Raw genomic sequence first — 60,484 nt, 5'->3', positions numbered from 1 at the left:
ATGCATTAGGAGTGTGTGGGGGGGGGGAGCAACAATATGGACAATTATTATTGATTTAAAAGCCTTTATATTTTCAAACTCTGCCCTGTGAGACTATAAAACACTGTAAAGATGCATGTTTGTAAAGATAACCTTTGTATAGACATTGTAGGTTTGTAGAATTCTTTAGTGGAATTTTTCACCAAACGTTTATTCTGGTACCAACTTCAGTCATAAAGGTTTATTGGTGAAATAATACTTTTACTTTTTGGCCAAGTCTAAATGTGATTATTGTTTTATCTATTGTAAAGATGCCTATACCAATATTTTCCCATATGGTTAAAGCAAGAACAAGTGACGAGGAGCACATACTATACTTATACTATAAGACTCTTAAATAAACAGATTTATGCACACATCCCATAACTCTTGCCAGCACACAAATATATTAAGTAGTTCCAGAACACATAAGTAATAAGTTTTATTCTACTGTTCAGAAGAGATGAAGAGAAGCAGATTTGTATACATGCTGAAAACAGAGTTACAAATTTTCACAATAGTAACTGTCCCCCTATGCAAAAACCTTAAACATCCCTACACCTTGAAAAAAAAAGACAAGGGGCAGTCTTAGAACAAGTGGCACCCCAGGCCACTATGTCAAAGTTTGGCTAGTCCTATCTGATTTTCCATGGCTATATTGCTTACCAATCAGATGAACTAGTTGGACTGCACTGCATTTTAGCCCAAATGGGACTTTCATGCAATTTAAAGGACACTGAGGCTTTGTTTTGTGTATTTATTGGTCATTATTATTATAACAGCAATACAGGAATCTGAATATGTATGTATTTCACGCTTTTATTTAGGTTGTGTGCTCCCTTTTCTGTATACAGGCACAGGAAATAATTGCTCCTCCCCTACTCTATACGGCTTCTTCGTTCCACAGTGCTCTGCTCTCTGTATGTCACTATGTGCACCACCTCCCTGCGTCATACATTCTACTACTATACTACACACTCAATCTAACACACATTCGAACACTATACACTGACACTCAAACAATACACTAAGATACTGTTCATAGACCGTCTAATGCTGTATACTGACACCCCCACACACAATCACTCTAACACCATACACCAACACACCACGATGAACTCTGATATACACTTACTCTAACACACAACACAGTTTAACACTGCACACTGACACACATACATACACAGTTAAACACTGTACACTGACAGCCCACACATACTTATTCTAGCACTCTACACAGTATTGCATTGTACACTAAACACACATACACTCATTGTAGCACTGTGCACTGATGCTCCCCTCACACACACACAGCCACCATACACATTAACTTATACGCTGTCACCTCCATGCACACTTATTCTAACTAGGGATAGGCCTAGACATAGTTCATGGCAGATATTATCATCCATTAAAAATTAGAAGTATTAAACAATCAAAGGACAGCTAGAAGGTGTCTCACTTAGAACCTGTTTAATACATTGCAAATTAATACATTTTATAGACAAAAATGTTTTCAAATTATCTGAACATTAATTCATATTTATATCAGTTGTATCCAGTAAAACAGGTATCACGATGTATTATTCAATCTTCTTCTCAGTTAATATTCCAGATTAATTTGATTGGCAAATCTTTCATCTTATCCTTGTATAACTGATCAAACCTTTCATTTTGTGCCACTGTCATGAAATTTTTCCAGTCCCCAACAGTACCTGAAAAGGTACCATAAAGTCAAATGATATAATTGGTTCAGGAACACATTAAAAAATATTGTGAAATAGTTTTAAAATTATATTTAACATTAAAAAGTATCAAAAATATTCTGCTAAAAACACAAACCTTACTTATTATGTGAAACATAGATTAGGTAAATGGACTACAGTGAAGGGACTTAAATTAGTCAAGCAATGTACAACAACGAACAATTTTAAAATCGACGGGAGGCTTCATATTAGAAATTAAATCCTTCTTTACTACTCCCAGTAGCAAATAGTTAACAGAGAAAAAACAGTTGAACAAGAAATCTATAACAACGGTGTGCAATCAAGGTGAACACAGGTAACAATCAATAAACAGCAGGTAGCATAAGAGCAAGGTCCCCCATATATCATCCTCTTTCTTTGCTGGTCCCTGGAACAGATAAGTATCCAGCACATTTACTAGATTACTATTTTGGCATTTCCTAAATATATAATTTTCACCTACTGTGACATCTGCTAGTTTGTGCAATACATATTCACATTTCCTTCTCTTCCACACACTGACCGGGCTGACCCCCCGACTGTTATACCTCTTTGCCGTCTGTATTTTGGTTTCACTGCATTACACGACTGCAAGTTTAACACACCTGGTTCCGCCCCCTCGTACTCACGAGCATTGTGGACCAGCCCCCCCCCCAGCTGGTTGTCAGCTGTTCTCCCGCTCATTTCGTCAGAGTTTTGGGATTACCTCAGGATTTAGTCATTCTTTCTCCCTACTCTGCCATTCTGTGACTTAGTAACCCCTATAATATTGTTTCCCTCATGTCCAAAGATTGCTCTAATATGCCTTCTAAGGACATTAACCCCTCTCCTTCCCCTGAAGAGGATTTTGTAAATGAGGAACACTTCCAGAGGATTCTAGACTCAATAGTTAATAAAACTGTTTCTTTAGCAATTGCCTCTGCCATGGCCTCTTTGCAGGATTTCATTGCCCAATCTGTGGCATTGGCCATTGCCCATTCCACTGCAGGTACACCTAGTACCTCACATACTTCACACCACAGGACCCCCCTGACCATTTCTGGTCAGCTGAGGAGTCTGTACGCCAGCTAAACACTGGCATGAAGAGGTCTGGGAAGGCCACCCAGAAAAGACGTCATTGTTTTATTGACGCACCCCAAGAATTGCCTAAAAAGTATAGGGGACAATCTAAAGATGACGAACAGACCTTACGCCCCGAGCGTAAAACTACCAGAGGTGTCAAACAACCTTTCACACGACCTTCTACCTGTGAGGAAGACAAACGGGCATGTAAGGCTGCTTTAAGGAGCAAACCTGACTCCTATTTCACCTCTTCAACTCAGATTCAGATGATTCAGAATACAAGCCTCCCACTTCATCAGACTTGGAGGCTCAAGGGACTGACCCTCATAATGGGGAAGATACTGGATTCAAAAGGGCAACCATTGTTTGACCCAGCGTTACTTGCTCACCCTCGCTCAGCTGAGTGGATTCCGAACACTCATATTTCCAAATATTTCTCGACCTGGCTAAGAAAGCCTCTAGATAAGTCAACACGTAACAAATTAAGGGCTGAATGCCCCAGGCCTACCTTACCTAATAAAGTCGCGCAGACCCCTGAATTGGATCCTACTATGGTCCGTTTCCTGTCCAAATCAGGAAAGAATCCTTACCAAGGCCTGGACAGGTCTTTTAAATTATGCCAGGACAAGGTGTTGGACATAACAGGCCCGCTGGCAAAAATGTTTGAATTAGTTGAGGAAGCAGAGAGGGCCGATACATCTGTTGACAACAGCATTATCAAAGGATAGCTCCAAAGGGCTATTTGTTTCCTAGGCAACGCAAACTCCTCACTATCAGTCGAGCGTAGACGCTCGATCTTCATGAAGATTGACCAACAACTCACACATGTGGCTGAAAATGAACCGGGTCCCTCTGCGGAAGGTCTCCTATTTGGGGAATCTTTCATAAAAGATATCGGGAAATATGTGAATATTTTCATATCCCCCGATAAAGCCCAAAGTTCTATTAAAAAACTATTCAACCCAAAGGTTTTGGGGAAGGCTGGGAAAGGCAGGGGCCACTTCCTCAGCCGTTCATCTCAGAGATACGGCTCCAGAGGCTCTCGATCCTCATCCTACCAACAGTACAAGGAGACCTCTGAAACCTCACCCTTTTTTCCTCAAAGAAGCCGACCTTGGCTGTCCCGAGGATACCGAGGGGCATCACGATCCAAAACATCGACCAGTAGGTCCCATAACATGTCCACTTTCTTTCCCAGTAAACTTGGGAGGCAGACTGGGTCATTCTTTTCCATATATGGGAACAGATCACACATGATCCATGGGTTTTAAACAGCATCAAAGGTTACCTGATAGAATTCATAACCGAACCCACTCAGGTGACACCCCCTGGTCCCATTCATTTCTCCACACACGACCAATTATTACTCCACAACGAGATTACCGATCTGGCATCCAAACAGGCCATTATTCAAGTCCCTCTTGCCACTCCAGGCTTTGTGAGCAATATCTTCTTAGTAAAAAAGAAGGATGCAGGCTACAGACCTGTCATAAATTTAAAACATCTAAACAATTATGTCAAATACCAACATTTAAAAAAAATATTTTCTCTGCGATTTGTTAATTTTCCATGATTGGTTTATCAAGATGACGGTACCCATCCATCCCTCACACCAACACCAACACTCCAATTCATTTGGGAACACCACAAATGGCAATTTACATGTTTACTATTTGGTTTATCTTCAGCACCATGGTGTTTCACGAAACTACTCAAACCAGTAGTCGCTCTATTGAGGAGCAGGGGCATATGACTTATAATTTATCTAGACGATATCCTCATCATGTCCCAAGACTGCCATCCACTACGCACTCATACGGGGTGGACCATTTCTGTACTTACGGACCTTGGTTTCATCATCAACGAGAAGAAATCAGTTTGGATTCCTTCCCGGGAAATGGAATTCTTAGGTTTCCTGGTCGACTCTCATTCTGCCACACTCAGTCTTCCTCCTCGGAAGCTAAAACCTATTTGCAAAGAGACACGTTCAGTACTCAACAAACATTTCGCTACACAATCTAGCTCGCATTGTGGGTCTCCTCTCAGCATCCATTCAGGCTGTTTTCCCGGCCCCGCTACATTACCGGGCCCTTCAACGCCTGAAGGCCCAACATCTGAGGGAGGGCCTGGGATATTCAGACGAGATCCTTCTGACGACAGAAACACGAGAAGAACTCTCGTGGTAGCTTCACCACATCTGCAAATGGAACAGGAAAGCAATTTTCAGTTCTTTTCCAGATTTGGTCATAGAATCAGACACCGTCGACTGGGATGGGGAGCCCATTGTGGCGCCATGTTTAACGGAGGGAAATGGTCCCCACACGAACTTCTCCTTCACATAAATTGTTTGGAATTGTTAGCCGGATTTTTCTCCGTCAAAAGCTTTGTGAAGGACAGGACCCATTGTTGTGTCCTTCTCAAACTAGACAACATCTAGTACATAAACCGATTGGGAGGTACCAAGTCTAAAGCATTAGCGGATATTGCCAAAGAATTCTGGCATTTCTGTTTAGACAGACACATCGTCCTTCGGGCCGAGTACCTACCCAGTTTATCAAACACCATTGCCGACTGGAACTCTCGTTTCCTCTTGGACCTCAGCTATTGGATGTTTGACCCAAACACTTTCCATCGCATATCTTCCCTGTGGGGAAGCATAGATCTCTTTGCATCGAGACTGAATCGCCAAATCTTTTTCAGCTGGCGGTCAGATCCCGAGGCAAGGGGCCAAGATGCCTTCCTCCACTCGTGGTCAGAGGGAACCAATTATGTCTCCCCTCCATTCACATTGATTCCCTGAGTTCTCCTTCACACGACATGCTAGAGAGCGACCATAGCCATCATAGTACCTCTCTGGCCAATGCAACCAACAATGATTGCATGATGATAGACGTACCCAGATTGCTCCCATCACACGACCACATCCTCCAAGACCCTTGCAGGAGACCCCATCCACTGATTCTATCCAACCATTTACATCTGATGGCATATTTGATTTCAGGTCAATCTCATCTAATCGAGGCCTTTCGGACTCGACTAAGAACATCAGACGTCTGGGCTCCGGGTACCCGTATCAATTACGGATCAGCCTGGAAACTTTGGGTTCGTTGGTGCTTGGAGAGACACGTGGACCCCACACATGCCACTATAGCCCACATACTTAATTTCCTTTTCTTTCCAATTTGATATGGGTAAGGCATATCGCACACATGTTCATGTTTATGCATATACGTGTATATCGATCAGCCATTTCTGCCAAACACACCCCGATTGACTCTCTACCTACTGGTTAACATCCCCTAATTTGTAAACTTATGCGAGGTATTTGGTTCAAACGCCCCCTCAACTTAAATACACCTGCACATGGGATGTTAATATTGTACTGCAACTTTTGAAATCCTGGGGACCTAATGACTCTCTTTCTCTAAGACTACTGTCCTTTAAGCCCACCATGCTCCTTTGCCTGATTTCCTTGAAACGAGTTTCTGATGTGAAGGCATTAGACCTCACCTCCCAAAACTTCTCTCCATCTGGAGTTTCCTTTTCAATTCTCAGACATACCTCATCTGTATTTTACCCGTCTTTTCCTGACCACCCTGACCTGTGTGTAGTTCACTGCCTTAGAACATATGAGACCGCAACTTCTTCCCTTCCTAATCCTACTCTTCCTCAACTTCTTATCTCTTTTCGCAAACCTTTTCTCCCTGTCTCTACGACGACCCTAGCTAGATGGGTTAGAACTACAATGGAGATGGCGAGCATTCATGTCTCTCTATTTGGGGCTTATTCCACTAGGAGTGTGATTTATTTTAAGGTTTTCCGAGCCGGGGGATCCTTAGCTGACATCATTAAGGCCCCTGATTGGTCTTCAGACTCCAGTTTCAGAACTTTCTATTTTAAGCCTGAGGTCCATGTTTCAACTGTAATTTTGTGACATAATTGGCTAGATCATAGCATTGAACATGCATAATATGAAGCCTCCTGTCTGTTTTAAAATGTTATATTTTCCTAGCTTTGCGTAGGAAAATGTGGATTTTATTAAAGACAGGAGGCGAATATTATCCCACCCTATTTACCCAACCCTGTTTTTTATACCGTTATAGCATAAAGACTAAAGCACAGCTAGCAATCTCCTGTTCATCGCCATTCGGTTCCGGTTACAAGATTTTTTCCAGTTCGCAGCGTGAAAGAGGATGATATATGGGGCGACCTTGCTCTTACACTACCTGCTGTTTATTGATTGGTTATCTGAGTTCACCTTGATTGCACACCTGTTTTATAGATTTCTTGTTCAACTGTTTTTTCTCTGTTAGCTATTTGCTGGTGGGAGTAGTAAAGAAGGATTTAATGCATAATATTCGCCTCCTGCCTTTAATAAAATCCACATTTTCATACGCAAAGCTAGGAAAACATAAAGTGAAAGTGGGCTACACCGTGGTTCCCAAAAGTTACATACTTAACTTGGCATATATTAGCACTTATAAGATTTGTATGGTACCTTTGCGGAGAAACCCTCCTTCGCTTTTGCCTATAAGGTCTTCTCCAAGAAATGTATAGTTTGCTAGTGGGTCATGCTTCATGTTCTTAAATGTTGCTTTTTCCACAATGGTGTTCACGTCTTCATCGTCAAGTTCTTTTTCGACAAATGCAGAAATTTTAAGTACAGCAGATCGTAAATCCTAGAACAAAAAACATTTATTGTATAGGTGAGTACGTTCCAAGGTATGTACTGTGTTATCAATAACACATAAGTTATTGGCTTAATATATAAACAAAACACAAAAAATACTATATTTAGCTACATTTTTTCACTTAATATCTAATCTGTACACAGATGACAGTGCTGTATTATTTTCTGCTTTAAGTCCACTGAAGGGTGTAGGCAGGGTGGCCATCTTCTGGCCCGGGGGCAACACTTACACAGACTTACCTCACTGTGCGAGCAGCTTCATTTTACTTTGTGATCACGTAACTTTGGGTTACGTGACCCTGCTGTGTTCATGTCTCCCCAGGCCAGTCCAAAATTGTTAAAAAAGCATGGGTTTGACTTGGGCCAGCCTGGTGCCATTTAGTAACAAATAAGCAAACTCAGCCAAATGACACATTAATAGAGAAATCCTATATAACGTATTTGCCCGAATATAGGCCGCACTCCCCCCCTTCAAGTCTTTAAAGTGGGGGTGCGGCCTATATTTCGGGTTTAGCGCAGGAATGCGTGATTCGTATCGCCCGATGGCCAGAACATGCAGTTCTGGGAGCTGGGCAGGCAGCAGGGTTAGGATCCAGATCCACCGCAGCGCTGCAGGTGACCTGGATCCTACTCTCCGGCAGCCGTGGGCATCTAAGCGATGCGCTGAGATAGCCTCCCCTGCCAGCACTTTCCATGGGGGGAGTGCCGGCACGGAAGGTTGTCTACGCGCATCGCACAGATGTTCACCGGCTGCAGCGATGCGCGTAAACAACCTCCGCTGCCGGCACGTCTGCTCGATGTGCTTTAAGAATCTCCCTTGCTGGCACTTCCCACAGCAGAAGTGCCGGTACCAGAAGTTGTCTACGTGCTGGACACCCGGGAGTCTGCATTGGTAAGTCTAGGGGGTCAATATCTAGGGAGCAGAGTGGCAGCATATCTGGAAGGGGCAGAGTGGCAGCATATCTGGATGGGGCAAAATGGCAGCATATCTGGATGGGGGCAGAGTGGCAGCATATCTGATGGGGCAGAGTGGCAGCATATCTCGGGGGGCAACATATCTGAAGTGGGCAGAATGGCATCATTTCTGGGGGGCAGGGTGGCAGCATATCTGGAGGGGGCAGGGTGGCAGCATATCTGGAGGGGGCAGGGTGGCAGCATATCTGGGGGGCAGAGCGGCATATCTGGTGGCAGAGTGGCATATCTGGGGCCAAAGGAGTATATATTTATATAAGTAAGGTGCATTAAAATGGCTATTGGTTTTCTGTTTGTGTGTAATATATGTTGACTAACTGCATAATAGATACCAAAAATGTTAAAATACTACAGTCTGTTAGTTAGAATACTGTTTTACTATTCCACTAATGTGTTCAAAAAATCTAAATTTTTCTTTAAAAAAGCACCTAACTTTTAGGGTGCGGCCTATAATAGGGTGCAACATACATGAGTACAGTGATACCCCACATGCATGTGTTTGTCGGGCTGTTTGGGGGCTAAAAGCCACATTTGGGACGTGTGCATTTTTCAAATTGGAAATTAGACATATGGTCATCCTTTCCCGTGTGTTAATTGGGACATTGTTGAACCCGGCCACTTCAATTTAGCCCATCAAATCATTCATTTTTTAAAAGTAGACACCCTATGGGCATTTAACATGCCAGTATTTTAACTCTTTCCATGTGAGAAAATTAAGCACTAATTTTAAGACTTAGGGCTCATAAATATATATAATTTATGTTTTTGGCCTTTTTCTAAAACATTTTTTAGAACTGGAAGATTTCCCTGATGGTGACATCAGTGGGAAATTATTTTTACATGTTACCATTTTTATTTTTTTTATTTTTTTTACTAATCACATTGTGATTAGAAAGCTGGGCTCCATTGACTTGCATGGTTGAATGCAGTACCTGTATTCAACTTGCAAAAGGAGCCAGAGTTCTCAGGAGGGTCTGGAGAGACCCTCCTGAGAACTCTTTTCAACTCCTTTATTTTTTGAAAGGACGCGCTGCCATCTTGCACGTGGCAAAAACTCGCAGTGGCGGTTGTGACCACTCTCAGGAGAGGTCACAGCGCGTCCTGGGATGGGTGTTGGTGTCGCTAAATGACTCGCTATCGAGGCATTTTAGCGACACCATTGAAGTTTGAGAGGCGGTCGTCGATCGTTTTAAAACAGCCGTCCGCTACCATACAGTGTATGGCTGATGTTGACGCCCCGGGTAGGGGCCAGACATGCCTCGACATCAAGGCATTACAGCAACACCATTTGGGTGGAGAAAGCGAACGTAGATGACTTTCCTGGTGCATCAATTATCGTTAACAGTTTGTTTTCATGTGACGTGCCCGGACCGTCAATTGTCAACAAGGGGTTAAACAATGTGTCAATAAAAGTCTTTGGCACTTACAAAATGCTAGTAATTATACTTCAGTGTACCATAGTCTGTCAAAAATATCTAAGAACACTGAAGCAGCAAACTTTGTGAAAACCAATACTTGGCCACTACACTGTCTTTACATTCTATGGCTTTACAAATCAGGACATCTGTTCCTTAGGAGGCCTAGAAATTAGGTAATTACAACCTGAAATGTACAACAACACATGACGTATTACACTGTGTCATGATTTATTCAACAAAAATAAAGCCAAAATTGAGAAGCCATGTGTGAAAAACTAACTACATCTTATGATTCAGTAGCTTGTAGAACCAACTTTAGCAGCAATAACTTGGAAGTAATTGTTTTCTGTATGACTTTATCAGCCTCTCACACTGTGGCTCACTTTTCTTTAAAATGTTGCTTCGGTTCATTGAGGTTTGCGAGCATTTATTTATGCACAGCTCTCTTTAAGTCCCGCCTACAGCATTTCAATCAGGTTGAGATCAGGACTTTGACTGGGCCATTGCAACACCTTTATTCTTTTCTTTTTCAGCCATTCTATTGTAGATGTGCTGGTGTGCTTGGCATCATGGTCCTGTTGAATGATCCAGTTTTAGCCAAGCTTTAGCTGTGAGACAGATGGACTCACATTTGACGCTAGAATACTTTGGTATACAGAGGAGTTCATGGCCAACTCAATGACTGCAAGGTTCCCAGGTCCTGTGGCTGCAAAATAATGCCAAATCATCACCTTTCTACCACGGTGCTTGACAGTTTGTATGAGGTGTTTGTATGCTCTTTTTGGGTTTTTGCCAAACATATCGCTGTGCATCATGGCCAAACATCTGCAGTTTGGTCTTTTCTGTTCAAAGGACATTCTTCCAGAAGTGTGGTTTGTTCAGATGCAACATACTGCCATGTTATATTTAGAGAGAAATAATGGCAGCCCTTCCAAAGAGAGTCTAAGATGTAACTCTGGACTTTAAAGTTGATGGACTTTAAAGTGTTTGGAAATTACCCTATAACCCTTCCCAAATTAATAGACAGCAACAATTGCTTCTCTAAGATCATTGCTGATGTCTTTCCTCTTTAACATTGTGTTAATACACACCTGAATGCTTCAGACCAGCAAACATCTAAAACTTTGGCTTTTATAGAGGTGGCACTTGCTGATGATCAATGAATCAAGGGCATTTGATTAGCAGCACCTGCCTGCTACTTAGCATCTTAATTCCTATGGGTGTACTTAGTTACACACACATGGCTTTATTTTTGTTGAATAAATTATTACACAGTGTGTCATATGTAACGCGTTGTTGTTCATCTGAGGTTGTATTTAGCTAATTTTTAGACCTACTGTGGAACAGATTATTATGTCCTGATATGAAAAACTATAGAATTCAGGGGATGCACATTTTTCACGCAACTGTATATCTAGCACAAAAATACAACTGTGCCTAATGCCTCTATCCAGAGCCGGCCTTAAGTGTTCTGGCACCCTGTGCGGACTACTCCTCTGGCGCCCCCTTCTCACTACCCCGCGCCCCTTCTCACTACCTCTCCCCCTCTGCCCCTTCTCACTACCCCCCCTCTGCCCCTTCTCACTATCCCCCCCCTTCTCGCTATGCCCCCCTTCTCACTATCCCCCCTTGCCCCTTCTAACTATCTACTCCCTCTCCCTTCTTCTCATTATCCTCACTTACCTTGTTGCCAGAGTCCTGCGGTGGGGGCGGGAGGCGTCCGGCTTCCCGCTCTGCCGGCATTTCATGTTGAGTGGCGGAATATGATGTCATATAACGGCACTCATCAAATGCCGGCACCGCGACGGAGTCACGGAGAGTGAGGGGCGCCAATCGGTTGCTAAAAACTTCACGAGCAACCGCTCGGCGCCCCTGCCCGGGACTTTAATCAAAGCATCGGGTTTTTTTTGAACTTTATTTTACATGAAGGATGTTAAATAAAGTTTAAAAAAAACCAAACAAATAAAAACAACCAATGTTTTAATTTAAGTCCCGGGCAGGCGCCCCTGCTGCCATGGCGCCCTGTGCCCTGCCCCTATCTCTAACACATTTGACAGCCTGCATAAATATCCCAAAGAGTAAATATAAACATCTATCACAAAAATGACCCTGCTGTTTAAAAACCCTAGACACAGATATGTGTTACTCGAGAAGTCTATTGTGGCTGTATATAGAAGGATACTACAATTCATTAGTTGAAGCCAATCAAAAACTTGACTGCCTCTTACTGCCTTTTCCTAAATGTTATATTTGGACAGAAGAAACCCCCTCCCTTATTGAGCATTTACTGCAATTCATAAAGATTGCAGTGGTTGTAATATTATGTCCTTGGGGCTTAAGGGACAGAGACTCTGGGATGCAATAATACATCCTTGGTCCTTAAGGGGTGAAAAATGACAGAATATCAGAAAAAATGACATAATAAACTTTTAGGGTCTGGTAAAAAAAAATGTATTAGTCATTTTAAAGTACATAGCGTAGTTGGGAATTTTTATAGGGTTACATAGGGGTTAAAAATGAAATAAAAAAGAAAAGAAAAAATTTAGAAAAGTAAAATAATGCTAGCTGTGGTTAATTTATACACACATAAACTGTGAATAAATGTGTTTTTTAAATCCAATTTGTTATTTTCTTTCATAAGTTAATGAGTATAATTTCAAAGAAAGCCCTACTTGTCCCATAAAAAATATATACAATGTGGACGGATTCAGTCTGGGATGGTGAACAGTCACTTACCTTTTTCATTTCTTCATAAGTCATAAAAAGAATATTAAAATCATCCTTGTTGGTGTGCCAGCCTCTAACATGATCGAACCACGAACCACCTAACACTTGAAGACATAAAGGGAAATAAACTGCATTGTAAACATCTATTTTAATGAATACAAATAGTCACTTTTTTCTGTCTTTTGTTTACAAGGACATAGTTATGAGGTTATGTGTAAAAGTGACGCTGATGCCCAAGTTTTTATACCAGATTTTCATGTATACTTTTTTCTTGTAACTCTCTAGCTTTTCTTCCTAACTAAGATAAATGTGTATTGCAAACCTTCTAACTAGGGAATGAGCCAATTCACGTAGGCAACTTCCGCTGCAGCCGGAAGGGGGTGCGGTTAGCAGCGGGGGTTGTCTGCGTCCATCGCACAGACCTTCCCCGGCTGTCAGAGATCAGAGTTCCCCTCACCGGGGAATTCTCTCTGACAGCCGGGGAAGGTCTGCGCGATGGATGCAGACAACTCCCGCTGCTAACCGCACACCCTCGCGTAGACGTATACACGTTGCCCGGACAACACACCGGGGAGTCAGAAGCACCGGTAAGAATTTTTTTTTGGGGGGGGGTGTTAAATGGGAGGCATAAGGCATTTCTGTAGGCAGAGTGCTCTATGAAATGCCTTTTAACCCTCTATATACCACTCTGCCTCCTGAAATGCCTTATACCTCCCTATATGCCACTCTGCCCCATAATATGCCGAGTGGCATATAGGGGTATAAGGCATTTCATGAGGCAGAGTGGCATATAGAGGGTTAAAAGGCATTTCATAGAGCACAGTGGCATTTAGAGGGTTAAAATGCATATCATGGGGCACAGTGGCATATAGAGGGTTTAAGGCATTTATGGGGCAGAGTGACAAGCCTGGGGGCAGATGTGCATAACTGGGGGGCAGGTTGGAAAATAAAAGGAATTAAAAACAAAATACTTTTCTCAATCATAGCTTTTACAGTGGGGCAAAAAAGTATTTAGTCAGCCACCAATTGTGCAAGTTCTCCCACTTAAAAAGATGAGAGAGGCCTGTAATTTTCACCATAGGTACACTTCAACTATGAGTGACAGAATGGGGGGAAAGAATACAGGAAATCACATTGTAGGATTTCTAATGAATTCATTGGTAAATACCTCGGTAAAATAAGTATTTGGTCACCTACAAACAAGCAAGATATCTGGCTCTCACAGACCTGTAACATCTTCTTTAAGAGTTTCCTCTGTCCTCCACTCGTTACCTGTATTAATGGCACCTGTTTGAACTTGTTATCAGTATAAAAGACACCTGTCCACAACCTCAAACAGTCACACTCCAAACCCCACTATGGCCAAGACCAAAGAGCTGTCGAAGGACACCAGAAACAAAATTGTAGACATGCACCAGGCTGGGAAGACTGAATCTGCAATAGGCAAGCAGTTTGGTGTGAAGAAATCAACTGTGGGAGCAATTATTAAAAAATGGAAGACATACAGGACCACTGATAATCTCCCTCTATCAGGGGCTCCACGCAAGATCTCACCCCGTGGTGTCAAAATGATCACAAGAACGGTGAGCAAAAATCCCAGAACCACACGAGGGGACCTAGTGAATGACCTGCAGAGAGCTGGGACCAAAGTAACAAAGGCTACCATCAGTAACACACTACACCGCCAGGAACTCAAATCATGCAGTGCCAGACGTGTCCCCCTGCTTAAGCCAGTACATGTCCAGGCCCGTCTGAAGTTTGCTAGAGAGCATTTGGATGATCCAGAAGAGGATTGGGCAAATATCATATGGTCAGATGAAACCAAGGTAGAACTTTTTGGTAGAAACTCAACTCGTCGTGTTTGGAGGAGAAAGAGTGCATCCAAAGAACACCATACCTACGGTGAAGCATGGGGGTGGAAACATCATGCTTTGGGGCTGTTTTTCTGCGAAGGGACCTGGATGACTGATCCGTGTAAAGGAAAGAATGAAAGGGGCCATGTATCGTGAGATTTGAGTGTAAACCTCCTTCCATCAGCAAGGGCATTGAAGATGAAACGTGGCTGGGTCTTTCAGCATGACAATGATCCCAAACACACCGCCCAGAAAACGAAGGAGTGGCTTCTTAAGAAGCATTTCAAGGTCCTGGAGTGGCCTATCCAGTCTCCAGATCTCAACCCCATAGAAAACCTTTGGAGGGAGTTGAAAGTCCATGTTGCCCAGCGACAGCCCCAAAACATCACTGCTCTAGAGGAGATCTGCATGGAGGAATGGTCCAAAATACCAGCAACAGTGTGTGAAAACCTTGTGAAGACTTACAGAAAACGTTTGACCTCTGTCGTTGCCAACAAAGGGTATATAACAAAGTATTGATATGAACCTTTGTTATTGACCAAATACTTATTTTCCACCATAATTTGCAAATAAATTATTTAAAAATCAGACAATGTGATTTATAGACTTGGGCACCAGGGGGCTCTTCGTGTCCGTCTTCGTGCTCGTCTTCGGGGGGGGGATCTTCGTATTCCGTGAATATTCGCCTGTTCCTGTCTTCTCTTCGGGCGAATATTCGTGGACATTCTTCGTGTTCGTTTTTTCTTCGTTTTCCCGGTTAAGGGGTTAATACGGGGTTAACGCAGCTCTGGCGCCAGGAGTTTAAATGTACGTATGAGCAACTCTATTGGTCGTCAGCAGGGGGCTCGTCTGCCATTGGTTGATGGCAGACGAGCCCCTGCTGGCGACCAATAGGGTCGCTCGTACAGACTGGTAAACTCCTGGTGCCGTAACTTACCCGGCACATCCCACTGGTCTCCCTCCCTGTTCAATTAGTTAAATGTCCGTACGAGCGACCAATAAAGTCGCTCGTACGGACATTTAACTAATTGAACAGGGAGGGAGACCAGTGGCATCTGCAGGGTAAGTTGCAGCATTGGGGTTTTAAAACCTCAATGCTGCAACTTACCCGGCACATCCCACTGGTCTCCCTCCCTGTTCAATTAGTTAAATGTCCGTACGAGCGACCAATAAAGTCGCTCGTATGAACATTTAACTAATTGAACAGGGAGGGAGACCAGTGGCATCTGCAGGGTAAGTTGCAGCTTTGGGGTTTTAAAACCCCAATGCTGCAACTTACCCTGCAGATGCCACTGGAAATCCATAGGTTCGCTGCCAGGGGTTAACTCACAAAGACCGTGCGAGTGAGCCTATTGGTCACCTGCAGGGTCTTCCTCTGGCATCAACCAATTGGTTGATGCCAGAGGAGGTCCCTGTAGGCGACCAATAGGCTCATTTGCACTGCCCTGTAAACCGTGACGGCGAACCTGCGGATTTCAACTTCCGGGAACTGCCGCAATGCCGCGAAGACAAGGTAAGTTAGAAGGGGGGGGGGGTGGTAGACGAAGACGATCACGAAGATCTTCGTGGTGTGTGTCTTCGTCTTCGCCTACGTTTTACCGCCGCCGTCTTCTCTTTGGCGTGTCTTCGGAACGAACACGAAAACGCACTCTTCGTGTTCGTTTTTATGTTTGCCCGAAGACGAATGCACAAGTCTAGTGATTTATGGACTTTGTTGTCTCATTTTGTCTGTCATAGTTGAAGTGTACCTATGGTGAAAATGACAGGCGTCTCTCATCTTTGTAAGTGGGAGAACTTGCACAATTAGTGGCTGACTAAATACTTTTTTGCCCCACTGTATTAAAAAAATAGTTCACATAGTTTACATGAATTAACATTTACTGGTAAAACTTTTTTCCTATAAGGTCGTCTTATATTCAGGCTTTTTCTTTTTTTCCTAAATTAATATTCAGATTTTCGGGGGTTGTCTTATAAGAGCAAATACGGTAATTGGTTGCTAGGTGATAAAACCACATTTTATAAATAACTAATGAGGGTCACTTTTAGACACTGGTGACCCCCAGTGTGTGTAAATCCTCTTCCACATCTGGTTACATAAGTATGTACTCATACTCATACTCATTCATATACTCCCTATAATTAGAGATAATAATCACAAATTATTGTGTAGTATCCAAATTCTTGTTCTCACTGCAGCTCCCCTTCGACTTGGCTTTATGGAAATGTACATATTTGTATTGTTAGAACAACAAACCTTTATCAGTATCTCATTATCAGGCAGAAATCTAAATTACTGCTTACACTCTATGAAATAGTTAAAAATGACTACTGAAATATAACCTTAATGTCCCTCCAACAGTCAGAACCCACTATCTAGAGGATGAATTCCTATAAATCACTCATAAATCATTTTTATAGGCTTTATGAGCCATACTTCTTCTCACTACCAGACACCCTCTCATCTATCTGCCTGTGACTATGTTTCTGTAACTTTAACTACATTGTCTGCCTTATGAGTCTGCTATTTGTTAGTGTCACCCATTTCCATGACAAAAATGCAAAACAAAGACATACTGTATGTGAAGGTAGACAACCCAGGTGTTAATTAACAGTATTGTATTACATTGATATGTATTACATTTAAAACTATACTTTTTAGCTTTTTCTAAACATAAAACTTTAAAAAGATACGTAACATTTTGGGTACCCGTTTTAGAAAATATGATGTCTTTTCCATAGATTATTAGATTCAGTGCTCAGGGCAGGAGGAGAGGATGCTCAGGGTGGTGAAAGGCCCTGGGGGTCAACTGAGGGAGCTGCCCTGCACCATACCTAGGGCAGTGATCCCATAAAAACATCACTGAGTAGTGGTTTATAAGTAATATATAAGATGCATAAAACATCACACACATGCAAAGAAAATATAATTTTCATATGCAAAACACAACATACAATTCACCCTATTAATTAAAAATTACCTTTGCCTGCTAGAAAGCGTTCAAAAAATTCCTCCCAGCTCTTTGATTTTGTTGCTTTCACCATCAGTTTATAGAAATGATAAAATGACACCAAACCATCTTTTGGATTCCTGTATACATAGATAACCTGGAAATACAATTAATGTTCTGTTAATACTTAATTGCAAAACATTTAAATACCCTCAAACTCATAGGAGGGCCAAAACATTTTTGCCCAGAGAGCAAGTATAGCCACGTGCTCCCTCCAACTCCCCACCACTCTATATCTATCTACCAGATGGGGCATTGAACCTGGAAATTAATTGCTGCAACATTTGGAAACTGCAATGCACAAGGACCACATCTGATACATTAACATTTCATATGAAGTAGGGCTGGTGAGAGACCGGCCGACAGTGAGGGGAATCCAGGTCCCCTGCAGCGTTGCGGGGGATCTGGATTCTAGTGTGATTTTCATTATCGATTTTTATCGATTTTATCGATTAGTTGTTTCAGCCCTAATATGAAGTATACTGCAGTTTCACATACCCAGTGGAAGAAGTAGGAGAGAGACATCACTTGAACAAAAGCTAATTGGAGTCAGAACTTAACAAACCTGGAGTCAAATCAATGAAACTAGAGGTGTGTCTTCAGTGGAGGCTCCTCCATAGGAGCACATGCGCACATGAACCCCCAAGGGCAAAAGGGGAAAAAAATACATTTTAATCTAATTTTGTTTTCCTTTTGCGCTTTGGGGTTCACGTGCCATGAAGCCTCCTGTCCCCTGATGTAGCCTGCCTATGCCTATGCATTTGGCTTAATTGCTGCCGCGGTTGCTGAGCCGCCCATTTGAACCCCGTTCGCACAGCCTTTGCTGGAGGAGCTCCTAGCCATCTGCTCCCAGCCAACACACTTGCTGCCCAGCTTGGAGTCTCCCCGCCCTCCCCAGTGACTGATGCGAGCGGGGAGGCGGGGCTAACAACTTTCTGCTTCCCAGTCCCTTCCTGCAGTCACACTGATGATTGGCCCCGCCCCTTTCCTTAGAGCATCCACACCGCTCAGCAACTCATCTAACAGAAAGTTAGGGGAGGAGGGGGTTAATTTAGGGGCAGTTATGGTTGATGGGGTGTTTAGGGTTAATTTACGGGCATTTGTGGTTGATGGAGTCTTTAGGGTTAATTTAGGGGCAGTTATGGTTGATGGGGTGTTTAGGGTTAATTTAGGGGCAGGTATGGTTGATGGGGTCTTTAGGGTTCATTTAGTGAAATTTATTTTAACCTGTACATTACGTCGTAAATGTACATTTCATTTTCAAAATTTATATATTGTGAACCCCCACTGGAATTACCCACCAGCCGCCACTGTGTGTCTTAGAGCTACTTTGACCCTCCCTCAAAAAAAAGAGTTTACATGTTCATCAGTCCACAGTTAGACAACATGTTTACCAAGTTTATCAAGGAATCATACAGGATAATGTCCGCCAGAACAATGTAGCCAGAACAATGTAGCAAAATAATGATCCTAAATATCAAAATAAATCTAGTACAGAATGGCTTTTAAAAAAAATGAAAATCTGCCTTTTTGAGTGGCCCAGTGAGAGTGCAGACCATAACCCATTAGAGATGCTGTGGAGCCATTTACACCAGAAATCCTAGGGATATAGCTGAGCTTAAGCAAGTCTGTGAAAAAGAACAGTCTAAAACCCCTCCTGAATGTTGTGCAGATCTGATCCACAGCTATCGGAAGCGCTTGTTGAAGGTTATTGCTGCCAAAAAACGATCACTTACTTTTTCCACCAGCACTGTGGATGTTTAATGGGTTTTTTCAATAAAGACATGAAAGATTATCATTGTTTGTGTGGTATTAGCTTAAGTTCATTGTGTTTGTCTATACTTGTGACTTGGTGTAGATGAAGATCAGATCACATTTTCTGGACAATGAATGCAGAAAAACAGGTAAATCCAGAGGATTCATTTACTTTTTCTTACCATTAGATATATTCTACACTGCATATCTTACACTCTCTCATTTCATCAATTATTTTAAAAAAATCTGTTACAATGGCAAAAATCCTGTAAACAATTATGTACTTACTTTACCCCTCCGGTTCCTCAGATCTTTTGGCATTAGGTAATAAGGCATGTGGGAGCAAAAAAGGCGAGGAGAGGGACGGTTGTCATAATCCATGTTATATATATTATATTCTAGCCAGGGGACTCTAGTTATGTTATTAATTTCCTCTGTGCCATTCCGATGACCTTCATTGAAAATTAGACTTAGAATTTGCTGTGTCCAAACTGTTCCTGTAAAAGATAATACATTGTATGCTGTTGGTGGACGATATTAGCGTTATACATTCAACATGCCCTGGAAAATGGAATTCCCGTACCTTCAATATTATAATCCTGTGCAAAGTTAGTTATTTAAGATGTATCTTTAATTCTAAAGCTTAACCCCTAGCCATAGCACAAACCATTTATTTAATTGCTATTTTCCATACACAGCACAAAAAGATGCATGATGAGGGCTGATCAATCACAAACATTTTCTCACACAGCTGTGGTCCGATATTCACAGTAAACAAGTAACTTATGAAGAAATACATTATATTATCATTCTTATCCTTCAAAAGGACCTTTTTGCTCAATTAATTTCATACACCATCCTGCAGAAAATCATAATTTAAGGTCATTAATTTATGCTTTTTCAAAAGATTGTTTACCTGATTTTGGGTAGGTAAGCAAAAAAACATCACTGTCTCTAATTGCAAAATGCTCCAAAGAATCAATGTATTCCACTGTTGCCATGTCACGGTGAAAATATACTCCTTTATGTTCAAGCATATAAGGATCATAAAAGCCATCTTCTTGTGCCATTTTCTATCACACCTGTAAAGTGTAAAAGAAAATATATGCAATAATATTTTTTCAGTTTTTAAAAAAAAAAGTGCCTTCTTAATCTGGTTAATTATACTGAGTTCTCTTATTTTTCAAATCCAAGCTGTATACTTTTAGTTTGAATAGCAAGAAAGGGGTGAGCCTTTTTATAAAGAATATTATGCAAGCCCTGCCCTAGAGTTGCAGTCTTACAGGATTGAGCAATATTCAGATTTGTTATTTATCTCTTTGGATTGAATTACATTTATCGGAGAAAATATTAAGAGCTTAATAATTACTGCAAAAAAATATTAAAATTAAAAAAAGGTTTTGTAGAGCTTTTATTTGTTTTATTTAATATTTTCTAGGGCCACCATTGAAAAAATAAAAAATTAAGATAAGCTTTCAGTTCCTGGAAACCATCCATGAGAATTAACTGTACATACTGTCATAATGGTCAGCAGTTCCACGTATGAGTTACTGAAGAATAAAGTCTATTTATACGAAAATAAAAGAGGAACCTTAAGAAGATAACAACAAGCAAATGTATTTAGTACAATCAGAAGCTTTTTTGAATGGGAACAAATGATTCAGTATTTAGTGACTCAACCTAAATTACAACATAAACTCTTAACTGTTGGTTTTCCTGAAAGGGTGATGGTAATTTACTGCTCAACTACAAATGTATATCAACATGTTGAGATACATTTGAGGTATAGTTCAATCAGGGGAGGGCTGGATCCTCCTGTCCCCCCCCCCAATTTACCTGTACTTCTGAGTCCCCGGTGTGTAGCCGGGGCAGTGTGTAGGCTCCGCTGCAGCCGGAAGGAAGTGCAGTTAGCAGCGGGGGTTGTCTGCGTCCATCCCCGGTGCTGGGAACTCTGATCTCTAACAGTCGGAAGGCGTATGCGCGATGGATCCAGACAACCCCCGCTGCTAACCGCACCTCCTTCCGGCTGCAGCGGAAGTTGCCTATGCGAATAGCGTGGACGTCTACCTGCTGCCCGGACAACACACCGAGAGTCAGAAGCACGGTAAGTTATTTTTTTTTGGGGGGGGGGTTAAATGGGGGGTATAAGGCATTTCTGTAGGCTCTATGAAATGCCTTTTAACCCCCTTAATGCCACTCTGCCTCCAGAAATGCCTTTTAATCCTCTATACGCCACTCTGCCTCCTGAAATGCCTTATACCTCCCTAAATGCCACTCTGCCCCATAATATGCCTTTTAACCCCCTAAGTGCCAGAGTGGCAAATAGGGGTATAAGGCATTTCTGGAGGCAGAGTGGCACATAGGGGGTTAAAAGGCATATCAATGGGCACAGTGGCATTTAGAGGGTTAAAAGGCATTTTATAGGGCACAGTGGCATATAGGGGGTATAAGGCATTTCTGGGGCAGGTTGAAAAACTAAAGAAAATAAAAACAAAATATTTTTCTCAATCATAGCTTTTATTAAAAAAAATTACATAGTTTACATGAATTAACATTTACTGGTAAAACTTTTTTCCTATAGGGTTGTCTTATATTCGGGCTTTTTCTTTTTTGCCTAAATTAATATTCAGATTTTGGGGGGTCATTTTATAATCAGGGTTAAAAGGCATTTATGGGGCACAGTGGCATATAGGGGGTATAAGGCATTTCTGGGGCAGGTTGGAAAATAAAAGGAAATAAAAACAAAATATTTTTCTCAATCATAGCTTTTATTAACAAACAATTGTTCACATAGTTTACATGAATTAACATTTACTGGTAAAACTTTTTTCCTATAGGGTCGTCTTATATTCAGGCTTTTTCTTTTTTTTCCTAAATATTCAGATTTTGGGGGGTCATCTTATAATCAGGGTCATCTTATAATCGAGCAAATACGGTATTTATTTTAATTACTTAATTACTTTTTCAGATTTCTATTTTTTTCCAGTTGACACAAACATTTGTGAAATAAATATCCTTGCCAATTTTGTTTTTGTGGGGGGTGCCACATACAGGATCCCCCCGGGTGAGAAATACTCTAGGTACACCCCTGGTTGGACCTTAAGCCAATGAGTTAAAAACACAACTCTCCCATTAGTGAATTCACCTTATTGGCTACTACATTGAAAAGGCCGCTTTCTGAATGGAAAGTAACCCAGTTTTTCATTGTAGGACCATGAGTGCCAACAATACAGTGTATATTTGTATACTCAGCACATGACAAAATGCCATTGCACTAAATATTAGGAGGTAATTTTTGTGCAGAATGCTCCTTCTGGTTGGCCAACTTCCATTGGTTTCTATGTTTATATGAAACATTTCCGAACTTTACATCCAAACTACTTTTGCACAAATATATGGACATTATTAAAAGACAAAGGGCTAAAAACAACTATTAATGTAGTTTGTCAAATGACTGTTATGTTACATGCTATGAAATAGTTTAGAATTCACTGCTGAAATATCCTCTGCACCGCATCATGGAACTCATTTAGAAGATGAATTCTCATAACTCACTCAGAGGTGCCCTGAAGTAGTGTCCTGAAATGCACTTCACAGTACTTTGTTGTGTGGAGTAAAAGTGTACTTTGTACAACACCAGTTTACTTTATTAAGTAAATATAAACTTTTCCTGGAAGATAGGGTAGAATAAAATAAAATAATCCCAACTCTTTGATTGTGCTTCATTTGCCGATGTTTACAGTTGTTTTTTTTAAAAATGATAAAATGACACCTAAAGGTCTTTTGGATTCCTGTATACATAGATAACCTGAAAGCTTATTTATATATAGGTTTGTGTCAGTATTCATGAGCTATTCAAAGGTGAGACATCATGGAAACTGTAGTGTGCCTGTCCCAAATCAGGCACTGGTTTTGAGTTGAGTATTCCCTGGAAAGACATGTTGGAAACCGGCGGTAAAATTGCTTCGTGAAAAATGTCAAAATGCCAACTTTCTCAAACATTTATACACTATAAATATACCTTGAAGCATTTATCATGTGTTTCCAAATTCACAAGAAAAATAAAAACGTTTGGGATATTTTCACTCAGATCTACCACGGCAAAATCAAGCAAAACATGGGAGACAGACAGAGGCAGAGTTTAGTCATCGAACTGAGTGACAAAGGCAGGTTCATTGTTTTTATTACGTCTTTATTTGGTTAGTTTTTTTGTTATTAAAACTTTATAAAAAGAGAATACCTTCTTTACTTTGATATATGGTGGTAACCTTTTACGTGTCCTTTACCTATGAGAAAATACATTATATATATGTAATTGGTTATATATATATATATATATATATATATATATATATATATATATTGTACACACATATAAATACACACAGTTACATACACCGATCAGCCATAACATTATGACCACTGACAGGCGAAGTGAATAACATTGATAATTTTGTTATCATGGCACCTGTCAGTGGGTGGGATATATTATGCAGCAAGTGAACAATTCCTGTTTAAAGTTGATGCGTTAGAAGCAGGAACACATGGCACCAGAATGCATCCATGGAGGCCCCACCTCCCAACATCTCCAGAGGTCTAGTGGAGTCCATGCGTCGACGAGTCAAGGCTGTTTTGACAACAAAAAGGGGACCTATACAATATTAGGCAGGTGGTCATAATGTTATGTCTAATCAGTGTATATGGGTGTGTTAATATATACATTATATATATATATATATATATATATATATATACTCCCCTGTTCATAGACAGCAAAAACTATAATTCCATATGAGGCAAGGCTTCACTAGCAACTTGTTGCTCAAATATTATACTTAAACATATAGTACAAAACTATTTTGCAATTTTTAAGAAAATCACTAGTTTACGACTGTGACGGAACCCTCCATCACTGGGACCACCGGAGAGGCCTGACTGCCAGCCTCCTCCCTATTGACTATGGGCCCTGGGTTTGTAAAGGCTTCTGTGGCTACCCCCAGCAGTATATCATGTCATGTCATGCCAGGATCTGCAACCAGGGAGTTACCGCCATTGTTTTAATTTAATATCAGACCCCTCCACCCCATGGTGCATTATTATGTTGTATAAATCAGTCTCCCCCTCTCCCCTATTGTATTGTTAATCCTGTTACAGCCCCTGTTGTCTCTGGGAGGCAGATTAAAGGGGCGGTTTGCATCTCAATATCTCGTTTTATGTTAATGTGTGTTTTGCTGGATATATCCAGCCCTGTGTGTCTAAAATAAATCAGCCTTCGTTTTGGTTTTACCCTACACTGAGTCTCGGCTAGTGACTGGGGAATTGGGGAAAGTGTGTTGTCCCAGGCTAAGGGAGCACAAGTCAGCGGAGGTAGTCGGTCAGACTAGCCAGCTCCGTGACAACGACCTTTTCTTTCTGAAGCCAAGTACGGTAGCATAATTTGTGTACATATCAAGCAAGCCGAGAGCCATTTTTTAGGAAAAATAAACAAATTAGGCAACAGCCTAAATTTTGGAGATTTTGGACTCTGCACTTTGAACAGCATTTTAAATAATTACCGTATTTATCGGCGTATAACACGCACCCCCATTTTAACAAGGAAATTTGAGTAAGAAAAAATAATTTTAACTTGGAAGCTATGAACTTAATGTTGGAATAATATTTATTACATTATAACATTTATTATAACATTTATACCACTTATAAGGCAAATATGAAAGAAAAAGCACCTCTTTGAACAAAAAAACTGAACAAAAAAAAACTTCAGAATCACTGCTATCTGGGAAACCACACACACACACACACACACACTAAGACACACAGTAAGACACACACACACTCAGACACACACACTAAGACACACACTTAGACACAGAGACACACACAAACACACTCAGACACACACTCCCTAACCCCCCTTCTCAGGATCTCCTCTCTCATTCCCTAACCCCCCTTCTCAGGATCTCCCCTCTCCCTCCCTAACCCCCCTTCTCAGGATCTCCCCTCTCCCTCCCTAACCCCCTTCTCAGGATCTCCCCTCTCCCTCCCTAACCCCCCTTCTCAGGATCTCCCCTCTCCCTCCCTAACCCCCCTTCTCAGGATCTCCCCTCTCCCTCCCTAACCCCCCTTCTCAGGACCTCCCCTCTCCCTCCCTAACCCCCCTTCTCAGGATCTCCCCTCTCTCTCCCTAACCCCCCCCCGGTCACTTACCTTCAACTCCTGTGTTGGAAGCGTGAGGCGTTTGTCTCGGGTGCCGGCGCTTCACTGCTGAGCGCCGGCGTCTGACGTCATATGCCGGCGCCGAGCGTGAAGCACCGGCACCCGAGACAAACGCCTCACGCTTCCTACACAGGAGTTGAAGCGCTGAGGCAGGCGGCGGCGGCCGCCGCCAGCAGAGGAGTCCTGGATTTCTGTCAGTCAGGGGGGCCCGAGAGTTGCCGAGCGGTCATCTTCAGCAACCGCTCGGCACCCCTTGGGCCCCTCTGACTGGCAGAACTCCAGGGCCCGGTCGCAGTTGCTACCTCTGCGACCCCGTTAGTTCCGCCACTGGCTCTAGGATTTATCTGCGTATAACACGCAGGTAGGGTTTCAGCTTCATATTTTAGTTAAAAAAGTGCGTGTTATACGCCGATAAATACGGTATGTGAATGTCTGGATTCAATAATATTTACCAAAAACAAATGTATTATCACCAGGAATAAATAAAATAACACATTTCACTGGACAGATAGACTCCACTGCCATAATTGGTTGCTCTTTTTATAAAGCTTGTTTCCCTTTAATATAATCGTCTAAATAAGGTTCAGTGGCTCCAAGTATACATTACATGAAAATAATAAAAAAAAATGCTGAGATAAGAACAAGCAAATCTACTTCGCGCAAACACAAGCTCTTTGTCAACGGGAGCAAATAATAATGTATTTAGTGACAGAGAACAAATCTCGATCAACTCCTTGACTTTTTCCTCCAAAAAGATGACCAATCTACAAGTTCCGTGATTAATTTTAAGGTTTAAAATGATAAACAAAACAAAATGCTGACAAAACAGAGGAAATTAATAGCTACATAACTGCCACATCTGATGTACAATCTGTTGTAGCGTGGTAGTATGGAGGCAAAAAATGCATGGCTAGTGATTCAATAACCTGTTTAAACTTAGATTTGCACTTCTTAACTTGCCGGAGGAGATTTCATATGTGCCAGTAATGTTGATTAGCGTAGTGTATGTAGTCCACAGGTAACCTAGATTTAATTTATACTTTTATTTTTTATTTTTTTAAAGCCAGTGTTTTAAGGGTTACCTTTGAGCAGCAAACGTTTTATGAGCCATGGCTCCTTTGATTTGTAAAACCATTTCAGCTTGTTTAAGCTACCCACAGGTATAATAATGTCTGTATTATGATGTGTTACGTGAGCACTGTTTTTTCCCAGCAACTGGTTTACATACTTAGATTTCAGGAAACAAATCCCAGCAATGACCCATAACTCAAAAGGTAGGTTTTATATTCTAATTTCAGTACGTCATGGCTTTCCAATGGACCTTAAACTGTGTGTCACGTGTATCAGTCATTATATATACATTATATATACATATATATATTTATTCCATTTTCATTTTTCAGTAATAATTATCTTTAATATTCTTCATACTTTGATAATGATTTTGATCTAGGATCCAGTCAAAATATATAGTAACCAGTTTAGATAAAATAGGACAGGGGTGTCCACATTTTTTCTGCAGTGGGCCCCTTCATCAGAAATGCATGTGTGTGTGTGGACTGCATTAATTTTTCATTGAGAGAAAATATACAGCATGCCTCTTATTATATAGTGATCCAGACATGGATGGTGATACAGAATTGCTTTTTCACTGATTCACTCTTACTCACACACTCTCAATGTCTTCCTACCTTCTCACCAATCGCACTTCCAACCAGAGGCACACCTAGGCAGTTGGATGCAGTGCACTGCACCGAGGTGCTCTGAATAGCAGCGGTGAATTGAGTGGAGAGCGCAACATGAGGGGTGAAGTTTGTGCCGGCTGAACACTTCTCCGTTCCCGTCTCTTTCCCTGCAGCTCCGCTTCTTGTTGCTCTCCCGTCTTCTTCTTGGAGGAATGGCTGTCCCCTGGTACTGAAGAATCAGATGAAGAGAGAAGACAGGAGAATAAGATCGCAGGAACGTAGCAGCAGTCAGGGAAGAAGTTAGGGAGACTCAGCTGGTACAAACTGCACCCTTGTGCTGCGCTCCCCCCCATGCATCCCAGTTACTCAGAGCACCCGGGTGAGGTTCACTCACTGGTGTGGCTCTGGTTGGAAGTGTGGTTACTGCTCCAGACCTCAATTTAAAGCAGCCATCTGTTGAATCCCCCTGACATAGGATATAGAATATTTTTACCCTTCTAAATAATAATAATTAACTCGAGAGGACCATTTGAAGTACAGTGTTAAAGTAAACAAGTGACACCGAAATTTATATTAAAAATATCTTTATTTATACATAATATAAAAATAGCAGTCAATCATGTTAAAAATATTTTGATGATGCGCTATAGAAAATTTCATGACATAAGGTTGTCACGCTTTTCATTTATGGAATTCTCTCTGCTTTGAAAGTTTTCGTCATCTGGAGACAAACCTTAACATAAAAAAAAAATACAAGTTAACATTGTCATTTACAGAATGTTCGGCATATCTGCATTTTTCTCAAACCCTGAAAAATAAGCCTAAATATACAACAGCATCAAACGGCAATGAGTAAATACAGCATCTCTCCACCCTTTATTCCAAATGCAAGCCTTTGGAGGTCTTTACAGACCTCAGCGATTTCACTAAGAACTGGAATGGGTACCCTTTATGATGTCATGATGACATAACTGGAATCTTAATTATTTTTAAAATTTTCATTCCTTTCTTTTTTTTTTAATATTTTACATTTTTACAGTGCCATTATGTCGGATCAGTGAGCAGGAAGCTAGTGATGTTAGCTCCTGCTGATATGGGAGAGCCCAGACACTCTGCCGGTGCAAAAACCATAGGATGTACTATTACAGGGCTCGACAAATCCCAGGCGCCAGGTGTTTGTCAGCCTGTGATCGCGGGGGCGCTGCTGCTGTCTGCCCAGGAGTCTGGGCAGACAGCACAGCCACTCAGAGCCCGCCCCAGAGCCTGAGATCACTCCCACGGAGTAATTCTGTAGGCTGAAAACCGCCACAGGCAGCTTCAGGAAAGGGGGTTGAGTGTTGATTGGGGACCTGACACAACACCCCCCTGCTGCCTGATCGCTCCATGAGAGCGAAAGTGCACCATTAACCCTTTCAATGCCGTGATCGCTGCATTTTAGGGGTTAATTCCCGTTTTGTACGGGCTCTGCTGCTGGTGGCCTGCCTGGAAGCCCAGACAGGCCAGCAACAGCAAAAACGAGCCCCCACAAGCCCTTTGATGACTCCTGTAGGCATGGAATCCTACAGCAGTCATCAGAGACTCCCCCCTGCAATGGCTGGTCTATAGACCAGCAATTGCGTCTCAGCTGCCAGAGGCAGCTTCAGGGACAGGGGTAGAGGGTTCTTTGGTCTCCACATGAGTGTGGAGACCAGCCCAAACACCCCCCTGTTGCCTGATCGCTCCATGAGAGCCCCTTCAATTTGCGGCATTGCAGGGGTTAACATTTGTCCCCACAAGCTTGTGGGGACTAAATATCAGTCAATGCTGTGCTCCAATGGAACATCAGCATAGAAAGTGTTAAAAAAAAAAAAAAAAAAAAAAAAACCAGCACTGACCTGAAAGTCCAGGGTGCTTCCAGGTCAAATGCTGTGAGTTTAGTAAGTGGGCTGATGATGATCAGATCACTCCTGACCAACTGTTAGTTAAAAAAAAATCCTGGCTCCTAACTTTTTTAGCTGGCGCTTAGATTCACAACAAATTTGTCAAGCCCTGTACTATTACGTATTCTGTTATCTAAGACCAGTTTTATTGGATGTAAGAGTAAGTCCTAAGGTCATGAAGTAGTTAAACAAATCAAGAGTTAAAGAATAATTCACAACAATATAAGAGTAGAAATACACATGCAAACACATATAATTATATATATATTAGAGTGCATGTAAGCAGACATCAATTTAACAGAGCGCAGTCGATTTTATAACCCAAAAATAAATATTGTAGAAAAGTCAAACTTCCTGTGACCTATTTATCAGCAAAGGAAACTACAGGGATCTGTGCAATGGGAAATGTTTGCTTTTGAAAAACACATTTTTCTATACGTACACAAGTCAGCTTCAGATAATAAAAAAATATTTACCAACATCCACAAAAGGATCCTGACCATTACACAAATGTGATGTTCTGTTAGTAGCGAACGCTTGGTTTTGTGGTTTTGTGATCATAACACTTACAGCTTTTTCTTCTGCAGACAGAACTCCTTCGACGGCCACTATCTGGTATTGCTTATGTTTCAAGCTCCCTGGAAATTTCCGAAGTGGTTTAAGAGCTGCACTATCCATATTGTGCTTCAAAAGCTTGCACATATTTTCATGAGGACAACCAGGATCAAATAGTAACAGGCAATAGCTCTTATTTTTTCTCTCTTCTATTCCAACTATGGTACGACTATGACCTGGAAAAAAAAAGTGATGCAAAGTTAAAAACACAGTTTCTCTTCATAAAGTTTAGTTAGTGATTTCTGTTGTGATGTATTTAACTTTTGCACATTTTTTTGAAGATTCAAACAAGTAACTGGTAGTATTAACAGACATCCTTTCAAACATCTTCCCACCTCTATAATACATTCCAAACACTTCCTTCTTAGCACCCTCAAATCTGCATAAATAACATCATACAGAACTACAACTGAACTAAACAGAAAAATGTAAGGTTTGGAAAAAGTGACAGATCTACTTTCATATCAGTCTGTCTGGCTTTTGAGGTGCATTTTACCCAAGACATGGAACCAAATAAAAATAGAAATCATTAAATAAGAACTTGGCTGAAACACAGGAACAAAAAAGTGTGTCATACCTTGATGCTGAAGATAAATGGCAGGCTTTGAGGTACAAACCACTCGATCACTATTTGGGGCATTAGAAGAATAGTAGTTCAGAACCCAGTCGAACAAAAGAGGATGTGTTCCGGATGGACTACTTGGCTTATGGAAGTCAATAATTCGACACCTATGGGATATTAGAGAAAAAAGCAAAACAATGTATATGGAACTGATGACTATAATAAGGCGAGGGACAGAACTAATCTCGTGCAGGATTTGCAAGAAAAAGTGTTGTTTGGTAGATGTGGATTTTCTGCCTACCACTGGATAAAACACTTACGGCTAAAAAAAAGAGTCATATCACATTTCCCACTGTAAATGAGCACAGCAATAATAATAAATTGTATCTATTGTGCTTGTCGTCCTCATTAGAAGACCCCTACCTACAATCTTTAGAAAATGATTTTGTGCAGAAAATAAGTGTTATTAACTATTTTTAAATGTTCTTTTTTCCCCAAGACCCTGTATTTAACAACAAAAAACAGTAAGTGTGGCACAAACTTTTCTTGCTAAAACCTGGTGCCCTTCCAAAATAGTGACAAGCCACCATGTTTAATGAAAGTAACATTGGTTCAAGATAATAAGCTGAAATTACCTTAATATGCAAATTACAGCACTGGGGGAGGTCAGACTATGCTTTCCATGTTGGCACAAGAAATGTGGGACTGTCTTATTGGGGGTCACAAAAGCGGTAGTAGATCCATACTCTATACTCCATGCATGAAGGAACCAGCAAGGACAACCATGTATCTCTTCCTGGATCATACGTTTGGCACATTAAGACTAAACAGTAGGTTGGAAACGGTACCTAGTTACCCGAGTTTCATCCATAAGAAAATAATATTTACACAGGCATGACTGTAAAAGGGACCATAAACGTATGCTGCTTAGGAAAAATATGTTAAAATGAAAGATCCTTTTATATTTTCATTGTGTCACCTTGCATTTGCCCCTTACCTCAGCCAGGTAGGATATTGAGATTTACTTGAATAGGACCAAGTAGCCAACCAGTGTTGCAAAGGTGGCTGGGGGGCTGCAACTTCTCCTTAAGAAACTAAAAACCACACAACTCATTTTATTATTTTAATTATGAATTCACTAAATTAATTGTATACAAATATTCCGAGCTCTCCTCTTCACTTGTTTCATTGAGGGTCCCACCTCATTTTTAGAGATTTGTATGAATTAACCAGTTAGGCAAATTTGTTAAAATGTAAAATCAGAATGTACAAGTATAGTTTTTACCTATATAAAACCAAACCGTTTCAGCTGGCTTATAAATGCTCGGTAACTCAGTGGCCATGCAGCTTTTGATTAACATAGTTTAGTTATCCGGACAGGATCCGAGTATCGAGAGAGTTTTGTTTTGCTCAGATTTCATGTTTTCTAGGTTACTAGTCAGGGGGTACCTGCTTCATTTTTTTCTTTTTAAATTATCCAGCCATTGTATTTGCTGATGTTCTTTATTCATTAGTTTTAATATAAATAATATAATGTGAGACATTATTGTAAATGTTAAATTGTTCTTAAGGCATACAAACAAAACCAAAGCAGTGGGGAATTGTAACAACCTACATTAACACTGAACGGGGACATTATGTTAAACATTACATTGTTTACTGGCAATCAATCCAGTGTTTATATTAATTTATAATTTATGAAGGTCATGGTTTATCAGTTTACAGGACATTTGCAGGACAAAACACAAAGTGTTTATCAATCACAAACACTCTGGAACTCATGGGGATTCCTACTGGCTCACAGTCAGCTAAGTAGTTCTTGATTTCTTACTTTAGTCGAAGTGATGTCAGCACGCAGTAAATTTCACATGCACCAATCCAAGCTTTGGTGCCATGCAATTTGCCATTAAAATGTGAGGCACCATGAGGATCAAAGCCTTCCTTCCAGGAGTCTTCAATCATAAGCTGAATCCTTGGGATACAAGGTATTGACCTATAACCTGGTGAAAAGTTTGCTTTATGAAGACAGCATAATAGGTCTAAAAAATTGAAAACATCAGCAACAAACACTTATACTATATTTAACTATTTTTGAGTGCTAATTAAATATACTTTTATTTCTCCCTGTAATTAGAGATTGCACCAGTTACATATTTTCATACCTTGTAAATGGTTTTTGTAAGAGTCAGTTGTCATCAGAGAAGAAAGGAGCATTTGGAAATTCCGAAAGCCGCAACCCCATCCCTTGTCTCCTAGAGAGTTGCTGAAATGGTCCAAATGTGAACAAAGCCAGACCCTGTTCACTTCAGGTGCTGAGCTGTGATAATACCTGTGTAGCACTTCTAAAACCCCTGAATAATAATAATAATAATAATAATAATAATAATAAAAAAAGGAGAACAGAAATTCAATTTTCGGTGTATGGAATAAAGTACTGGTAAAGAGCACACACATTTCATTTGGAAACATAACATATAAGGTATGTAAATAAGGCTCTTTCAACCTCAAAATCTGGTATTCTGGGGACCATGTGTTAGTGTTCATGGTTTACAGCATATGACTCCTAAAAACATTGTGATTTTAACATAAATCCCTTATTTATCTAAAAAAATAAAATAAATAAGAACACTTTACATAAAGAAAACACCAACCTGAAGTCTTTGTTCTTCCATCATCTATGCCCGTAGCTAAAGTTTCCATCATCTGCGCTTTGTGTAGGTGAAAATCCATAGGTTGCATTCTATTGTCCATGCCAAATTGTCTCTGGAGGAATTAGGGATAATGTAAATAAATAATCATTTTTAAAAAGTATGAAGAGTAAAAAAGCAAGGTAGTTTAAGAAGGGTCATTCAGAGCAAGGAGCTCCTGAAAACTCCATAAGTGTGTATCATGAATGGTCAGTGAGCTTCTCTTGCAAGAAGGACTGAATTGGCCCCGCATAATGCAATGTAGGAGATTCCTAAAAATTTGCTTCACCGATTTAAACTATGCATTATGCAGGATCCCCTCAGCCTTTCTTGCAGGAGAAGCTCACTGTGGTTGGCCCTTTAAAATGCATAGTGATACGAGTAAGAAGATTCACATCTGCATATTCACAGTTTAGTGAATACTTTCACTAGTGTTATGAATAGCAGGTAGCAACGACCTAAAATTGCATTTGTTTTCTCTGTGAAGAATATTCCAATAGATTGTATTTGTTTTCAGATGTCGCAATAAAAGAAAAAAAAATAAGCCACTAAAAAATATCTAGGAACACACAGATGAACTCTGAAAACTATAATGTTTTCAAGAGATTACATATCCTGGCATTCTCTATGCACAAAGCATTAATGGAGGTTACTGTGACCAAGGCTGATGGAGGGCATACACATCTTCTCATAAATAGAAAAAAAAAATTCAAGTGAACGCACCAAATTGTCTCATGGATTTTAATTTCAAACAATAATCGGATCATTCTCAGTGTGTTTGGGATAGGGATCAACAATTATTTATTAATAATAAATGCATTGGAAAACCTGACTGCATCCTGAGCTCCAATCATGAGCCTTTACTTCCCTTTGGTATTCTATAATTGCTATTCTTTCTCGTGCAAAAAGCATACCTGAAGGCTGCCATTAGAGGTCTTCATGTGATATTTTAGATAACTTTAAATGCTGCACTCTTGACCATTTCTTTTTCTTGAGCCTTTTTTGCAATGCATTCCACACACGTGAAAGACTGAATGTGATAATTTCCAAGTTAAGAATGAAAAATGAAAAGAAGTAAAAGGAAAGTCACATTGAAAAATACTTTTTTTATACTTAAATACAGTGTTGAATAGTGTAGTTTAACAGTGAACAAAACATGGTTTAATTTTCAAATTTCCTATAGCTGCAGACCTGAAGGCTGCCATTAGAGGTCTTCATGTGATATTTTAGAGTGTCTGGACCCGGCCAGTCTATTGCCTACCATAAGGCTATATGATAAGTATGAGGAAAAAACTATAAAAATCCAACACGCAATATTTGTGTTATTATATTGTTACTAATTTGAAGGAACAAAAATGGAGAGAGGAAATAAAGCATTGTCCAAGGATACGAGAAGTCAGTCAAATAGCTTTATGGTAGTGACAAAAATAAAAGGGGTAAGTGACTGGAAATGTGGTGCAGCCCGATATTTTGTAGCCAAGACATGGAGAAGATCTCCACTTGGGTCAAAGGATAGGCATGTTCCATCATAAGTATCTTAATGTATTTTGTTGACATAATGTTGCATGAAGCAGGATGCTGGGTGTCTCTTCAATATTGCTCCATAAAATACCTCCAACCTTTAGAAGTCAAACATTGTATTATGCTCAACATTTTACAATGTACCATATTTATAAATGTGCATTATACGAAGCTAAATCCAAGAATAAAAAACTTCAGTAGTCCACATACCCAGGGCTGGTGCAATGAGTTTTGACACCTTAGGCAGAACCTAATTTTGCGGTCCCCTTGGAACCGCCCATTGCATCCCTCTGTGCCATGCCCTTAGGGGCAGAGTCATGCGAGCTCATCATACATATGACCACACACACCACCACATCGACAGCACCCTTTGTCCTTTCCTTCACTGTGCTACACTCCACCATGCAGTTGAGGTATAGATCAAATAAACATCACATACAAACCTACCCTTGCAGGTATAGATCAAATGAAAATCACAAGCAAACTCACCAGTGGTATTGATTAAATAAATAATGTATGGAAACCCTAAACCGCATGCATAGATTAAGGGTAGCACACCCCAGAGGCCTGGCTTGACACTCAGACTGCACAAATCGTATACGGCCAGAACCCAGATCGCACCCACAGTGGTCTCATCTCAGACACACTCTTAATTTATTGTAAACCCTTTAGGCCCTAAACAGTGACAGTAATGGATAGACTGTCAGAATACACATATACACTACTTTTACTAATGGCTATCCATAAACACATTATACCCTTGTATCTCTCCCCTTTCTCTTTGATTCTGTCCCATTTCTCTTTATCTCTTTTTCTCCCTACCCCTCCTCTCTTATCTCTCCCATTTTCTTTAACCTCCTTTTTATCTCTTCTCTTTTTCTGTAGCTCATCTCTCCTATTTCAAGTTGTCTTTCGCTTTTCTTTTAATCTAAACTCTCCTCTCTTTAACTCTCAATGTTCTCCCTGTCTCTCCCCTTTTCTCATTATCTCATCTTTTCTCACCATCTCTATCCTTTCTCATATCTCCCTCCTTTCTCTATCTCTCCCATTTTTCAATATTGTTCCCCCTTTTCCCATACACCTATGCTGTATATAATAATCACGCCACATACACGTGGAAACTTTTTTCTACATATTACTCAATCCTAATTGAACACTTAAGGAAGGACAGGATACTTTTGTTTAATTTATTTTTAAAGTGCTGTGTAGAAATATCCAAATAGAGAAAGCTTAATTGTGCAATAACCTGCAGCTTCTGGAATTCTTCCATCTCTTTAGCTCTTCGATGTTGGTCTTCCTCATCCTGGAGTTGCCTTGCCAATTGTAGAACATACTTTTGCTGCAGCCCCTGAAAATTGTTTAAAAAGATATATATATATATATATATATATATATATATATACCATATTTGCTCGATTATAAGATGGGGAAGGTGCGGGGAACTCTGATCTCTGACAGTCGGGGAAGGTCTGCGCGATGGATGCAGACAACCCCCGCTGCTAGCCACGCCTCCTTCCGGCTGCAGCGTAAGTGCGTGGGATCTACACGCTGCCCCGGCTACATGACAGGGAAGTCAGAAGCACCGGTAAGTTGGGGGGGGGCGGGGGAGTGTTAAATGGGGGGCATAAGGCATTTCTGGAGGCAGAGTGCTCTGTGAAATGCCTTTTAACCCCCTTAATGCCACTCTGCCTCCAGAAATGCCTTTTTAACCCTCTATATGCCACTCTGCCTCCTGAATGCCTTAAACCTCCCTATATGCCACTCTTCCCCATAATATGCCTTTTAACCCTCTAAATCCCAGAGTGGCATATAGGGGTATAAGGCATTTCTGGAGGCAGAGTGGCACATAGGTGGTCAAAAGGCATATCAATGGGCACAGTGGCATATAGGGGGTATAAGGCATTTCTGGGGCAGATGTGCATAACTGGGGACAGGTTGGAAAATAGAAGGAAATAAAACCAAAATATTTTTCTCAATCATAGCTTTTATTTAAAAAAAATAGTTTAGATGAATTAACATTTACTGGTAAAACTTTTTTCCTATAGGGTCGTCTTATATTCAGGCTTTTTCTTTTTTTCCTAAATTAATATTCAGATTTGGGGGTCGTCTTATAATCAGGGTCATCTTATAATCGAGCAAATACGGTATATATAATATATACAAATACACACACAGTGTTGAAGAGAAAGGGTACACAAGAGTAAAAAAGCATGATGGGGAAAGGCATGCCAATGCTTTTACAGTAGGTACTATAAAAAGGTACGCATCTTAAATAAAATACTTTTTAGCTTTTTCTAAACATAAAACTTTAAAACAATATGTATCATTTTGGGTACCCATTCTAGAAAACCTGATGTCTTTACCATGGATTATATGATCCAGTGCTCAGGGCAGGAGGAGAGGATGCTCAGGGTGATGAGAGGAAGGTCCTAGGGGTCAACTGAGGGGGCTGCCCTGCACCATACCTAGGGCAGCAATTCCATAAATACATCACTGATTAGTGGTTTATAAGTAATATTTAAGATGCATAAAACATCACACCCATGCAAAGAAAATATAATTTTCATATGCAAAACACAACATAGTCTGGGATAGACTGCTGTCTGCAGGGGGTCACACAGCTAGGCAATCAGGTTAACCAGAATGCATTAGGAGCGGGGGGGGCAACAACATGCCTTTAAAAGCCTTTATATTTTCAAATTCTGCCATGTGAGACTATAAAACACTGTAAAGATGCATGTTTGTAAAGAAAGGCACCTTTGTATAGACATTGTAGGTTTGTAGAATTCTTTAGTGGAATTTTTCACCAAACGTTTATTCTGGTACCAACTTCAGTCATAAAGGTTTATTGGTGAAATAATATTTTTACTTTTTGGCCAAGTCTAAATGTGATTATTGTTTTCTCTATTGTAAAGATGCCTATACCAATATTTTCCCATATGGTTAAAGCAAGAACAAGTGACGAGGAGCACATACTATACTTATACTATAAGACTCTTAAATAAACAGATTTATTCACACATCACATAACTCTTGCCAGCACACAAATATATTAAGTAGTTCCACATAAGTAACTACATAAGTAACCTGAAAACATATTTATTATCAATGCAAGGAGTTTTATTCTACTGTTCAGAAGAGATGAAGAGAAGCAGATTTGTATACATGCTGAAAACAGAGTTACAAATTTTCACAATAGTAACTGTCCCCCTATGCAAAAACCTTAAACATCCCTACTCCTTGAAAAAAAAAAGACAAGGGGCAGTCTTAGAACAAGTGGCACCCCAGGCTACTATGTCAAAGTTTGGCTAGTCCTATCTGATTTTCCATGGCTATATTGCTTACCAAGGAGATGAACTGCACTGCATTTTGCAACACAGGAATCTGAATATGTATGTATTTTATGCTTTTTTTAGGTTGTGTGTTCCCCTTTCTGTATACAGGCACTGGAAATAATTGTTCTTCCCCTACTCTATACAGCTTCTTCGTTCCACAGTGCTCTGCTCTCTGTATGTCACTATGTGCACCACCTCCCTGCCTCATACATTCTACAACTATACTACACACTCAATCTAACACACATTCGAACACTATACACTGACACTCAAACAATACACTAAGATACTGTTCATAGACCGTCTAATGCTGTATACTTACACCCCCACACACAATCACTCTAACACCATACACCAACACACCACGATGTACTCTGATATACACTTACTCTAACACACAACACAGTTTAACACTGCACACTGACACACATACACACACACAGTTAAACACTGTACAATGACAGCCCACACATACTTATTCTAGCACTCTACATAGTATTGCATGGTACACTAAACACACATACACTCATTGTAGCACTGTGCACTGATGCTCCCCTCACACACACAACCACCATACACATTAACTTATACGCTGTCACCTCCATGCACACTTATTCTAACTAGGGATAGGCCTAGACATGGTTCATGGCAGATATTATCATCCTTGTGATCTCCCAAGCTGACCATCCTCCTCGAGTAGCAAGCGTCCCCCCTGGTTAAGGTGCCCCAGACTAAGACCAGCTCTGTATAAGGCGCCACTGAGACATTAAAAATTAGAAGTATTAAACAATCAAAGGACAGCTAGAAGGTGTCTCACTTAGAACCTGTTTAATACATTGCAAATTAATACATTTTATAGACAAAAATGTTTTCAAATTATCTGAACATTAATTCATATTTATATCAGTTGTATCCAGTAAAACAGGTATCACGATGTATTATTCAATCTTCTTTTCAGTCAATATGCCAGATTAATTTGATTGGCAAATCTTTCATCTTATCCTTGTATAACTGATCAAACCTTTCATTTTGTGCCACTGTCATCAGATTTTTCCAGTCCCCAACAGTACCTGAAAAGGTACCATAGAGTCAAATGATATAATTGGTTCAGGAACACATTAAAAAATATTGTAAAATAGTTTTCAAATTATATTTAACATTAAAAAGTATCAAAAATATCATGTATCAAAAATATTCTGCTAAAAACACAAACCTGGAGTACTTACTTATTATGTGAAACATAGATTAAGTAAATGGACTACAGTGAAGGGACTTAAATCAGTCAAGCAATGTACAACAACCAACAATTTTAAAATAGACAGGAGGCTTCATATTAGAAATTAAATCCTTCTTTACTACTCCCAGTAGCAAATAGTTAACAGAGAAAAAACAGTTGAACAAGAAATCTATAACACAGTTGTGCAATCAAGGTGAACACAGGTAACCAATCAATAAACAGCAGGTAGTATAAGAGCAAGATCCCCCATATATCATCCTCTTTCTTTGCTCCCTGGAACAGATACCGTATTGGCTTGGATATAGGCCGCCCCCGTATATATAAAAGTTTGGTGCTTTTTTAAAGAAAAAGTTTTTTTAATAGACATGCTGCCACTCTGCCCCCCCCGAGATATGCTGCCACTGTCCTCCCCCCGAGATATGCTGCCACTGTCCTCCCCCCCGAGATATGCTGCCACTGTCCTCCTCCCCCCGAGATACGCTGCCACTGTCCTCCTCCTCCCCCCTGAGATATGCTGCCACTGTCCTCCTCCCCCCCGAGATATGCTGCCACTGTCCTCCCCCCCGAGATATGCTGCCAGTGTCCTCCCCCCCGAGATATGCTGCCACTGTCCTCCCCCCCCACGAGATATGCTGCCACTGTCCTCCTCCCCCCCGAGATATGCTGCCACTCTGCCCCCACTCCCCGATTTACCAGAGCAGACTCCCGGGTGTCTTGCGGGGCCGGCGGGGGACACCCACGCAATACGCGCATACAACTTCCGGTGCCGGCACTCAGCGGATGTGCCGGCACCAGAAGTTGTATACGCGTATTGCGTAGATGTCCCCGCCGGCCCCGCGAGACAGTCGGGAGTCTGCTCTGGTAAGTCTTGTGGGCAGGGGTAAAACGCATCGTGCGGACGTTCACCGGCTGCGGCTGCCGGTGAACGTCTGCACGATGGGCTTAGACAACCTCCCGTGCCGGCACTCCCCCCGTGAGAAGTGTTGGCAGGGGAGGCTGTCTGAGCATATCAGAGAGTAGGATGCAGGTCCCCTGCACCACTGCGGGGGATCTGTATCCTGACCTTGCTGCCTGCCCGGTGCCCGGAACTGCATGTCCCGGGCGTCGGGCGCTAGACCCCGAATATAGGCCGCACCCCCACTTTAAAGACTTAAAGTGGGGGGGAAAAGTGCGGCCTATATTCGAGCCAATACGGTAAGTATCCAGCACATTTACTAGATTACTATTTTGGCATTTCCTAAATATATAATTTTCACCTACTGTGACATCTGCTAGTTTGTGCAATACATATTCACATTTCCTTCTCTTCCACACACTGACCGGGCTGACCCCCCGACTGTTATACCTCTTTGCCGTCTGTATTTTGGTTTCACTGCATTACATGACTGCAAGTTTAACACACCTGGTTCCGCCCCCTCGTACTCACGAGCATTGTGGACCAGCCCCCCCCCCCCCAGCTGGTTGTCAGCTGTTCTCCCGCTCATTTCGTCAGAGTTTTGGGATTACCTCAGGATTTAGTAATTCTTTCTCCCTACTCTGCCATTCTGTGACTTAGTAACCCCTATTATATTGTTTCCCTCATGTCCAAAGGTTGCTCTAATATGCCTTCTAAGGACATTAACCCCTCTCCTTCCCCTGAAGGGGATTTTGTAAATGAGGAACACTTCCAGAGGATTTTAGACTCAATAGTTAATAAAACTGTTTCTTCAGAAATTGCCTCTGCCATGGCCTCTTTTCAGGATTCCATTGCCCAATCTGTGGCATTGGCCATTGCCCATTCCACTGCAGGTACACCTAGTACCTCACATACTTCACACCACAGGACCCCCCTGACCATTTCTGGTCAGCTGAGGAGTCTGTACGCCAGCTAAACACTGGCATGAAGAGGTCTGGGAAGGCCACCCAGAAAAGACGTCATTGTTTTATTGACGCACCCCAAGAATCGCCTAAAAAGCATAGGGGACAATCTAAAGATGACGAACAGACCTTACGCCCCGAGCGTAAAACTACCAAAGGTGTCAAATAACCCTTCACACGACCCTCTACCTGTGAGGAAGACAAACGGGCACGTGAGGCTGCTTTAAGGAGCAAACCTGACTCCTATTTCATCTCTTCATCTACCGATTCCTCTGATTCTAACTCAGATTCAGATGATTCGGAATACAAGCCTCCCACTTCATCAGACTCGGAGGCTCAAGGGACTGACCCTCATAATGGGGAAGATAAAAACTCACCAGTTTTACTGGATTCAAAAGGGCAACCATTGTTTGACCCAGAGTTAATTGCTCACCCTTGCTCAGCCGAGTGGATTCCGAACACTCATATTTCCAAATATTTCTCGACCTGGCTAAGAAAGCCTCTAGATAAGACAACACGTAACAAATTAAGGGCTGAATGCTCCAGGCCTACCTTACCTAATAAAGTCGCGCAGACCCCTGAATTGGATCCTACTATGGTCCGTTTCCTGTCCAAATCAGGAAAGAATCCTTACAAAGGCCTGGACAGGTCTTTTAAATTATGCCAGGACAAGGTTGGACATAACAGGCCCGCTGGCAAAAATATTTGAATTTGTTGAGGAAGCAGAGAGGGCCGATACATCTGTTGACAACAGCATTATGGCAAAAGGATGGCTCCAAAGGGCTATTTGTTTCCTAGGCAACGCAAACTCCTAACTATCAGTCGAGCGTAGACGCTCGATCTTCATGAAGATTGACCAACAACTCACACATGTGGCTGAAAATGAACCGGGTCCCTCTGCGGAAGGTCTCCTATTTGGGGAATCTTTCATAATAGATACCGGGAAATATGTGAATATTTTCACATCCCTCGATAAAGCCCAAAGTTCTATTAAAAAAGCATTCAACCCAAAGGTTTTTGGGAAGGCTCGGAAAGGCAGGGGCCGTATCTCAGAGATACGGCTCCAGAGGCTCTCGATCCTCATCCTACCAACAGTACAAGGAGACCTCTGAAACCTCACCCTTTTTTCCGCAAAGAAGCCGACCTTGGCTGTCCCGAGGATACCGAGGGGCATCACGATCCAAAACATCAACCAGTAGGTCCCATAACATGTCCCCTTTCTTCCCCAGTAAACTTGGGAGGCAGTCATTTTTTCCATATATGGGAACAGATCACACATGATCCATGGGTTTTAAACACCATCAAAGGTTACCTGATAGAATTCATAACCGAACCCACTCAGGTGACACCCCCTGGTCCCATTCATTTCTCCACACACGACCAATTATTACTCCACAACGAGATTACCGATCTGGCATCCAAACAGGCCATTATTCAAGTCCCTCTTGCCACTCCAGGCTTTGTGAGCAATATCTTCTTAGTAAAAAAGAAGGATGCAGGCTACAGACCTGTCATAAATTTAAAACATCTAAACAATTATGTCAAATACCAACATTTAAAAAAAATATTTTATATGCGATTTGTTAATTTTCAACGATTGGTTTATCAAGATAGACCTAAAGTATACTTACCTGACGGTATCCATTCATCCCTCACACCAACACTTCCTCCAATTCATTTGGGAAAGCCAGAAATGACAATTTACATGTTTACCATTTGGTTTATCTTCAGCACCATGGTGTTTCACGAAACTACTCAAACCAGTAGTCGCTCTATTGAGGAGCAGTGGCATATGACTTATAATTTATCTAGACGATATACTCATCATGTCCCAAGACTGCCATCCACTACGCACTCATATGGGGTGGACCATTTCTCTACTTACGGACCTTGGTTTCATCATCAACGAGAAGAAATCAGTTTTGATTCCTTCCCGGGAAATGGAATTCTTAGGTTTCCTGGTCGACTCTCATTCTGCCACACTCAGTCTTCCTCCTCGGAAGCTAAAAACTATTCGCAAAGAGACGCGTTCAGTACTCAACAAACATTTAATTTCGCTACGCAATATAGCTCGCATTGTGGGTCTCCTCTCAGCATCCATTCAGGCTGTTTTCCCGGCCCCGCTACATTACCGGGCCCTTCAACACCTGAAGGCCCAACACCTGAGGGAGGGCCTGGGATATTCAGACGAGATCCCTCTGACAACAGAAACACGAGAAGAACTCTCGTGGCGGCTTCACCACGTCTGCAAATGGAACAGGAAAGCAATTCACCACGATTCCCTGAGTTCTCCTTCACACGACATCCCAGAGAGCGACCATAGCCATCATAGTACCTCTCTGGCCAATGCAACCATGGTTGCATGATGATAGATGTACCCAGATTGCTCCCGTCACACGACCACATCCTCCAAGACCCTTGCAGGAGACCCCATCCACTGATTCTATCCAACCATTTACATCTGATGGCATGTTTGATTTTGGGTCAATCTCATCTAATCGAGGCCTTTCGGACTCGACTAAGAACATCCTATCAGACGCCTGGGCTCCGGGTACCCGTATCAATTACGGATCAGCCTGGAAACTTTGGGTTCGTTGGTGCTTGGAGAGATACGTGGACCCCACACATGCCACTATAGTCCACATACTTAATTTCATTTTCTTTCCAATTTGATATGGGTAAGGCATATCGCACACATGTACATGTATATGCATATACATGTATATCAATCAGCCATTTCTGCCAAACACACCCCGATTGACATCCCCTGATTTGTAAACTTATGCGAGGTATTCGGTTCAAACGCCCCCTGCAACTTTTGAAATCCTGGGGACCTAATGACTCTCTTTCTCTAAGACTACTGTCCTTTAAGCTCACCATGCTCCTTTGCCTGATTTCCTTCAAACAAGTTTCTGATGTGAAGGCATTAGACCTCACCTCCCGAAACTTCTCTCCATCTGGAGTTTCCTTTTCAGTTCTCAGACATACCTCATCTGTATTTTAACCCGTCTTTTCCTGACCACCCTGACCTGTGTGTAGTTCACTGCCTTAGAACATACGAGACAGCAACTTCTTCCCTTCGTAATCCTACTCTTCCTCAACTTCTTCTCACTTTTCGTAAACCTTTTCTCCCTGTCTCTACGACGACCCTAGCTAGATGGGTTAGAACTACCATGGAGATGTCGAGCATCGATGTCTCTCTATTTGGGGCTTATTCCACTAGGAGTGTGATGTATTTTAAGGTTTTCCGAGCCGGGGGATCCTTAGCTGACATCATTAAGGCCCCTGATTGGTCTTCAGACTCCAGTTTCAGAACTTTCTATTTTAAGCCTGAGGTCCATGTTTCAACTGTAATTTTGTGACATAATTGGCTAGATCATAGCGTTGAACATGCATAATATGAAGCCTCCTGTCTGTTTTAAAATGTTATATTTTCCTAGCTTTGCGTATGAAAATGTGGATGTTATTAAAGACAGGAGGCGAATATTATCCCACCCTATTAACCCAACCCTGTTTTTTATACCGTTATAGCATTATAGCGTTATAGCGTTATAGACTACAGCACAGCTAGCAATCTCCTGTTCATCGCCATTCCCGGTTACAAGATTTTTTCCAGTTCGCAGAGGGAAAGAGGATGATATATGGGGCGATTTTGCTCTTATACTACCTGCTGTTTATTGATTGGTTACCTGAGTTCACCTTGATTGCACACCTGTGTTATATATTTCTTGTTCAACCGTTTTTTCTCTGTTAACTATTTGCTGGTGGGAGTAGTAAAGAAGGATTTAATGCATAATAATCCACATTTTCATACGCAAAGCTAGGAAAATATAAAACTTATAAGATTTGTATGGTACCTTTACGGAGAAACCCTCCTTCGCTTTTGCCTATAATGTCTTCTCCAAGAAATGTATAGTTTGCTAGTGGATCATGCTTCATGTTCTTAAATGTTGCTTTTTCCACAATGGTGTTCACGTCTTCATCGTCAAGTTCTTTTTCGACAAATGCAGAAATTTTAAGTACAGCAGATCGCAAATCCTAGAACAAAAAACATTTATTGTATATGTCAGTATGTTCCAAGGTATGTACTGTGTTATCAATAACATCTAAGTTATTGGCTTAATATATAAACAAAACACAAAAATGCTATATTTAGCAAAATTTTTTCACTTAATATCTAATCTGTACACAGATGACAGTGCTGTATTATTTTCTGCGTTAAGTCCACTGAAGGGTGTAGGCAGGGTGGGAACCTTCTGGCCCGGGGGCAACGCTTACACAGACTTACCTCACTGTGCGAGCAGCTTCATTTTACTTTGTGATCACGTAACTTTGGGTTACATGACCCTGCTGTGTTCATGTCTCCCCAGGCCAGTCCAAAATTGTTAAAAAAGCACTGGTTTGACTTGGGTCAGCCTGGTGCCATTTAGTCAAAAATAATCAAACTCAGCCAAATTACACATTAATAGAGAAATCCTATATAACGTATTTGCCCGAATATAGGCCGCACTCCCCCACTTTAAGTCTTTAAAGTGGGGGTGCAGCCTATATTCCGGGTTTAGAGCAGGAATGCGCGATTCGTATCGCCCGATGGCCGGAACATGCAGTTCTGGGCGCTGGGCAGGCAGCAGGGTTAGGATCCAGATCCCCCGCAACGCTGCAGGGGACCTGGATCCTACTCTCCGGCAGCCGTGGGCATCTAAGCGATGCGCTGAGATAGCCTCCCCTGCCAGCACTATCCAGGGGGGGAGTGCTGGCACGGAAGGTTGTCTAAGCGCATCGCACAGATGTGCACCGGCTGCGGCGATGCGCGTAAACAACCTCCGCTGCCAGCACGTCTGCTCGATGTGCTTTAACAATCTCCCTTGCTGGCACTTCCCACAGCAGAAGTGCCGGTACCGGAAGTTGTCTACGCGCTGGACACCCAGGAGTCTGCATTGGTAAGTCTAGGGGGTCAATATCTAGGGAGCAGAGTGGCAGTATATCTGGGGGGCAGAGTGGCAGCATATCTGGGGGGCAGAGTGGCAGCAAATCTGGAAGGGGCAGAGTGGCAGCATATCTGGATGGGGCAAAGTGGCAGCATATCTGGATGGGGGCAGAGTGGCAGCATACCTGGATGGGGCAGAGTGGCAGCATATCTGGATGGGGCAAAGTGGCAGCATATCTGGATGGGGCAAAGTGGCAGCATTTCTGGAGGGGACAGAGTGGCAACATATCTGGAGTGGGCAGAGTGGCATCATATCTGGGGGGCAGAGTGGCAGCATATCTGGGGCAGAATGGCAGCATATCTGGAGGGGGCAGGGTGGCAGCATATCTGGAGGGGGCAGGGTGGCAGCATATCTGGGGGGGGGCAGAGTGGCATATCTGGTGGAGCAGAGAGGCATATCTGGTGGAGCAGAGAGGCATATCTGGGGGCAGAGTGGCATATCTGGGGCCAAAGGAGTATATATTTATATAAGTAAGGTGCATTAAAATGGCTATTGGTTTTCTGTTTGTGTGTAATAAAATACTACAGTCTGTTAGTTAGAATACTGTTTTACTATTCCACTAATGTGTTCAAAAATTTAAATTTTAAAAAAGCACCTAACTTTTAGGGTGCGGCCTATAATAGGGTGCAACATACATGAGTACAGTGATACCCCACATGCATGGGTTTGTCGGGCTGGTTGGGGGATAAAAAGCAACATTTGGGATGTGTGCATTTTTCTAATTGGAAATTAGACATATGGTCATCCTTCCCCGTGTGTTAATTGGGACATTGTTGAACCCGGCCACTTCAATTTAGCCCATCAAATCATTCATTTTTTAAAAGTAGACACCCTATGGGCATTAAACATGCCAGTATTTTAACTCTTTCCATGTGAGAAAATTAAGCACTAATTTTAAGACTTAGGGCTCATATATACATATATATATATATATATATATATATATATATAAATATATATATATATATATATATATAAATAATATATATATATATAAATAATATATATATATATATATTTATATATATATATATAAATAATATATATATATATATATATATATATATATATATATATTTATATATAATTTATTTTTTTTGCCTTTTTCGAAAACATTTTTTGGAACTGGAAGATTTCCCTGATGGTGACATCAGTGGGAAATTATTTTTACATGTTACCATTTTAATTTTTTATTTTTTTTTTTTTTTTTTACTAATCACATTGTGTTTAGAAAACTGGGCTCCATTGACTTGCATGGTTGAATGCAGTACCTGTATTCAACTTGCAAGTGGAGCCAGAGTTCTCCTTTATTTTTTGAAAGGACGCGCTGCCATCTTGCACTTGGCAAAAACTCGCAGTGGCTGTTGTGACCACTCTCAGGAGAGGTCACAGCGCGTCCTGGGATGGGTGTTGGTGTCGCTGAATGACTCGCTATCGAGGCATTTTAGCGACACCATTGAAGTTTGGGAGGCGATCGTCGATCGTTTTAAAACAGCCGTCCGCTGCCATACAGTGTATGGCTGATGTTCTGGCCCCTGGATTACAGCAACACCATTTGGGTGGAGAAAGCGAACGTAGATGACTTTCCTGGTGCATCAATTATCGTTAACAGTTTGTTTTCATGTGACGTGCCCAGACCGTCAATTGTCAACAAGGGGTTAAACAATGTAATTGTCAATAAAAGTCTATGGCACTTACAAAATGCTTGTAATTATACTTCAGTGTACCATAGTCTGCCAAAAATATCTAAGAACACTGAAGCAGCAAGCTTTGTGAAAACCAATACTTGTGTGATTCTCAGGACTTTTGGCCACTACTGTACACTCTCTTTAAATTCTATGGCTTTACAAATCAGGACATCTGTTCCTTAGGATGCCTAGAAATTAGGTAATTACAACCTGAAATGTACAACAACACATGACGTATTACACCGTGTCATGATTTATTCAACAAAAATAAAGCCAAAATGGAGAAGCCATGTGTGAAAAACATCTTATGATTCAGTAGCTTGTAGAACCAACTTTAGCAGCAATAACTTGGAAGTAATTGTTTTCTGTATGACTTTATCAGCCTCTCACACTGTGGCTCAATTTTCTTTAAAACGTTGCTTCGGTTCATTGAGGTTTGCGGGCATTTATTTATGCACAGCTCTCTTTACGTCCCGCCTACAGCATTTCAATGAGGTTGAGATCAGGACTTTGACTGGGCCATTGCAACACCTTTATTCTTTTTTTTTCAGCCATTCTATTTTAGATTTGCTGGTGTGCTTGGCATCATGGTCCTGTTGAATGATCCAATTTTAGCCAAGCTTTAGCTGTGACAGATGGACTCTAGACAGTTGACGCTAGAATACTTTGGTATACAATGCATATACACAATATACACGGTTTCAGTCTGGGATGGTGAACAGTCACTTACCTTTTTCATTTCTTCATAAGTCATAAAAAGAATATTAAAATCATCCTTGTTGGTGTGCCAGCCTCTAACATGATCGAACCACGAACCACCTACCACTTGAAGGCATAAGGGGAAATAAACTGCATAGTAAACATCTATTTTAATGAATACAAATAGTCACTTTTTTCTGTCTTTTGTTTACAAGGACATAGTTATGAGGTTATGTGGAAAAGTGACGCTGATGCCCAAGTTTTTATACCAGATTTTCATGTATACTTTTTTCTTGCAACTCTCTAGCTTTTCTTCCTAACTAAGATAAATGTGTATTGCAAACCTTCTAACTAGGGAATGAGCCTATTTTAACCAACTCTCACAAACCTTTAGTGGCCAGTTGTTGGCTCCAGTGTGAACATTTATGCAAATCTTTGTATAACCTTTGAGACTATTGACTTTGTTCTGCTGCTTGGATACATTCTTTACTTTAGATATTCTCTACAACTACTGTGGTTTTGAAACACAGATATACCTAAAGCTGAAGGATTAACATGATGGGGAAGGTAATTAGTCTGCACAGACCACTATCTTCAAGCAATTGCACATGTTCTTATTTGCATTGAACCTGAAAAAATTGATAGGTGCTAAGCTTGAGATGCAGTGTTGCCACTATAGCAAACAATGAAATGGTCCAATTAGGAGGAACAGATCATTTTTCACTTTTTATATTGACTCCAAAGTTAAATATTATTTTTATTGTGAAACCAAGTCCTACTTAAAATGAATAATGCCTTTTTATAGCTAAACTAGTGAAGAAATGGTGTTGCACTTGAAACTGGAGGTTATGCATACAAAGTGATACTGGTGCAAAGGTTCAATTCACCACCATAGCAGTTAAAGGAATGCTATTACAGATTGGCCCAATTACCGTATTTGCTCGATTATAAGACAAGGTTTTTTCAGAGCAAATGCTCTGAAAAAAACCCTCGTATTATAATCAGGGTCGTCTTATAATCAGACCTCAAAAAGGTCTGACTATGAGACTAAGATCCAGATCCCCCGCAGCGCTGCAGGGGACCTAGTTCCTCCTGCCCCCCCCCAACTTACCGGTGCTTCTGAGTCCCCGGTATGTAGCCAGGGCAGCGTGTAGACGTCTACGTGATTCGCACAGACAACTTCCGCTGCAGCCGGAAGAAGGTGCGGTTAGCAGCGGGGGTTGTCTGCGTCCATCGCACAGACCTTCCCCAGCTGTCAGAGATCAGAGTTCCCCTCACCGGGGAATTCTCTCTGACAGCCGGGGAAGGTATGCGCGATGGACGCAGACAACGCCCGCTGCTAACCGCACCCCCTTCCGGCTGCAGCGGAAGTTGCCTACATGAATCACATAGGCATTTACACGCTGCCCGGACAAAACACCGGGGAGTCAGAAGCACCGGTAAGAATTTTTTTTGGGGGGTGTTAAATGGAGGGCATAAGGCATTTCTGTAGGCAGAGTGCTCTCCTGAAATGCCTTATGCCTCCCTATATGCCACTCTGCCCCATAATATGCCTTTTAACCCCCTAAGTGCCAGAGTGGCATATAGAGGGTTAAAAGGCATTTCATAGAGCAGTGGCATTTAGAGGGTTAAAAGGCATATAGGGGGTTTAAGGCATTTATGGGGCAGAGTGACAAGCCTGGGGGCAGATGTGCATAACTGGGGGGCAGGTTGGAAAATAAAAGGAATTAAAAACAAAATACTTTTCTCAATCATAGCTTTTACAGTGGGGCAAAAAAGTATTTAGTCAGCTACCAATTGTGCAAGTTCTCCCACTTAAAAAGATGAGAGAGGCCTGTAATTTTCACCATAGGTACACTTCAACTATAAGAGACAGAATGGGGGGAAAGAATACAGGAAATCACATTGTAGGATTTCTAATGAATTCACTGGTAAATACCTCGGTAAAATAAGTATTTGGTCACCTACAAACAAGCAAGATATCTGGCTCTCACAGACCTGTAACATCTTCTTTAAGAGTTTCCTCTGTCCTCCACTCGTTACCTGTATTAATGGCACCTGTTTGAACTTGTTATCAGTATAAAAGACACCTGTCCACAACCTCAAACAGTCACACTCCAAACCCCACTATGGCCAAGACCAAAGAGCTGTCGAAGAACACCAGAAACAAAATTGTAGACCTGCACCAGGCTGGGAAGACTGAATCTGCAATAGGCAAGCAGCTTGGTGTGAAGAAATCAACTGGGGGAGCAATTATTCGAAAATGGAAGACATACAGGACCACTGATAATCTCCCTCGATCGGGGGCTCCACGCAAGATCTCACCCCGTGGTGTCAAAATGATCAAAAGAACGGTGAGCAAAAATCCCAGAACCACACGAGGGGACCTAGTGAATGACCTGCAGAGAGCTGGGACCAAAGTAACAAAGGCTACCATCAGTAACACACTACGCCGCCAGGGACTCAAATCATGCAGTGCCAGGCGTGTCCCCCTGCTTAAGCCAGTATATGTCTGGGCCCGTCTGAAGTTTGCTAAAGAGCATTTGGATGATCCAGAAGAGCATTGGGCAAATGTCATATGGTCAGATGAAACCAAGGTAGACCTTTTTGGTAGAAACTCAACTCGTCGTGTTGTCGAGGAGTACTGAGTTGCATCCAAAGAACACCATACCTACGGTGAAGCATGGGGGTGGAAACATCATGCTTTGGGGCTGTTTTTCTGCGAAGGGACCAGGATGACTGATCCGTGTAAAGGAAAGAATGAATGGGGCCATGTATCGTGAGATTTTGAGTGAAAACCTCCTTCCATCAGCAAGGGCATTGAAGATGAAACGTGGCTGGGTCTTTGAGCATGACAATGATCCCAAACACACCGCCCAGGCAACGAAGGAGTGGCTTCGTAAGAAGCATTTCAAGGTCCTGGAGTGGCCTAGCCAGTCTCCAGATCTCAACCCCATAGAAAACCTTTGGAGGGAGTTGAAAGTCCGTGTTGCCCAGCGACAGCCCCAAAACATCACTGCTCTAGAGGAGATCTGCATGGAGGAATGGTCCAAAATACCAGCAACAAACAGTGTGTGAAAACCTTGTGAAGACTTACAGAAAACCTTTGACCTCTGTCATTGCCAACAAAGGGTATATAACAAAGTATTGATATGAACCTTTGTTATTGACCAAATACTTATTTCCCACCATAATTTGCAAATAAATTCTTTAAAAATCAGACAATGTGATTTATGGACTTTGTTGTCTCATTCTGTCTCTCATAGTTGAAGTGTACCTATAGTGAAAATGACAGGCCTCTCTCATCTTTGTAAGTGGGAGAACTTGCACAATTGGTGGCTGACTAAATACTTTTTTGCCCCACTGTATTAAAAAAATAGTTTACATAGTTTACATTAATTAACATTTACTGGTAAAACTTTTTTCCTATAGCTTCGTCTTATATTCAGGCTTTTTCTTTTTTTCCTAAATTAATATTCAGATTTTTGGGGGTCCTCTTATAAGAGCAAATACGGTAATTGGTTGCTAGGTGATAAAAGCAATTTTTATAAATAACTAATGAGAGGGTCACTTTTAGACCTCTTTCACATCTGGTTACATAAGTATTTTAGAGGTTCACACATTCATATACTCCCTATAATTAGAGATAATAATCACAAATGATTGTGTAGTATCCAAATTCTTGTTCTCACTGCAGCTCCCCTTTGACTTGGCCTTATGGAAATGTACATATTTGTATTGTTAGAACAAACCTTTATCAGTATCTCATTATCAGGCAGAAATCTAAATTACTGCTTACACTCTATGAAATAGTTAAAAATTACTACTGAAATATAACCTTAATGTCTCTCCAACAGTCAGAACCCACTATCTAGAGGATGAATTCCTATAAATCACTCATAAATCATTTTTATAGGCTTTATGAGCCATACTTCTTCTCACTACCAGACACCCTCTCATCTATCTGCCTCTGACTATGTTTCTGTAACTTTAACTACATTGTCTGCCTTATGAGTCTGCTATTTGTTAGTGTCAACCATTTCCATGACAAAAATGCAAAACAAAGACATACTGTATGTGAAGGTAGACAACCCAGGTGTTAATTAACAGTATTGTATTACATTGATATGTATTACATTTAAAAACTATACTTTTTAGCTTTTTCTAAACATAAAACTTTAAAAAGATACTTAACATTTTGGGTACCCATTTTAGAAAATATGATGTCTTTTCCATAGATTATTAAATTCAGTGCTCAGGGCACGAGGAGAGGATGCTCAGGGTGGTGAAAGGCCCTGGGGGTCAACTGAGGGAGCTGCCCTGCACCATACCTAGGGCAGTGATCCCATAAAAACATCACTGAGTAGTGGTTTATAAGTAATATATAAGATGCATAAAACATCACACACATGCAAAGAAAATATCCTTTTCATATGCAAAACACAACATACAATTCACCCTATTAATTAAAAATTACCTTTGCCTGCTAGAAAGCGTTCAAAAAATTCCTCCCAGCTCTTTGATTTTGTTGCTTTCACCATCAGTTCATAGAAATGATAAAATGACACCAAACCATCTTTTGGATTCCTGTATACATAGATAACCTGGAAATACAAATAATGTTCTGTTAATACTTAATTGCAAAACATTTAAATACCCTCAAACTCATAGGAGGGCCAAAACATTTTTGCCCAGAGAGCAAATATAGCCACATGCTCCCTCCAACTCCCCACCACTCTATATCTATCCACCAGATGGAGCATTGAACTTGGAAATTAATTGCTGCAACATTTGGAAACTGCAATGCACAAGGACCACATCTGATACATTAACATTTCATATGAAGTATACTGCAGTTTCACATACCCAGTGGAAGAAGTAGGAGAGAGACATCACTTGAAAAAAAGCTAATTGGAGTCAGAAGTTAACAAACCTGGAGTCAAATCAATGAAACTGATTAGAGGTGTGTCTTCAGTGGAGGCTCCTCCATAGGAGCACATGCGCACATGGACCCCCAAGGGCAAAAGGGAAAAAAAATTGCAAAATTCATCAAAAATACATTTTAATCTAATTTTGTTTTCCTTTTGCGCTTTGGGGTTCACATGCCATGAAGCCTCCTGTCCCCTGATGTAGCCTGCCTGTGCCTATGCATTTGGCTCAATTGCTGCTAAAGCACCGGCTGAGACGCCCATTTGAACCCCGTTCGCACAGCCTTTGCTGGAGGAGCTCCTAGCCATCTGCTCCCAGCCAACACACTTACTGCCCAGCTTGGAGTCTCCCCACCCTCCCCAGTGACTGATGCCAGCAGGGAGGCGGTGCTAACAACTTTCTGCTTCCCAGTCCCTTCCTGCAGTCACACTGATGATTGGCCCCGCCCCTTTCCTTATAGCATCCACAGCGCTCAGCAACTCATCTAACAGTAAGTTAGGGGAGGAGGGGGTTAATTTAGGGGCAGTTATGGTTGATGGGGTGTTTAGGGTTAATTTAGGGACAGTTATGGTTGATGGGTGTTTAGGATTAATTTAGGGGCAGGTATGGTTGATGGGGTCTTTAGGGTTAATTTAGGGGCAGTTATGGTTGATGGGGTGTTTAGGGTTAATTTACGGGCAGTTATGGTTTATGGAGTGTTTAGGGTTAATTTAGGGGCAGTTATGGTTGATGGGGTGTTTAGGGTTAATTTAGGGACAGTTATGGTTGATGGGGTGTTTAGGGTTAATTTAGGGGCAGGTATGGTTGATGAGGTCTTTAGGGTTCATTTAGGGAAATTTATTTTAACCTGTACATTACGTCATAAATGTACATTTCATTTTCAAAATTTATATATTGTGAACCCCCACTGGAATTACCTACCAGCTGCCACTGAGCTACTTTGACCCTCCCTCAAAAAAAAGTTTACATGTTCATCAGTCCACAGTTAGACAACATGTTTACAAAGTTTATCAAGGAATCATACAGGATAATGTCCGCTAGCTCGGTAGCAGAACAATGTAGCAAAATAATGATCCTAAATATCAAAATAAATCTAGTACAGAATGGCTTTTAAAAAAAGAAAATCTGCCTTTTTGAGTGGCCCAGTGAGAGTGCAGACCATAACCCATTAGAGATGCTGTGGAGCCATTTACACCAGAAATCCTAGGGATATAGCTGAGCTTAAGCAAGTCTGTGAAAAAGAACAGTCTAAAACCCCTCCTGAATGTTGTGCAGATCTGATCCACAGCTATCGGAAGCGCTTGTTGAAGGTTATTGCTGCCAAAAAACGATCACTTACTTTTTCCACCAGCACTGTGGATGTTTAATGAGTTTTTTCAATAAAGACATGAAAGATTATCATTGTTTGTGTGGTATTAGCTTAAGTTCATTGTGTTTGTCTATACTTGTGACTTGGTGTAGATGAAGATCAGATCACATTTTCTGGACAATGAATGCAGAAAAACAGGTAAATCCAGAGGATTCATTTACTTTTTCTTACCATTAGATATATTCTACACTGCGTATCTTACACTCTCTCATTTCATCAATTATTTTAAACAAATCTGTTACAATGGCAAAAATCCTGTAAACAATTATGTACTTACTTTACCCCTCCGGTTCCTCAGATCTTTTGGCATTAGGTAATAAGGCATGTGGGAGGAAAAAAGGCGAGGAGAGGGACGGTTGTCATAATCCATGTTATATATATTATATTCTAGCCAGGGGACTCTAGTTATGTTATTAATTTCCTCTGTGCCATTCCGATGACCTTCATTGAAAATTAGACTTAGAATTTGCTGTGTCCAAACTGTTCCTGTAAAAGGTAATACATTGTATGCTGTTAGTGGACGATATTAGCATTATACATTCAACATGCAACGGAAAATGGAATTCCCGTACCTTTGATATTATAATCCTGTGCAAAGTTAGTTGTTTAAGATGTATCTTTAATTCTAAAGCTTAACCCCTAGCCATAGCACAAACCGTTTATTTAATTGCTATTTTCCATACACAGCACAAAAAGATGCATGATGAGGGCTAATCAATCACAAACATTTTCTCACACAGCTGTGGTCCAATATTCACAGTAAACAAGTAACTTATGAAGAAATACATTATATTATCATTCTTATCCTTCAAAAGGACCTTTTTGCTCAATTAATTTAATAAACCATCCTGCAGAAAATCATAATTTAAGGTCATTAATTTATGCTTTTTCAAACGATTGTTTACCTGATTTTGGGTAGGTAACCAAAACAACATCACTGTCTCTAATTGCAAAATGCTCCAAAGAATCAATGTATTCCACTGTTGTCAAGTCACAGTTAAAATATACTCCTTTATGTTCAAAAAGATGAGGATCATAAAAGCCATCTTCTTGTGCCATTTTCTATCACAAATTCTATTTCTCAAATCCAAGCTGTATAATTTTAGTTTGAATAGCAAGAAAGGGGTGAGCCTTTTTATAAAGAATATTATGCAAGCCCTGCCCTTGAGTTGCAGTCTTACAGGATTTGGACTCTGCACATTGAGCAATATTCAGATTTGTTATTTATCTCTTTGGATTGAATTCGGTGGCGTCGCTACAGGGGGGCAAGGTTATTCCTTGCCCCCCCTGTTGCCCCCCCGCCGAATTAGGAACCAGATGTCCCGGATTCAATCCGGGACAGTGCACCTCACTGAACGGGGCTGTCATCACCCACGAAGGTTATTGAGCCGCGTTGGCCAGCTGACTCAATTCTATTTCGGATCGACAGGGGTGGATTCTTAAAATGCCGCCCCTGTCGATTTGAAATTGAATTGAGTCAGCCGGCGCCGCTCAATAACATTCGTGGGCGGCGTCAGAACGGCTCAATTACCTTTGTGGGGCGGTGCCAGCCCCGTTCAGTGAAGTGGGTGGAGAAAGTTGGCAGCGGGAATTCAGCAGACAGAGTCCACTGTCAGGCCGCGTGTCTTCAGTCAGGTAAGTTGTAGTGATGGGAAGTTCGGATCATTAAAGTGAATCGGATCATTTTGATTCGTTCACTGAAATGATCCGATTCATGATCCGAATCTTCGGATCACTCAGTGTGCCTGCACGGAGTTACTGTTTTCCAGTAACTCCGTGCAGGCACACTAACGATTGGCCCCGCCCCTTTCATTATGAATCCTCCCCCCTGCCTCCAGTGATGTCAATGAAGGCAGAGAGTCGTTCAAAGATTCGGATCTTACAGGGATCCGAATCTTACAGTGATCCGGATCACTGTAAGATCCGGATCATTGTAAGATCCGGATCATTGTAAGATCCGGATCTTTGAACGACTCTCTGCCTTCATTGGCATTCTAATCATTCAGAGAATATCACCATACTGTTATAAATAATACATTAATAATCACTGCCCCCAGGATTTACATTCCCCTTTACCTGCAACTGCACCTTAAGCTAACTTTATTAAATTAATTAAATTAACCCTCACCATTAAATTAACCCTAAACACCCATCAACCATGACTGCCCCTAAAATTAACCCTTAACACCCCATCAACCATGACTGCCCCTAAAATTAACCCTTAACACCCCATTAACCATAACTGCCCCCAAATTAACCCTAAACACCCCCATTAAGCATAACTGCCCCCAAATTAACCCTAAACACCTCATTAAGCATAAATGCCTTTAAATTAACACTAAAGACCCCATTAAGCATAACTGCCCCCAAATTAACCCTAGACACCGCATTAAGCATAACTGCCCCTAAATTAACACTAAAGACCCCATTAAGCATAACTGCCCCCAAATTAACCCTAAACACCTCATTAAGCATAACTGCCCCTAAATTAACACTAAAGACCCCATTAAGCATAACTGCCCCCAAATTAACCCTAAACACCTCATTAAGCATAACTGCCCCTAAATTAACACTAAAGACCCCATTAAGCATAACTGCCCCTAAATTATCCCTAAACACCCCATTAAGCATAACTGCCCCTAAATTAACACTAAAGACCCCATCGACCATACCAATTTATTAGGTAATTTATCTGGAGTACATGCAATCAATTTAGGGGCAGTTATGGTTAATGGAGTATTTAGGGTTAATTTCAGGGGCCATTATGGTTAATGGGGTCTTTAGGCTTAATTTCAGGGGCCGTTATGGTTAATGGGATCTTTACGGTTAATTTCAGGGGCAGTTATGGTTGATGGGGTATAAGGGTTAATTTTATGCTGATGACTGAGGGTTAATTTAATTAATTTAATAAAGTTAACTGTAGGTGCAGTTATAGGTAAATGGGGGCAAACTCAGGGGAATCTAAATCCTGGGGGCAGTGTGAACATTATTAATGTATTTATTTATAAAAGTATGGTATCAGTAATATTCTCTGAATGATTCGAATCTCTGTAAGATTCGGATCCTTGTAAGATCCGGATCCCTGTAAGATTCGAATCATTTGAATCATTTGAATCTTCGGATCATTCGACTCTTTGAACGACTCTCTGACTCTATGAGTCATCGTTCCTGTGTGAATTAATGAGCTGTAACCTGACCCCAGAGTCTGTGTCTGAGTGCTCTGCAGATGACTCACAGCTCTAGGATCAGGTTACAGCTGCATGATTCACAGACTGAACCGCTACAAATGAATCGTTCAGTCTACTGAACCGATTCATCTGGATCACTAAAAAGAACCGGATCAAATGAACGATTCGTTCATGATCCGGACATCACTAGTAAGTTGACAAACTGGGGGCATGGTTGGCAGTGGGAGGCTGGGACAAAGATGGCTATGGGAAACTGGTGAGAAACTCTGTCCCCGGTTTCCCATAGGCATCTTTGTCACTAAATAGCTCCCCATGGTCCCATGTTTAGTGACAGAGATGCCTATGGGAAACTGGGGGCAAAGGCAAACTCTGTCCCCAGTTTCCCATAGGCATCTTTGTCACTAAATAGCTCCCCATGGTCCCATGTTTAGTGACAGAGATGCCTATGGGAAACTGGGGGCAAAGGCAAACTCTGTCCCCAGTTTCCCATAGGCATCTCTGTCAGTAAATAGCTTACCATGGACCCATGTTTAGTGACAAAGATGCCTATGGGAAACTGGGGGCAAAGGCACACTCTGTCCCCAGTTTCCCATAGGCATCTTTGTCAGTAAATAGCTTACCATGGTCCCATGTTTAGTGACAAAGATCCCTATGGGAAACTGGGGGCAAAGGAAAACACTGTACCCAGTTTCCCATAGGCATCTTTGGTCCCATGTTTAGTGACAAAGATGCCTATGGGAAACTGGGGCAAAGGCAAACTCTGTCCCCAGTTTCCCATAGGCATCTTTGTCAGTAAATAACTTACCATGGTCCCATGTTTAGTGACAAAGATGCCTATGGGAAACTGAGGACAGAGTTTGCCTTTGCCCCCAGTTTGCCATATGCATTCCAGGTGTATGTGTCTGGATGTTGGTGTGGCCGAGCCTGTCCTGGTGTGTGTGTTTGGTAGTTGGTGTGGCAGAGCCTGTCCTGGTGTGTTTGTCTAGGTGGCGGTATGGCAGAGTTTTATCCAGAGATAAAATGCCCTTCTGAATTTGTAGTGACTTCAGGGGACAAAATTTTCAAGGCCCAGAAATCATTTAGTGGAAAAGTTAAGGTATTGTGTTATTTATTTGTGGCTTCAGGCTTCCCATGTTGAAGTATTATGTTAGTCCAATAACAAAAGTATCATTACTTTTGGGAATATTATATATATATATATATATACATATATACATATATATATAGTTTTTTTCAGTGGTATGATTTAATGGTGGAAATTACCCAGTTTTGACTGTGGTATCTTTTGTGCCCCCCCTATATATTGTTTCTAGAGTCGCCACTGATTGAATTACATTTATCGGAGAAAATATTAAGAGCTTAATAATTACTGCAAAAGATGGAAGAAATATTAACATTTAAAAAGGTTTTGTAGAGCTTTTATTTGTTTTATTTAATATTTTCTAGGGTCAACATTGAAAAAATAAAAAATTAAGATAAGCTTTCAGTCCATGAGAATTAGCTGTACATACTGTCATAATGGGTCAGCAGTTCCACGTATGAGTTACTGAAGAATAAAGTCTATTTATACGAAAATAAAAGAGGAACCTTAAGAAGATAACAACAAGCAAATGTATTCAGTACAATCAGAAACTTTTTTGAATGAGAACAAATAATTCAGTATTTAGTGACTCAACCTAAATTACAACATAAACTCTTAACTGTTGGTTTTCCTGAAAGGGTGATGGTAATTTACTGCTCAACTACAAATGTATATCAACATGTTGAGATACATTTGAGGTATAGTTCAATCAGGGGAGGGCTCCTGCCCCCCCCCCAACTTACCTGTACTTCTGAGTCCCCGGTGTGTAGCCGGGGCAGTGTGTAGGCTCCGCTGTAGCCGGAAAGAAGTGCAGTTAGCAGCGGGGGTTGTCTGCGTCCATCCCCGGTGCGGGGAACTCTGATCTCTAACAGTCGGAAGGTGTATGCGCGATGGATCCAGACAACCCCCGCTGCTAACCGCACCTCCTTCCGGCTGCAGCGGAAGTTGCCTATGCGAATAGCGTGGACGTCTACCTGCTGCCCGGACAACACACCGAGAATCAGAAGCACGGTAAGTTATTTTTTTTTGGGGGGGGTTAAATGGGGGGTATAAGGCATTTCTGTAGGCTCTATGAAATGCCTTTTAACCCCCTTAATGCCACTCTGCCTCCAGAAATGCCTTTTAATCCTCTATACGCCACTCTGCCTCCTGAAATGCCTTATACCTCCCTAAATGCCACTCTGCCCCATAATATGCCTTTTAACCCCCTAAGTGCCAGAGTGGGATATAGGGGTATAAGGCATTTCTGGAGGCAGAGTGGCACATAGGGGGTTAAAAGGCATATCAATGGGCACAGTGGCATTTAGAGGGTTAAAGGCATTTAATAGGGCACAGTGGCATATAGGGGGTATAAGGCATTTTTTGGGGCAGGTTGAAAAATAAAATAAAATAAAAACAAAATATTTTTCTCAATCATAGCTTTTATTAAAAAAAATTACATAGTTTACATGAATTAACATTTACTGGTAAAACTTTTTTCCTATAGGGTTGTCTTATATTCGGGCTTTTTCTTTTTTGCCTAAATTAATATTCAGATTTTGGGGGGTCATTTTATAATCAGGGTTAAAAGGCATTTATGGGGCACAGTGGCATATAGGGGGTATAAGGCATTTTTTGGGGCAGGTTGAAAAATAAAATAAAATAAAAACAAAATATTTTT

The 60,484-nt window shown here is 41.2% G+C and overlaps 3 protein-coding genes across 3 annotated transcripts; all 3 read right to left on the bottom strand.

Moving 5' to 3' along the window:
* Positions 1–1,480: 1,480 nt before the first annotated feature.
* On the bottom strand, positions 1,481–20,318 carry LOC128483975 (amine sulfotransferase-like). The gene is made up of 6 exons (XM_053460296.1): positions 20,165–20,318; positions 19,537–19,745; positions 17,464–17,590; positions 12,642–12,736; positions 7,324–7,504; positions 1,481–1,733 (listed from the first exon to the last, which is right to left on the bottom strand). Exons 1-6 carry the CDS (start codon positions 20,316–20,318, stop codon positions 1,618–1,620), a joined length of 882 nt encoding a protein of 293 aa, XP_053316271.1. The 3' UTR covers positions 1,481–1,617.
* A 7,516-nt stretch (positions 20,319–27,834) lies between these two features.
* On the bottom strand, positions 27,835–38,393 carry LOC128483974 (zinc finger-containing ubiquitin peptidase 1-like). Its single transcript, XM_053460295.1, has 8 exons — positions 38,388–38,393; positions 35,700–35,792; positions 32,897–33,008; positions 32,408–32,596; positions 32,077–32,260; positions 30,261–30,412; positions 29,639–29,859; positions 27,835–27,882 (listed from the first exon to the last, which is right to left on the bottom strand). Exons 1-8 carry the CDS (start codon positions 38,391–38,393, stop codon positions 27,835–27,837), a joined length of 1,005 nt encoding a protein of 334 aa, XP_053316270.1.
* A 214-nt stretch (positions 38,394–38,607) lies between these two features.
* LOC128483973 (amine sulfotransferase-like) lies at positions 38,608–55,614 on the bottom strand. Its single transcript, XM_053460294.1, has 6 exons — positions 55,461–55,614; positions 54,833–55,041; positions 52,735–52,861; positions 48,289–48,383; positions 44,740–44,920; positions 38,608–38,858 (listed from the first exon to the last, which is right to left on the bottom strand). Exons 1-6 carry the CDS (start codon positions 55,612–55,614, stop codon positions 38,743–38,745), a joined length of 882 nt encoding a protein of 293 aa, XP_053316269.1. The 3' UTR covers positions 38,608–38,742.
* Between the last annotated feature and the right edge of the window lie 4,870 nt (positions 55,615–60,484).

Source organism: Spea bombifrons, chromosome 3, assembly GCF_027358695.1.
Source record: "Spea bombifrons isolate aSpeBom1 chromosome 3, aSpeBom1.2.pri, whole genome shotgun sequence".
NCBI classification, from domain to species: domain Eukaryota; kingdom Metazoa; phylum Chordata; class Amphibia; order Anura; family Pelobatidae; genus Spea; species Spea bombifrons.
This window is presented reverse-complemented; position numbering and strand designations above follow the sequence as displayed.

Bases quoted from the DNA above. Each gene is read 5' to 3' on its own strand.
- LOC128483975 (XM_053460296.1), bottom strand. From the start codon at position 20,318: ATGGCACAAGAAGATGGCTTTTATGATCCTTATATGCTTGAACATAAA. The intron at 12,737-17,463 runs GTAATTTTTAAT...TATGTCTTCAAG, and splicing joins ACGCTTTCTAGCAGGCAAAG to TGTTAGGTGGTTCGTGGTTC. The intron at 7,505-12,641 runs GTAAGTGACTGT...TTTTTGTTCTAG, and splicing joins CTTATGAAGAAATGAAAAAG to GATTTACGATCTGCTGTACT.
- LOC128483974 (XM_053460295.1), bottom strand. The intron at 32,597-32,896 runs GTTGGTGTTTTC...ATTATTATTCAG, and splicing joins TGGAAGAACAAAGACTTCAG to GGGTTTTAGAAGTGCTACAC. The intron at 27,883-29,638 runs GTAAGTGTTATG...TTTTATGTTAAG, and splicing joins TGTCTGCAGAAGAAAAAGCT to GTTTGTCTCCAGATGACGAA.
- LOC128483973 (XM_053460294.1), bottom strand. From the start codon at position 55,614: ATGGCACAAGAAGATGGCTTTTATGATCCTCATCTTTTTGAACATAAA. The intron at 55,042-55,460 runs GTAAACAATCGT...TACCTTTTACAG, and splicing joins GGTTACCTACCCAAAATCAG to GAACAGTTTGGACACAGCAA. The intron at 52,862-54,832 runs GTAAGTACATAA...TTGTATTTCCAG, and splicing joins TGAGGAACCGGAGGGGTAAA to GTTATCTATGTATACAGGAA.